General features: G+C 58.2%; 8 protein-coding genes across 8 annotated transcripts; 4 read left to right on the forward strand and 4 right to left on the reverse strand.

Annotated features, from left to right (window-relative positions):
* Positions 1-3,866: 3,866 nt before the first annotated feature.
* On the reverse strand, positions 3,867-5,372 carry BESB_066330 (putative Elicitor-responsive protein; the record flags this gene model as incomplete). Its single annotated transcript, XM_029365026.1, has 4 exons — positions 3,867-4,265; positions 4,462-4,573; positions 4,796-4,920; positions 5,286-5,372. The coding sequence occupies 4 exons, from the start codon at positions 5,370-5,372 to the stop codon at positions 3,867-3,869; spliced, it is 723 nt and encodes a 240-aa protein (XP_029218609.1).
* Positions 5,373-8,735: 3,363 nt separating this feature from the next.
* On the forward strand, positions 8,736-10,797 carry BESB_066340 (ubiquitin-conjugating enzyme subfamily protein; the record flags this gene model as incomplete). Its single annotated transcript, XM_029365027.1, has 4 exons — positions 8,736-8,778; positions 9,334-9,540; positions 9,924-10,105; positions 10,723-10,797. The coding sequence occupies 4 exons, from the start codon at positions 8,736-8,738 to the stop codon at positions 10,795-10,797; spliced, it is 507 nt and encodes a 168-aa protein (XP_029218610.1).
* Positions 10,798-13,532: 2,735 nt separating this feature from the next.
* Positions 13,533-14,999, forward strand: BESB_066350 (putative TIM14 protein; the record flags this gene model as incomplete). Its single annotated transcript, XM_029365028.1, has 3 exons — positions 13,533-13,819; positions 14,400-14,473; positions 14,935-14,999. 3 exons carry the CDS (start codon positions 13,533-13,535, stop codon positions 14,997-14,999), a joined length of 426 nt encoding a protein of 141 aa, XP_029218611.1.
* Positions 15,000-16,963: 1,964 nt separating this feature from the next.
* BESB_066360 (putative cytochrome c oxidase assembly protein COX11 protein) lies at positions 16,964-20,420 on the reverse strand (the record flags this gene model as incomplete). Its single annotated transcript, XM_029365029.1, has 6 exons — positions 16,964-17,004; positions 17,371-17,454; positions 17,956-18,078; positions 18,351-18,443; positions 19,018-19,158; positions 19,622-20,420. 6 exons carry the CDS (start codon positions 20,418-20,420, stop codon positions 16,964-16,966), a joined length of 1,281 nt encoding a protein of 426 aa, XP_029218612.1.
* Positions 20,421-21,843: 1,423 nt separating this feature from the next.
* Positions 21,844-30,003, forward strand: BESB_066370 (uncharacterized protein; the record flags this gene model as incomplete). The annotated part of the gene is made up of 5 exons (XM_029365030.1): positions 21,844-23,660; positions 23,948-25,980; positions 26,157-26,414; positions 26,503-28,004; positions 28,603-30,003. The coding sequence occupies 5 exons, from the start codon at positions 21,844-21,846 to the stop codon at positions 30,001-30,003; spliced, it is 7,011 nt and encodes a 2,336-aa protein (XP_029218613.1).
* A 44-nt stretch (positions 30,004-30,047) lies between these two features.
* BESB_066380 (uncharacterized protein) lies at positions 30,048-34,648 on the forward strand (the record flags this gene model as incomplete). Its single annotated transcript, XM_029365031.1, has 3 exons — positions 30,048-30,277; positions 30,853-32,912; positions 33,051-34,648. 3 exons carry the CDS (start codon positions 30,048-30,050, stop codon positions 34,646-34,648), a joined length of 3,888 nt encoding a protein of 1,295 aa, XP_029218614.1.
* A 1,271-nt stretch (positions 34,649-35,919) lies between these two features.
* BESB_066390 (dihydrouridine synthase (dus) protein) lies at positions 35,920-41,975 on the reverse strand (the record flags this gene model as incomplete). The annotated part of the gene is made up of 10 exons (XM_029365032.1): positions 35,920-36,237; positions 36,711-37,089; positions 37,380-37,440; positions 38,026-38,226; positions 38,659-38,744; positions 39,328-39,386; positions 39,813-39,898; positions 40,462-40,649; positions 41,184-41,240; positions 41,800-41,975. 10 exons carry the CDS (start codon positions 41,973-41,975, stop codon positions 35,920-35,922), a joined length of 1,611 nt encoding a protein of 536 aa, XP_029218615.1.
* A 3,654-nt stretch (positions 41,976-45,629) lies between these two features.
* On the reverse strand, positions 45,630-50,345 carry BESB_066400 (rhoptry kinase family protein ROP25; the record flags this gene model as incomplete). The annotated part of the gene is made up of 3 exons (XM_029365033.1): positions 45,630-48,954; positions 50,031-50,083; positions 50,247-50,345. 3 exons carry the CDS (start codon positions 50,343-50,345, stop codon positions 45,630-45,632), a joined length of 3,477 nt encoding a protein of 1,158 aa, XP_029218616.1.
* Positions 50,346-50,818: the final 473 nt, after the last annotated feature.

The following is a 50,818-nucleotide window of genomic DNA, read 5'->3' on the forward strand; positions in this document are numbered from 1 at the left end:
TATGACGGAGCTTCTCCAGTTCCGTCATAGCTAAAAGTGTGGGATTTCAATATCCTACTACATTAAGATTATTCCACATCGGTAATGTTCTAGGCGTAATATATGGATTCCTGTTCTCACTAATCTTAACAGCGAGAGAAAATTACTACTGAGATGGTTCTCGCCGCACTTCTGTTGCGACATTTGGTCCAGAGAGCTAATTTCACCACAACCGTCTCAGCCCGGCCGCGTCCTGCGAATCTGTAGGTAGAGGAGCCTCTGAAATCTCTCGGCGCTGCCAAGAAGTTTGTTGAGTTCTGCCGCGCAAAAACCGACCTGCGAAGATGAGGCAGCCTGAGCATATTACACCGAGATGCTCGGACCACGATGGCGCTCTGCGACGTCCAGCACTGCACAAACCGCTTCGTTGCCTGCTACTCTGTTGCGGTGCCGCTTCGCCCCCCCTCCCCTCCCGCTCCCCAACTGAAATACGCCCGCCACCCGCCCTCAGCCCCGCCATTATATCCTCGCGTACGTACGTGGTCCAGTAGAGGTGACTCTGACAGCGGCAGGAACCTCGTAATGCGTACTGTCCGTCGATGTTCACAGTAGACGAAAGAGGGAGGGGCGCGTCTGGCGGTGGTACCAGCTGGTCCTCACACAGAGTATTGTGGGCTTTACTATCCTCACATCGTGCCAGGAGGAGTGCAGCGTCATTGCCGCCTGCGTCACCTTCCTCTTTCTGGGGCACAACTTCTACACGATGACGCTGAAGGAGAGTCCAATCGGCCTCACTTCCCCAGGTCTCCGACGAAGATGCGGGACCCGGCACGAGCGGGCTGCTATACCCCTGAATTGCAGTAGTGAATGATGAGAGATGGGAAAGGTCCTGCTGTTCCGTCGAGGGGGGGAACGTGCACCACGGATCATATGAATTTCCACAGATTAGCCGTCAGATGCCGCCCACGGAGGTGACAGGGACTTCTTCGCCGGTACCGCCTCTGGCGAAGTCAATCCAGTCAGAGCTTTGACTTCTCCCTGTACTACGCAATGTTGCATCGTCTGCGACCCTTGAAGGTGGCATGCCCAAGGGACGCCAGTATCCGCCTCTGTTCCCCTCCGTCGCACTGCCAAGCGACGTTAGGACTTCGAGGAAAGGATCGGTATCACCGGCCGCACCTAATTGTACATCCATGACTAAGACATCTGGCAACATGATACAACCACACAAATAACGAAATACGAACACCTACTTCAAGAAATGAAGGACTTCGTCTCAATGTAAAATTCTGTGATGCCCACCGCCCACAACGGAGTTGACGCCCGTTCAAGGAGACACCAGGTTCCTGCGTAGTAACAGATTGCGAGTTTAGATCGATGGTGCTTCTCTGGCACTGCTCATGCTCCCTTCAACTGCAGGCGCACGATGTGAACCTGTTAAGAACAGGCCTGTTCCCCGACTTCCAAAAACCCAAAACGCCACTGTGGTAGCTTGGGTGACGCCTCAACAGTCCACAAGGTAGAACCAACAAGCTGTTAAATATGCGTCGCAGGGGCGGCCACCGGGCGCGTGATCTCTAATTCGACGATGGTGTTCCGCGTGCTCCTGATGTTTATTTGAGCCCACAAAAAGGTGCGGACGTGCTTGGCAGATCTGATATCGCTATACTACGGTTGCAAGGACACAAGCTACGATCCTCACATGTCTACAAGAGTGTAACAGAACCCTAGGAGCACTCTGCCCAGGACCATGAAGGGCTTGCCACACATCACTACGCTCCCGTCTCAAGTCATTGCGTAACACTGCTCGCATAGCCTCAATTATCGATGAAGTGAATACGGAGGCTGTTGCCAACGAACCGCCTGCTCCGCCGAAGCGCAGAAGAACTGATCGCCAAACCGTCTCTCAGGCGCCCTTTCCCAGCACGCGCGCACACTCGGAGCTGGTTCTTTGGACATATCCCTTAGGAAGTACAGGTTTTCTAAGGTGCGTAGCCCAGTGGAAAAATCTGCTGCACTACACCAGTGGGTCAACGACAGATGCTCGTGCAATGGAGGGTCACAAATGTAGTACAAAAGAGATCCAAGAAACGAAGTACTTCCCCCTTCTGTCTGGACATCACCTGGTGAGCTTACACGAACCAACTAGTGTACCACTCGTCGTCTCTCGTATACCTTCCTGCAACTCGGCTGCGGCACCATGACACCAACCAAGAGGAAAGCAACTCTCGTCCCACGAATACATCGAGAGAAACTCGCAAAGCATGTGATCCATCGCACAACAAACTCTCCCTCCTTGCCAACGACCGGATATCTTTGGAGTGCAACTGAGCTTTCGTTTTCCAGAAACACTTCGCCGCGGCTCCACAAGAACATGTTCGAGCTCGCGTTGCAGAGACCCCCCGGCCGCAACACCGCGGGCTAACACGGGGTCTGAGCCGAGTAGGCCGCTCGGTTGTCTCTGTAAGATTACCGCAGCCATGTCCGTATGCGGTCCTGTTATAGCCCGCCAGAGCCGGACGAAACGTCCCAGGGGTGGATAGGGTTTTGCTGGATCACGTCCGTTATTGCTTACCCAACAGCGTTGCACCTCCAGAAGCCAGCATCTTGCCGGCGGTTGCGTCGCGATGGGTAGACCCTGTGATTATGGGGACTGGGACAACCGGTGAATGCCGGTAGGAGAAGGGGGGCGCAGCGCAGCCTCAACTCACAGCACGCCTGCGGGTGCAAGAGGTGGGAGTGAGTTCAGCTCCTGAAAGGCCATTGCGTCGGCACCGAATGAAGATTCGTAACAGCGCCTCCTCAGTAGCTCTGGACACGAGGACACATACCTTTTCGAGGACTTCCGTATCATCTCGCAACGCAGCAACGCGAGATGAAATATGGTATGCGGCAAGCGGACTGGAGAATCGTCATGCATAGCAGAAAAGAATAGGACGTCTCCACCTTGTCTAGTAGGCATGGCGCCTGCTGCTCCTGCACGCCTCCGGCTTACTAGTCGGCGGCGTAAACGACGTAGTCGACGGAGTTGCAGACCGTATCCCCTTTGCGCCCTGCCGAGCTCGACAAAGGCCGCCCCCGCCTTCTCCCTAACTGAGAATTGTATAACGACGCGAAACGAAATATGGCAACGCTCCCCTTCAGGTGACCAGTCCTTTGTATATGAAAGCTGTTACCTGTTGATGGGAAGCGAGAAAAACTTGCAGTGCTGGGTACCGCTATACTCAAGTACGCAGTCAGTGGCTGTTCGTGCCCTTCCCTCAGAATACCCACAAATAGGCGAGAGGCAGACCAGGGAATGAAGATGAGTCGAGAGGGAACGCGAGGGAATCACTCTCCTGTGGTTTCAGCGGAAAGCACTGCTTAAGCCAGTTACAAGTTCAGTTCCATTCTTAATGGTTGTTAGCATCTTCGGTATCGCAAGACATCAAATTGAACTGTAAGGACCATGCAAGGAGTGACGGACTGGCACAACAAGGTAAGAATTGGTTGAGCCTCTGAAAGCTCGACCTTACCCGCCCCCTTTTCCAATGGGGCGCGCCGCTCGCGTACAACGGTTGCGTCATCGCTGCGACTCGAGTTTTGACCTTTTATCCCGCTCTCAGGTTACACCCGCCCCACGGGAAGGTATCGCTGGAAACTGAGATGAACCTTGTACCATCGGGAACTCGGCCTCACACAACAGTGGTAGCAACGTATCAGCCCCTTCGAGTTCGCGGAAGACTACTCATACGCTTAAGGAAACTATGTACTGAGACACTTAGAGCATCCAGTACCCGTCATGGATTCGCCTCTTCAATGCCACCTCCCGGTCTCAAACGGTTCTGCCATCCCTGTTATCAATCCGCGGGTACGCGCGCCACATGTATGCATGCGATATGCTTTGTCTATCTTGGAGGGTACGGGTTTCCCGGAGGATACGCGTAGTATTGCTGCGCAGGAGGCTGTCCGTACGGCGCAGGAGGCGGATAGGCAGCGACGCCTGGAGAGACGGTATACCCTACAGGAGGCGGGGCGTAAGCTGCAGAGGGTACTACACCATACGCGGGTGGTCCTGCTGGGTAGCCAGCCGGTGGGGCGTAGTAGGGCATTCCTGCTACGGGCTGTGCCGCTTGCATAGGGCTGGGGCCATAACCGATTGTGTATCCTGCGGGGCATGGAGCTGATGCTACGAAAGTTGGTGCTGAAGCTGAAGATGGAGGAGCAGACTCGTTCGCCTTCACCTTAGGATCGAACTCGATTGTGATCTTCAAGTACCCCGCGCGTCGGCCCTCCTTCCGAGTTAGCTGCGGGCACCGCACGGACCTGGCGCCCGTATGCATATATCTACGTGCAGGCTGCGCGGCTGTGGATGAACACGCTTTAGGATTTCCTGCCGCTCCTGTGTACCAATTGTGAATTCTTCCGACCCACAGGTCCAGGCATGACAAGTTCTAGATCATATCGAGAAAATAGATAATCGTGGGCACTGTTCTCGATTACCTCAATCTCAGCATTATACAGACGGGTTCCGTATACGATGGGGGACAGAGTGACATCTGCCATGCCGACGTAGTCATCCTTCGTGAGCTTGTCCTTATCCATCACTCTGAATCTGCAAGAGATGAAGCACGGAAGTGGCCATTGCACACGGCTCCCTTGTGTGCGTTTTCGCAAAATGCACGTAAATACAGAGGACTTGGGTAGCATACTCCACCATAGAACATTCGCATTCAAATTAGCCGCTCTCAGTCGTTAGCGCCGACCACAGTTTCACGCAAACGCCTGAAGCCTTCACATGCGCAGCTTCCCTAGTACTTTCCGTGTGATACCTTACCTCATTTGCGCCTCGCCCGCATAATCCATTTTGAACGTTTGATTCCAAGTCGGCGTATTGTTTCCATGATCGTCAACGTTGGTTTTGAACGTGTGGCTCCCCATGGTCACGATGCAGTACGGGTCCTGAGGAGGACACAGATATTATTGGACGATGTAGTTTCCCCAAGCACGATTTCTTTCCGTTCTCGTCCGCATCTTTCCCTCGTTGCACATAAGATGGAATAAACCCGCATATACACACACATTTGTGCACCGCTAATTGCACTGAATAAGACACATCATTGAAGTAGGGGTAGCTGCAAGTGATCCGTTTAGCGCAGGAAGGGAGCATGGTTCCACAGGTGCTGTTGATCTAATGTCTTCTCAGAGGACACTTCCTAAAACCGCGGTTTCTGCCAATGGTGATATTGTTCGTCTATTCAACAGTCGTTTCCGAGACATACTCCCAATGGCACACGCATTTCCAAGGTTTCTCGTCCGTTTCTCACCATCTTTGTAATCAGATTAGTACTGTGCAGCTCACGAGCCCCGTGAACGGTAACCGTTATGTGTGTCGGCTGATTCGGGTCCGACATTTTCGAGACTTGCAGGATACCGGCTCTGAGAATATGCAACCGTCCAATGACAGGAATTCACGTACACACGCGTGCGTGGGCATGTGAGCAATGGTAGGCTGCACTACACTTCCGCTACAATACAAATCGCTTGCCAACCAGGTGAAACACGCGGACGAACACCTGTCGAAACTGACCGAAGTATCCGGTCGGGTACCTATGGAGAAAGCACGGGAAGAATTGACACGCGTACCAGCATACACGAAACACGGCTCAAAAGCGCGTAAGCGTTGGATGCGTGTCGTATATACGTGAGGACGTAGGCTATATATATATATATATATATATATATATATTTTATATACACATATATATCACATATATATCTGAAGAGACACGAGGGCCGCACACGGGGTATGAATTTCCACTCTCATCTAGTACGAGAAACATGCATGTACACGTGTTTGCTTTCTTAACTTGGAGCTTGGAGACAACAGGAAATGTGAGCGAAGTTTTGTCAATACGATCAGCCACCGATGGCAAAGATGGCTGTCGGCACCTTTTCAGGCGCACAGTCCACATAAAGTGTCCGATGGAATGAAGGCGGAACGGAAAAGGATTCACAGCCATACGCGAGTGTAAGCCTTTCTCCATCAAAAATACATATAAACCGCAGCATCCAATATCACCTGCAAACTTTGCAGTTGCATGGGTATGAGTTTTATGGGGTTTGCTTCCACATACACAGGGAAACCTATGTGTTTATTCCGCTGGACCAGCCGTCGCCAATCGGCTATGTCTGCTAGAAATGCGATGTCTAAAATTCCCTCGTCGCACCGTTCTGTTTCTCTGAGCGGCTTCCGAACCTGCAACGAAGAAAACTGTATCCGCTGGGCCACGCAGCAAGCACTGTGAAACTAGTTGTGACGAGGCGGAGATCGCGTCTCTCGACAGAACCTAAAATACGAGTTCCAAAAGGCTCCAGATGCCTCCGATCCTTTTGCGGTGCACACACTGTAAAACAGCAAGAAAGAAGTTAGCAGCGACGCTCTGAGGCTGAAACCGGCGGCGAAACCAGAGACCGCCGTTTCTGAGACGCTCGCGACACCAATTGTTACGGTAGACGGCGCGCCTTTGGCAGAGATTGCTGTGTGTCTCTCAAGGCACAGGAACGCAACAAAATCTGCACTTCCACGGCGAAATACAATGGGAGGTCCGCTTCGAACTCTTCCAGCCCCTCTCCCTCTACCATCTAGCGTTCGCACCCCTCCTCAACGTCTGACAAGCCTGACACTCGTTCTTTGAAGGCGAGACAAAACGCAGGTCGCATGAGACGTCGGCGGCTTATCGACCGCGTTCTGCTGCCAGCTGCTTCGGAAACGTTCCGTTCCTGCACACGTTGCCGCAGCGCATAGATCAGCTGCGTTGTAAGCAGATTCTGACTTGGTTGCGCTTCTTCGGTGCAATTCCCAACTTTCGCTGAGCTGGTCTGTTTTGGCGAGGTACATACCTGTTTTTTATTTTCGTTAGTGCGGCAGCCTGCCTGACCAGGCTCCAAGAGGAGCCGCCTCCACGCGGTGTGTGCGCAGGCACCATGCCTCTAAAGACTGTGCGCCCTTTCTGTTCTTCTGCCTTTCCGCCTGAAAGTCTGGTAACCTCCAGCACCCCATGAGAATGCAACGAGCAAGCAAGGGACGTGCGCGTGGCAAGCAAGGCTCTCCTCTGTTGACAGCGTTCGAGTCTGCCGCGTAACCCGAGGCAGAGCAACCGGGCAAACGGCGATGAGCCGAATATTGGACGGCCCCCTTCTCGGCCTGTTTTTCCATTTTTCCGATAGAAAGGCTCAACTCTCGCCAGTCCATATCGTGCGCTCTGCAACCGAAGTGCCGCATTTCTTCACAGAATGCGGTGCAGTCAAGATTCAAGTCAGAGCTGCACACCACTTTCCGGCAGAAGGGTGGAATGTGAGTTTTTTTCTTTTCTCTCCCAGCTACGGAGTGACTGCTCGCTTCTTGCTCAAACGGGCCGCAGGGTCGCGCCGGAATCGTACCCCTGCAGCGCGCTTCCCACGTGGGCGTGCTGAGGAGCTGGCGGCGAAAGGAATGCTTGAATGCAGAGTTTTATTAACTGCTGTGTTCGTTTCTTCTTCGTACGTAGACGTGCGATGGTCGGAGATGACTGTTCACTAGTTCTGTGCGTGAGCATGGAAGGGCGGTGCGTATGCATGTGCGCGTGAGAAAGACACAGCGAACCTGAGCACGGTTTCTGCACATGCTGTTCCTGCTGTTCCGACTTCGCTGTGAGGTTTCCGCCTCTCTGTCTCTCTCGGCCCCTCTTCTCCCCCTTCACTGCACCTTTTTGCTTTTCTCTGGTTCACTCCTGCACTGCCGTTCCTCCAACTCAAAACGAGTCTAGGTTAAAGGACGTCTCCGCGTTCTTCTCCCTCTGTTCGAAGCACAGTCCGTGGAGTCTCCTCTCTTGCGTGCATCCTGCGCTTTCTTTCGCGCTCCTTTCACCTAGCTCTTCTCTAGTCCCTCGGCTTTTCACTGCTCTGCGAGAAGCGCGCACTGTACGCGGGTTCCGAAGGGAGTCTCCGCGTCGATTTTGCATGACTGGCGCCGACTCCCGCAGATTTTGCGCCGCCATTTCTCCTTCTCTCGGCCGCTTCAGCCCGTTGTTTCCTCGCATGTTGGCAACCTTGTTTGCTGCTCTTCGCTCGCTATCCTCCGTATCTGCTGTCTCATCTGCTGGGCTCTTTGGATTCGCCTGAATCCCTCTGTGCGCCGCCGCGTCATTTTCGTCTCTTCCCTGTGCGGTCGGTGCTCCAAGTCGAGCCACTAAACCCCCAGCACGCGTCGGTCCCCCGCGCCTTTTCGTATCCACTGCGTCTCCTTTTTGCTTCTCTTTTTTTTTCACTGCGTGAGACATTTTCCCCCCTTCTGTAGCTCCTCGCCCGAGTCTCTCGTCTCGAGTTACGGCACTGCCAGCCCTGCGCGGCGCCGTCTCACGTTTCGCGGGCAGTTGCGTCCCTGCCGGCTCCTACTGCCCCTGTGGAAACTGCCTCGAGACGCTCATCCAGCAAGGATCTCCTTTTTCAGAAGGTCGCGTGCACAGGCCTCGCAGAGTCGGACCGGAGACAGCGGTGTGCGTAGAGTTCTCTCTTTTGCGGGTTGCGCTGTCGCACTCCGTCGCCGGCGTGCCTTCGCGGCCAAAATCGAGCGTCCTCTGTCCGTCTGAGGCGAAAAAAGGCTCCGAATCGCTGCAGAGAGAGAGACGCGGTCGGCGCCAGGGCGAGGTGGGAGGATCGGCGACGCAGATCGTGGAACGAGCACCCGTGGAGGCAAGGGAACCATTTTGACGTCGTGCTGCGTCCCCTGCGCCAAAATGACAAACATCGCTAGAGAACTTCTCAAAAAGCAGTTTCTCGGTGAGACTTCGGTTCACGTCTCGAGCAGAGAAGGGGGGAAGAGGCAGCGACTGCGCTTAAAAGAGCCGCACAGATCTCCGGATCTCTCAGCTCGTCTAGCGACAGAAATGAACTCGTAAAGGCTTCCGTCCGAACGTCATGAAACATACATACACACATGAATATATACATATATATAACCCAAGGAATATATGCGTACATACAGACATAAATACATACAACACACATATATATATATATATATATATATCTGGCAGATACCGTACATGTTGTATACACGTATCTACAGTGCAGCGATCGCGTTTGTGTGTATACACATGTTTGCGTATATGCATTCCATGCCTTTAATCCGCTGGCGCCAGCCTTCGGCGTGGGTCGAGTCCGTTGCCTGCGGAATTGACTCGACACAGAGAGAAGACAGTGTCGCCCCAGCGTATCCGAGCTGCGCGCCACTTCACGTCTGGCTCGCGGCCGCCCAGGTCGCTTGGAAGGAATACCTGGGGTTCCAGATGTCTTCAGGTGTACGCCTCGGTGCGGCGCGGATGCGGTGTGCAGAGTTGAGTCGAGACTGTCCGAGCGGCTGCAGCGTCGGCTTGGACGACGAGGCCGGCGGCGACTTCTTCGTGTGGCGTGTCTGCTTCGAAGGCCCTCCCGACACGCTCTACGAAGGCGGCATTTTCAACGCCGCGCTCAGGTTTCCGCCAGACTTCCCCAATCACCCGCCAGAGATGAAATTTCTGCAAGACATGTGGCACCCCAACAGTACGTCCGCCGCCGACTGCGCGCGGCTTTCGTGCGCGAGGTCGCGAGAAGAAAAGAGAGAGGGATGAGGGCAGAGAAGGGGCGTCAGTATCGAGGGCAGCGGCCCGAAGAAGAGAGGAGGAACGAAGGGGGTACGCGTCGTGGTGGTGGCGTGCGTTTTTCCGAGGTCGCGGGGATGTGCCTGACTTTCGACACAAGCTCAGAGAGGCATTTGCTCAGAGCCTCGTTGATTCTCGGGCTCGCTCCTCTTCACATGCCAGTGTCGTCCTTCGCGGTGGAGCGCATCGCTGTCGCGCTTCCGCGTCCTGCTTGCTATCTCTGAACGTATCTGGGCGGCAGTGACGTTCGCTCGACCTTCGTTGCTTTCCTTCGACTTCATGCAGTTTACCCCGACGGGCGAGTCTGCATCAGCATTCTCCATCCGCCGGGAGACGACGTCTTCAACGAGCAAGAGAAGGCCGAAGAACGCTGGCGACCCATCCTAGGCGTGGAAGCCATTCTCCTCTCTGTCATTTCCATGCTCGGCGAACCGAACCTCGAGTCGCCCGCAAACATCGACGCAGCGGTCAGTCTCTTCTCCCGTGGCGCGCGCCTTGTCTCAGTCGAGAGGAGACAGGCCGGCGTCCTCGAGGAAAGCAGGAGCGCTACATTCATTTAAATGCGTTTGCTGCGGTTTGAAAAGGGCTACAGAGAGAAGGAAATGGAGCCGTGCGCCGACAAGCAGGCAACTGCTAACAGGAAGCCCTCCCCCGCACATTTGTATTCACACATAAACACTTAAATATATATATGTATATATATCACATTTTGATTCGTGGTGACGGAGATACATCGAGGCCAGCGAACCGTTTTTCTGCTTCGCGAGTGTGGCAGCTGAGAGCCACGGACGCGGATCGGGGAGTTGGGCACATGTATCTGCTTCATGGTGCTTAGATCAAGATTAAAAATGCCTGTATCTGCGTGTACGTTTCCACCTCCTCACGCATTTCGCACCTTCCTCTTCGCGACAAGCGTCGGCGTCGCTCCTCTTTGGCTCAGGCCGGCGGGTAGCCATCATCGCTTGCGGCGGCGCATCCCGCGCCAGTGGAGAGCACCGCGCATTCAGACAGCTGAGCTGACGCGCGTGTATCGTCTGTGTAGAGGCATGCCTGTTTTCCGGGTGTGGGTGTCGCGTGTCCGCAGGTTCAGTACAAGAAGGATTTGCCTGAATACAAGAAGCGAGTGCGCGCCTTGACTCGGAAGAGCGTCGAAGGCTGAAGAGACGCTGTTGTGCGTTTCTTGCTCCGGAGGAGCCACGCGTCGAGCCGGCGAAGGGGAATTTAAGTCTCACGGAAAGCGAGCTTCCTTCTGAAGCATCAACCTTCACTGAAGGAGACATCGTGCAGGGCGCGGAGGAGCCTGTTGTCTTTTTGGCTGCGGCCACGGGGGGGCTTTTTTTCTCTCTTGTTCTCGCACTTTCACTCGCCTCGCTTTCGAGCTTCTGCGACCCCTTGCTGTGTCCTGACTCTCTTCCTCCGCTCTCTCTGGCTTTGTCCGCTTTGTCCGGCGCACTCTGAGATACCGCGCGGCTCCTCTGAACCGCTCCTACACGCGTTTGTGATGCGAAGAATTAGATGAATCTTTCGCGTCCAGTGGTGACTACCTCCCGGGGTGTTACATACAGCTGACGCCGCGAAATGCAGATCTGCGGCACAGTGTTTCTGTCATTTCCGTCCTCCAGAGCTTCATCCGTCTTCTCAAAATACGCGAGCGACGCGCTTTGTTTGACGTTCCCTGCATCCTCCGCATTAAAGTCTTTGCTGCAAGCGCCAGGCTGAACCCGCAGACGTGTGCTTCGCTTTCTCTCTACGAGTTACACGGTGACTCCACGATAGAACTCTCTCAGGCGTCTATATGCATAAATACACATGTGTAATATATATATATATAATAAATATTTATATCATATATATGTATCACGCATACGATTCACGTCATACGGAAGACGCAATAAATGCGTAAAGACGCACTAGAGAAGGCTGGACGCCCGCGTGCCTACGGCAGAGTGCACAGAAGGCGCTCGCGGCGAAGTGTCTCGATGAGCGTTGTGAAGGGAAACCGACAGAATTCTCAGGGCGGCGCTCGCCTGAATAAGCAATCGCTTCTTCTATCCATCAACCTAGAATTTCATACGTGAAACTCCGTGTTCTCCAAAAGAAAGAAGACGTTTCTGTACTGCTGAAGGAAAGCGGCTACAATGAATCCGACCTCATTCTGTACCACACAAGGAGTATGCTATATATGTAGGCATATTGGTATAGGAGTATACATACAAGTACTCACGCATGTAGGGCGAGCTCCAGGCTTAACTTGCAGGCCTAGGAAGGTATTACGACGTTGATGCATATGCATGTGTGTAGGCGTGTCTCAGGCGCGACAGCGAGCTCTCTTGTCTCGGTTTCACCTACATAGGCAGCCCACATTGGAGCGGCTTTCCTCTCACTTTTGCGAAACGCATGGCGCCGTCTTGGTGAATAGGTTCGCAGGCTCCCGAGATCAGTGATCTTCTGAAACACGCTGGCGTGTATCCGCCGCACGCCAGTTAGTTTTTTGTCGGGTTTTCAGGCGCTGGCTGTCGGTTTGCCTGGCCTCCGAGTTTGTGGATCGATTGCAGGGTTTTTGATCAAGAACGAATGGAAATACGCGACCGCCGTGGTGCAGAGAGGCGAGGCCTCTCCTGAAGAGGAGATAATCGAACTTCGTGCCGCCTCCACGGCTCCCGCGGGGTCGAAAGACACGAGGCGAATTCGCATCGACTGCTGCCTCAGTCGTAAGTTTCGCAGGGGTCAGCCGCGACTGCGGCTGACCTTGCGGCGAGCAGCAGAAAGGCGCAGCCATCATTCTCCCTTCCGCGTGTCCTGCGCTTCGGATGACTTGATTCTCCCCTTCGAGCGTCTTCTCTCGAAAATCCGCGTGTCGCTGCTCTCTTTTTCCCTCACTTTTCCCCCGGCGCTCCGTGTCTCCTTTCGACGCCGACTTTGCGCACGCGCGAGCGCTTGGCCGGCACGGAGACAGAGTTGCGATGAAACGAGCGGTTTTCGGGCTTTTTTTGTCCGCCCCCCTTCTCCTGCGGAAACATCCTTCTCTTTTTGCGCTTTCCCCGCTTAACAGCGATTGGAAATCTCAACCGTGCGCGTGCTTCCCCTCTCGTCGGCTCTACGCGCACTCAGTTGCGGCGACACTTCGTGCATGCGCTCCACTTTCCCCGCCAGGAGATTCCGTATCTTTGCAAAGCTTTTTGCTTTTTCGCATTTTTCCGCCTTCGCCAGACCCCGCTGGCCCTCCAGAACGGCGTCTACCTGCCATGCGTGCCTGGGCATCTGATTCAGCGTATGATTTTCCGCGCGTGCAGGCCGACTGCTTCTCAAAACTGAGTCGCCGTTTCTCAGTACTCTGTGCCAACTTCTTGCGTCGCCTCGCGTGAAATTTTTTTCCCTGCGTCGCGGGAACTGGAGAAGGTCTGTTTGCCTGATTCCTGGGCCGTCCTCTCTCTGTGGGAACGCTGATCGTTCCTTCTTTTCGCTGAAAAATCCAGGTTTTGACGGCCGCGAGGGCCAACCGCGCGAGTTTTCAAGTCCCGAGCATTGCAACTGTCTTCCGGCTAGGTTGCTGGTTGCGAGAAGGCGAGGTGAGACGTTTTTCTTCTGTTCGGTCACGGTCTGCCCTTCTTTTGTCACGCGTTTCTCTCGCTCTAGTCCTCCCTCACTCGCCATTCTCTCTCCTGTATCCTGCGCCTCCTCCTTGCGCACCACACACTGCCGTCGTCTCCGCGTCGCCTTCTCTCTCCCTGTCCTCTCGCCTCTCGCCTCGCCTCTCCTTCGCATCCCCTTGCGGTTTCTTTGCTCTTGATCTCGTGTCCAGCGGGGTTTTGCCTACCTTTTTCCCTCCGCCTCCTCTCCTGTCTCTTCTGTCTACCTCAGTTCCGTTACTCCGCATTTTCTTTCTTCGCCACAATGTGGCCTATGATCTGTCTTCTCGTGGGCGGCGCGGCGTTCGCGGCGCGCCGCGGGCTGCGCGAGGCTGCGGTGTGGCAGGCCGCGCGGAAAGCTGCGGCGGAGAAGGCTGGGGAGAAGGGCGGCGAAGCTGCGAAGGGGATGCCTGGCGACTTCAGCGAGACGCTGAGGCAGTGGACTGAGAAGGCTGGCAACCTAGGCAGCTACTGGAAGGCCTTCTCGCGCGACTTGCGCGGATTCGAGAACCCGATGACCCAAGCTGAAGCGTACCAGATCTTGCGACTAAAGTGAGACACGCGCGGCGCTCTGCATGTGCTGTCATGGGACTGGGCTCACGGGGTTGATACAGGCGAGAGAGAAAGAGAAGAAAACAGAAAATGGAGACACAACGGCAGACACACAGATGCCGACGGCGGGGGGGGGGGGGGGCGGCGAAGGGGGAAGGGACACAGAATGGGGGAGAAGACAATGAAGGAAAACTTGAGAGGGCGGCGATGGAAGAGAAGAAGGGAGAAGTCCTGATACTCGTGAAGCAAATGGCGCGTGGATCGGAGAAACGAAAAGTAGAGGATGGGAAGGAGCCAAGAGACGCGGCGGGGTATCCATCCAGTCACGCAGAGAGTCGTGCGAAAGAGGAATAAGACGACGCGGCTAGGCATTCCGGCATGAAAGCGGAGACAAGTTAGCTTTCATCTTCCTAGTCGTTTCTCTTCTGCCTTTTACTCTTCTGTGGCGTTTTTCCTACGTCTTGCTCGTCTTCCAGTTTCTATGCAGGCGCATGCTTTGCCGTTAATCTTCGCGTCTCTGCCCTCGCAGTTCAGTATTTTACCTTCTCCGCGTTTTTCGCTTGCTCCTCTGTTTCTGTAGTGCGGCGGCGTCGAGGGAGAAGATCTTGCAAACTCACAAGCAGCTCATGCTCAAGAATCACCCCGACAACGGAGGTGAGAAATGCAAAACAATGTCCAGCTGTGTGATTACAGCCCTTATAATTATTATTGCGCAATTGCGGCTAGACCGAAGGAGTTGACGAATGGTTCCAAGAAATAGGAGCTCGCGTTTATTCTTGGGGAGATTTGCTTTTTGTTTGTGTCTTCTTCAGCCTTCGTGGTTTCGATTTTACAGCTTTCTTTGGCTTCGCTGGCGGCATCTTTGTGCGTTTTTTGTTCCTTTCGTCCCTGCTGTCGCGTCTGTCTACCCCAGTCTGTTCCTGTATAAGGCGCTTCCCTGTGCGTATCTGCACTTCCTCGGCTCTCTGCCTGTTGTCCTGTTTTTTCGCTCCGTTTTGTTCCGTTTTCTTGCACTTTCGCTGTTTACCCGGTGCGTGGCTGTCGTAGGTGTTTCGCTTATTTCCAAGCAGAAGCGTTTCTTGTGTTCTTTTTTTTTCGATTTTCGCTTTTCTCAGGCTCTACCTACATGGCGACGAAGGTGAACGAGGCGAAAGAAAAGTTGCTGAAGGGCGGCCGCTAAGAAATTGGAGGAGGAGAGACATGTAGCTCGCCCGCTGCGCTCGACTCCATGCATGCGTGTTCCGCTGTTTCGCATTTCTTTTTCTGGTCTGCATCAGGTTGTTCATTTGCTGTGCGCTTGCGTGCGTTCATCAGCTTTTCCTAGCATGACTCCGGTTCATTGGCATTCGAATTTGAAAGTCCAGGGATATCTGTCGGGCATTCTTTCGCTCTTCCTCCCTTTTGGCTGCTTTCTTTCCTCTGCCCTAATTTTGCGATCCCATAGTCTCCGTCTAAGGCTCTCCTTTCCCAGCTTGCTGAACTCCCGAATTTGTCTTCGTGCTTCTCTCTCGTCGTTGTATGGCCTCATTTGTATCTGGTGTAAACTTATTCAGTCTTTCTGAAAAGGCGTCTTCGCTCAGCAGTGTCTTCCAGCGTCATCCATCGACAACAAGCGCTGCCCACGAAATAGAGCTCACATAATTGCGAATCCCGCGTCGGAACACTCGAAACTACCAGTATCTATCTGGATGCAATCACAGAAAGTCGTTCACACTCGTTCGCCTTACCTAGGCGAATAAATACAATATATATGTATCTATCTATACAGATTCTCGTATGTCGGCCCTAGTCGGATAGAGTCCCGCCATTTAGCATCTATCATTCACGGTCGTATTCGATGTGTATGCACACTAGACACCTATCTTATCTACCTACTTACCTATCTATCGGTCTACCTATCTATCCATCTATCTAATCTAATTATCTATCTATCTACGTACATATATATATATATATATATATATATAGAGAGAGAGAGAGAGAGAGAGAGAGGTCGACAGAGATACAGCTGACGAGCATTGTGCCCACGGGCTAGTTCGCGAGTCACTCCTGCGTGTGGACGGGCTGTTTGCTCATTTTTCCTTCTTCCTCTAGCAACACTCCGCCTACGCCTCACGTTGTCCTGCAACCTGTCACTGCCTCCGCCCCTGACTCTGAGTTCCTCTGTCAGTCTTCTTACATAAATACATATAAACACTTAGTATATATATATATATTTCGCCATCGACGAAGCTCTGAAGTGCTTGTGGATCTGCGTATACAAATATCTGTATTTCCGTGTTTCACGACCTCTACCTGCCCCTATATAAACAGGTAGTGCTTCTCCTGTGCTCAGACAAATACGTCCATATATATATATATATATATATATATATATATATATATATATATATATATATATATATATATATATAGATACTCTGTATGAGCGTCAATCGGAGGAGTCTATCGGTAGTCCCGGGGGGAGACTGCGGGTGCGTGTGTAAACGCAAAGTTTGAGGCGAGAAGAGGAGTGCCAGTCGAGAGCAAGGCTGATTCAGCAAACATCAAAAAAAGACCGCAAAACACATTATCCTGAACTGCTCCGCCCCTGGAGAGGACTTTCACAGGCAAGAAATCATGAGGAGCCGAAACAAAAACCTAGGAAGCGCCCTCTCCAAGGCGGACTGTGAATGTCATTGACACGTACAAAACCTACAGCTGGTTCAAGCACAAATGTATGCATGCGTTCCTACATGCATTCGACATATATACTGAACGAAGAATGCGCAGACTCTTGAGATTCCTCGCAAGTCTGAAGAAGCACCGCTCTGCGGTTGAGACAGCAGATCGCGTGTGGGCAGACAGGACAGAGTCGCGAGGAAGTGACGGAGCTCAAAGAGAGGCAGAGAAGGAAATGCAAAAAAAACAAGCTGGGGCGCGACGCTTACCAGGCCCCGAGGAGAGAGAGGCGTTAACCGGCGATATGCAGTCCAAACCAAATGCCTCAAATTGCCAACAGAGGCGACCCAGCCCGCAGAAGAGGCCAGAGAAACAAAAAAGCTCAGAGGAACAAAGAAACCAAAACGACTGTCAAACGGAGATGAAAACAAGGGACACATTGACACGCAACGAGCAAAACGAGAAGAGAGCTCGCGGAGGAGGTTAGACTTCCACCAGAGGGGGCTTCTTGTCTGTCGGTTTCGCTGTAAGCCCAGAAAACAGAAAAAGCAAACGAATGTAAAAGGGCATGCACCGCGCGTTTTAGTCCGAATGCGTGCGTCTTTCTCGCGAGCCTGGAGTTGCGTAAGCATATTTCCTCCGCTTCTTACGTGAAACCCCCACCAGTATATACATACATACATGTTTATACATATATATACATATATTTACACATATACATACACATATATATATATATATATATATATAGCGAGCCCTGTTGTATATGTATACGTATTAATATCGCAGAACGGGAGTGAGCGGCCTTCACAGATAAACATGAAAATATGCGACCCAACGCCTTGACGCATGTGTCTCAACTTCCGCGGCGCTGGGGCGAGCCAACTCACCGACAGAGAGGTGTTTGTAGTCGTCTGGGATGTTGGCGTCAGACTCGTTGAACACGTAGGATAGCGTGATTCTCTTCATTTGTTCTGCGGAAAAACCGAGAGACAAACTCGAGATCTCGCTGCCACAATGTCCCGTAGTTCCTTGAGAGACTACAAACGAATATGTACATATATATACACATATACAGATATATATACATACATATGCACCCGCCCCTTCTTTGCCAGTTGGCTGCGCACCTAAACATACACATATATTCATATATGAAAACATATATATAAATAAATAAGTATTGGGCATACATGTCTTTGAATATCTATAAGATAGGTATGGGCATGCGTATGCAGGGATATGTCTGTGTCTAGAAAAACAAGACCAATCACCTAGAGAAAAGCACAGAGAATCACATCTCTCTATGTGGAGCGGCAGACGCGGGAACCGAGCGGCGTCAAGACGCGAGCCCCAGGAGGCTGAGAAAGACTGAAGAGACAAGATCCTTGCAAAGAGAAGGAAGACGACGCGAAGGCAACATCGGGCGCAGCAACGCGCGGGACAGAAAAGAAAGGAAAAGCCTTTAAACCTACCCAGACGGGGATCGTCGAGGATGTCTGGATCAATGAAAAAAAAAAACCGGCATGTCAACCTCCTCGTCTGCAGAGAAAGACAGAGTCCAGAAGAAGAACAAAGAGACGAATAGAACGCGCGACCTGCGAGGCCACACGCATGCAGCGAATGCGATGGCGGCCGGTAAGGCAGGCGTGAAGCCTCGAAAAAGGAAGTGAAAGGCTTTCAGAGGTACGGATACGCATGCAGAGAGGAAACGACATCCACTTGAAGAAGAGAAGGGAACCCCGCGGAAAAGGCGAAGGTCGCAGCGCACCGAGCTCGCACAAGAAGCACAGCGCGAGCGCTTGCAGCCCCGCAGAGGAGACAGCGGCGCAAGTTTAACTTTACAAAAAGAAGAGGGAGGGACACTTACGGGGATTGAGCATCTGCTCTTCGAAGCAGAAACACTGGATTTTATTGAAGTAAATTCCGGCCTCAGGCGGCATCACGTTGTAAAGAGAAATGCCTGCGACGCAACAGAGAGCGCCGCAGCACCACAAGCGAAGCCTTGCAGGACTCAAGCGCACCTCACACTGTCTGTCTCACAAATTCGGGGAACCTGAAGAACGCAGGGAAACGAATCTAGGCTGTGCCAGCGGAAGGCGCGCAGGCACAGAGGCATACACATAAGGCTGCGACGCCGACGAACTCACCGCTCCTCTTGAGAGAAAAAAGAAAGAAATCAACGTGACAGCGACAGCGAAGCCCAAGGCAGGAAAACGGGAAAAAAACCCCTAAAAAACTGACGAACTGCGGCGGAGAAGTGCTTAGGGTTTAAGGTTTAAGGAAGAAATGACACTATCGGCGACGGAGGACACACTCGCGCAGCGCCTACGCGAAAATCGCCAGCAGAAAAGCAGCGCGGAGGAGGCAACAGAGGCCAGATTCATCGACGCCGAAACGAGAATAACACACCCAACGGGCGCACGCGCGAGGCCGAAGACTGCAGTTACACAAAGGTACTGCCTGGCGGGCGCGCGAGCAGAAACGCGCCGCTAAGGAGGACGCGCGCGCTCGCGAGGTCTTTGGCGGCAGCTTACCGATGACTGGTTTGTCAAGTTTGTTGCGGGCGCGATAAAACGCCAACGCAGATTCGCCAGGCGCTACAATCACGCGCTTCTGCAGAGGCTCGAACTCCCACGGCACGTTGCAGTGCGAGGCGAAGTCGATCTCCAACAGAACTGCAAGAACCAAGAAGAGAAAAGCTGAGAAAAGAGAGCAAAGTGCGAGAGGTAGAGACGCCAGACTGAACATGTATACGTGAAGATCGAAGAAAAAGGACAGGAGACTTTGAAAGCGCCACACAAAGCACGCGACAACAGACGAGCCGACTCTTGTCATGAATTGAAGAAGAGGAAAAAAAGCACGCAGGAAGCAAGACGAGCGCGCGACACTCTTTTGAAGACGAATAGTTGCCAGAACTCCTCAAGAAGCTAAAATTCTTTTACTTGTACCTAAAACAACAGGTTCTATATACTTTCTGAACATCCAAAAACCTTCCCATCCCTTCGCGGCGCGCGGCGCCTTCTCTTCTTCGGCTCCAAGTCTATTGCCCTCCCTCCCTGTTGCTGCAGACCTGCGGCTCGCGGCCTGTCTCTGCATCATGCAGGCAGTTCGCCGTGCTGATGCCCTTCTTGTGATTACCTTCGTCGTCCTTGCCCGAGCGCTCCCGCGTGGGCACGAGGTCGTCCTCTTCCTCTCCGTTTTTCTTCCCGTGAGGCGTGCGAATTTGCACATATCCGCCGTATCCGGTGCTTTGGCAGAAGGCCTCGTACAGCGGCACGAATGCGAAGGCGACGCTCATCAAAAGGAAGTAGAGACAGCCCCCCAGGACAGCCCAGCGGCGCCGCGCCTCGCGCTCCTGCCGCGCCTCAGATTCTCCGCCGACGCGCGAGTAGCGCCATGTCGAAAAGGCCGCAGTGTGAGGAGACGCGAAAAGCAGAGGCGAAGGGTCAGGCACGCGCGGCGCGGCGCGAGCAGCCGTCGACGCAGAGGGAGAGAGAGAAACAGAACGAGCGGCGCGACAGACGGGCAGACCCGCGGCCGCCTGCAGGCGCATGAGACGGGCTGGGGGAGCATAGGGGGGAAACCAAAGCGGGCAGGTCAGCGGAAAAGCAGGCGAGGAAGAAAAGACGGGATAGAGCAAGGAGGTGGGTTGGAGTCGAGGCTGAGATGGCGCCGAGCTCGCGCAGAAAGACGAGGCGCGGGATGGAGCCCCAGAAAAGGTCTGAGCGAAACGCACGCAGCGCAGAGAACGCAGAACGCCGTCGCGTTTCATCGCTTCGGCGGCTTTCACGAGCCGTGCGACGGGGAGAGAAGACATCGCCCGAAGAGCAGACGCCAGGAGACAGGCCTGCGAGAGGCCGGCGGAAGCAGATGTCGAGGCAGCGGAGGCGCGAAGCCGCAAAGCAAGCCCTCCGGATGTCCTGGGCAAAGCCTCCATCGTTTTGTGACTCATACTGGAAAGAAATCACCCATATCTACTGGCCGCGGCGAAGGGAGAGAGCGAGAAAGTGTGAAACACACTGCGAAAGCAGACGAAGCGAGATGCATGCACCACGGCCGCCACGACGCAGCAGCACACAGGCGCAGGCTGGGGTTCCCGTGCTCCAAGGAGGCAGAGGCAGGGCGAGGAAATCAGATCAAACACTTCTTCGCCTTACTGGAGTAAGCACACACAGACCGCAACTTCTCGCTTCCCGGTCGGCAGGTGTATGTACACCGAAAATCGGCCGCGCGCATGCAAAAAACTCGCATACACAGACAGCGGAGAAAACTGGATGGACGAGTCGTGTGTAAAAAAACAGCCCTCTATTTGCAGAATGACGATGCATAATAGAAGCCATGAAGAGGAAACGTCATGCGTTTTCCTTTGAGAACGACCTGGTAGACAGGCGAGGAAAATTCGAGAGACCCTGGCGGGTCGGTCTCAACAGCGGCATCCAAGTGTTCAACGCAGCTAGCTGACGAGACGAAGAGGAAAAGAACTATACCACGTTCGTCTTCCTGACTACAGTCCTTCGTCTGAGAAAATTGGTCGTCTTTTCACTTCTTATGACCTAGGTTTTTGTCCTCTGCTTCCCTAGTGAGCCCGGCTCGTCTCACCTGTGCTCCTAACGCAGCAGTGTGCGCAGGCCCAGCGCACGCGGCCGCAGTTTGGATATCTCCCTTTCGCGTATTTATCTACCACTTCTATTCTTCAGCGTCCCATCATTTTCACCAAGTCCCTCCCTTTCTCAGTCTGCGTCGACGCCTATAGATTAGACGAAGTGCCCTCCGCGGGGGCACTTCGTCTGATTTCCCGTTTCCGGCGGCGCGACGCTCAGTCTCTCAGAAACAGACCTAAGCACAGGGTGAGAAGCCCGTCGCTCATAAAGTCCATCGAAGCAGGAGGAGGCAGCTGCGACTCTGGAGGCGGTCTCTGCGGTCTAGACCGACGCGCGAGAGAGAAGACACGGAGGCACAGAGAGGAAGCACATAAAGAACTAGACACGAGAATGAAGTGGAGGACGACGAAGGAGTGGAGCGGAAGGAGAGAAAGAAGGAAAGAGAGAAAGATAGAGAACCGACTTGGCTGCGAATGGAAGGGAGAGAGGAAAGGGTAGTGAGACAAGCCGAGAACGGCTGAGCCCGTCGCCTCGCTTGCCATCCGCGACAGAGAGCTCGTCAACAAGGCATGAAAACCGCGACTTTTCATGCTTGACACACCATGAAGATGACCCCTTCAGGAAAGGCTGGGTGAGTGTTTCTTTGATTTCTGTTTTTCCGCTGTCTCGCGCGAAGCCTCTGGGCTGAGGCGCTCTCAGGCTCTCTCGTCGGGGGGCGCCCTTCGCCTGTCGCGCTTCCGCCGTCGCAGCCGCCTGCGGATGTCGCGCGCGGATTTCGATGAGCGGTGGGTTCTTCTGCTCTCCTTCCAGCGAGTTTTGGAGGAACTTGAGGACGAGAATGGAGAGACGCAGGCCCGGCGCGAGCCGCCTGAATTGTTTGCGGCTTCGCGTGGAACTTCGCCGGCATACCTGAAGGGGAGAAAACAAAATGGCGACGCGCACTCGAGCAGGGAGAAAAAGCTCGAGGAAGGCGAGACTGCGCGGCATGGAGTTGAGCATGGAGAAGAACGAGGCGAGAGAGAAGACGGCGGAGGTGAGGAAGGAGCCGCAAGAGGAGACGAGACCGATGACGAGAGGAGCTCTCAGGAGCGCAGCAGCGGGGTCTACCTCGAGCAGCTTCGCGCGTTCTGTGACAGCCTCGGTTGCTGCTTTTCCATCGATGAGCTGGAGTTGTGTCTGGCGACTGCGTTGCCTCCTACGCGTTGTCGTGACTCGATCGCTTCTTCGCCGCGTCCTGCGCACGCGACGTCTTTCGCTGACCGCCCGCGCTGTCATTCCTCGGCGCCTACAGCAACGGCGTCGTTCCTGCCTTCTTGCCTACCTTCTGCGCATGCGCCCGCCGATACGCGGCAGAATGTCTGTCGACACCGCCACAGTCTTTTCTCTGCTTTCCCGCCCTCAACGCTGCGGGACTCTCGCACGCCGGCGCTTTTTCGCCTCCTTTCGCGACTTTCGCCCGCCGTTCTGCGCACCCGCTTTCTTTCGCTATCGAGTCTTCTCCGCCAGCACGCGAACTCGCTCTGCTTCAGCACGCAGGGCGCCGCGATCCCCTGTCGTTCCTCTCTTCTGCATTCGCTCGACTCCGCGCTTCCTGCGGGGCTTGCAGCGGCACACGAGAATGCGGCGAAACTCCACGGCAGCAGTGAAGCGCGCGAGAGTCCTGCGTGCAGGCTTGGTGGAGAGAGAGCGAGCGCAGAGCTAGATCAAGGCGGACAGCCAGGCAAAAAATCGTTGACAGCACACCGGCGAAACGCAGCGGAGACAAGGGGCGAGGCGGGCACCCCCGGCGCGAGGGCCTGCAGCGACTCAGCGCGAGTCAGCGCGAGCGGCGGGAACGCTGGAAACAGTGAGGCACCAGGGTTGGAGGGCGAGCGACAGCCACAACGACTTCAAGAAGAGGTGGTTCGGGTAGGAGGCGGCGGAGGCAGCCTTCCGCCTTCGCCGGAGAAGAATGGACTCAACGAGAAGGTGATCTCAGTTTCTCAGGTGCCGGAGGCCCGCGCCGACGTTGCCACAGGGGACGGCTGTAGCTGCAAGAGCCCGCTGGACGTATCGGACAACACAGACGACGAGCAAGAGCTCTCGCCTCTGCGGCGGGGTGCTGTGCGAGGCGCCGGCGTGCCCTCCCGGGTTTTAGAAGGTCGCGGTCACTCGGTCCTCGTAGGAGCCGTTTTGCTCTTCAATTGCGAAGAAGTCTTCTTCTGCGAACCGCGGATCTTGTCGCTCTTCACTCGGGACCACTGGAGAGGCATGAGGCCTCCTGAACGCCACGAGCGGCCTTCGGCATCTCCCGCGGCGCTTTCGCTCTCGTCGCCTTCACCCTCGCGGCCTGCGGAGGCTACGAGGCCTCGCGCGAGGGCAGGGCCAGGCTTGGAGAGAGTTTCAGAAGTCGAGGCGGAGGGACGGCACCAAGCCAGCGAGAAGGCCGCTGCGGAGGGGATGCAGAGGCCGAACTGTTTGAAGTGTCGGTGCAGCGCTGCTCGGTTTTTGGGCGCTTCGCATCGAGCCGCTTCGCAATCGGGAGTCTTATGCAGGCCGGCGTCGACGAGGGCAGCGGTGAAGGACCTGAGAGGCGAGTAAGAGTGCGGCACAGCAGGGCGAGCCTCGGAGCCAGGATTCGTCGGCTGCCGCGTTGCCCTCTCGGCGTGACGCCTCCGCTTGCTCTGCGCTTTTGCCGGTTTCCTCTTTATCCGCTGCTTCAAGAGAGTCGTCGCCGCGTTTGAAGCCGAGCGTCTTTCTTCCGCGTGTGCCTCCAGGAGGCGCGGATGCTGAGGCCGGCCCGTCTCCTGCACTTTATCTGATCCTCGCAAAGACGTGGACGTATCTGCCGCCGGCGCTCGCGCCGAGGCGCCTCCCCCCTCAGCGGAGGGGCGCTGGCGAGCTCGCTGAGGCGTCGCTTCGTCGAAAATGCCGAAGCTGAAGAGCGAATCACGTTCTGCCTGCGCCTTCGCCGGTTGTGTGAGGGGGGAGGGAACGGGGCGCAAGGCAGCGCCAGAGCCTGCAGACGCCGAGACGGAGGTGGCGAGCGGCGGTGCCTTGCAGAGAGAGCGAACGACGAGAGGGCCTGCGGGAGCGAGAGAGAAGACGACGCAGCGAGCGACAGAGGCCCGCCAGCCAAGGAGACGGAGAGGCTGGAGAGGGGATTCGAACGAGAGGCGGGCGAAAAGGCAACGTGCGAGCAGGGAGAAGGAAACGCCGCGCAAGCAGGCGTCGGCGTGCTGCAAAAAGGCGCCGCCCATGAACAGGAGGAAGGACGGGCAGAGGAAGGCGGAGGACTCGGGGAAACTGCGAGAAAGAAGACAGGAGCTGGACACTGCGAAGCGGGCGCGCGGCGGGAAAACAAAGTGACTGAAATCAGAGGCCGCAGTGAAGAGCGACTGCGCACGCAAGGCGTCGTCGACGTCTGCCGTGTGGGAGCGCGAAGGGAAGGTGCATGCTGCAGGACCTTGGAAAAAGTCATCCCGTGCGCGATTCGCGTTCGACAGGGCCTGTTGCAGCTCGACGCGTCGTCCTGCGTGCTCTTCCCTCTCCAGGCAGCCGCAGTCGCCTGCGAGCCAGAGATAGGTCTCCCGCGGGCGAGGGAAAACAGCAGACCAACTGTGAGAGAGCCTCGCGGCGCAGAATCATGCGACACCGCGACGCGCTCGCAGGGCGAGGAACAGGGCAACCTCTCCCAATGGACGTTTCCCAACGCAGAGGGAGGCCACGCGCGTGTGGCTGCTTCGTCGTCTCTTGGCCGTTCCTCGTCGCCTGCAAACAGTGCTCTTCCTTCGAACTCGTCGCCGTCCTCTTCGCCTCGCCTGGGCGCTGCGGCTTCGCTTCATTCTGCCTCAACTGCTTTCTCTTCCCCTCCGCCGGCGTCTTCTAGGCGCCTCACCTCGTCCGCAGCCTCGCGCCGTTTTTCACTGCTCTCTGCTCCAGATGCTTCAGTCGCGGCGCCTCGCCCTGCGTTCGCCTCGATTGGCGGCGCCTGCCGCGCGTCTCCGCGTTGGTCCGTGTGCGGCGAAGTCGCTTACGTGAGCCCTCTCCTCCAGTGGCGCGCGGATGCCTGCGTCTCCGCGTCTCAGTTGGAACCTCTTGGCAGGAAACCTGCAGGCGGCAACCGCGGCGAAGGAGGCCGGCGCTCTTGTCACGCCGAGTGCCGCGAAGCGACGGAGGTGCATCGCCGAGGGAGCCGCGCCGAGAGCCCAGAGGCGCGCAGGCATCACAATGGAAAGGGAGAAGGTCTGCCGCGCCGAGAGAGCGGGGAGCACGCCGGCACAGCTCCGCCCGCCTGTGAGAAGGAGCAAGAAAAAAACGCGCTCGACGCAGCAGCTGACGGGTCTGACGGCGCCCAGAGAGGGAGACCGAGCGGCGGGAGCTGCGCGGTTTCAGGTCAAGGAGCCCTCGAGGCAGAGCGCGGAGTAGAAACGCGGCGCGGAGACTCGTCGAATCCCCGAAGCCGCAGTCGCTTTCTCCGCCGCTCGCTGGACGGGCAAGCCTTCCTTCTCGCACGCATCAGACTCTTGTGTCGAGGAGATCCGAGCCCTGCGGAGGCGTCGCGTGGGCACCTCAACGCGCCTCTGCCTTCGTGCGATGCCGCTCAGCTCGCGGCGGAAATCGTCGTTTGCTTTCGGGGGCTCGCGGGTTCGCTGCACCAGCACGCCCTCGGCGCAGGTCGCCGTGTGATTTGCACCGCCCTGAAGAGAGGGAGGCTGTCCGCGGGATTCGAGTGGCACCCGCCTGCCTGTGGAAACTTCCCTGTCGCCGAATCCGCAGCGCCTGCATCTCAGGCTGAGGCACGGACGCGCGAGAAGAGCGAGCCGATGGAGTCTGCTACAGGCGTCGAGAGCGGATGGAGAGGAGGGACAGGGGGAGGAGGGAGAGGCTTGAAGAAAGCGCGGAGTGGACGCGCCGGTGAGATTGTCTTCCTAGCCACGGATGAGACAGAAGTCATTTCTCTTGATGATAAGTCTGATTTGTTTTTTCACCCCACAAGGCTTCATTCGTGTGCGCTTTCCTCTTCATGTCCAGTCCCCTGCCTGTTTTCGTTCTTCTTCACATCCTCGTGGCCTGTCGCGTCGTTCCCGCAGGCGTATTCTCCGAGGCGCTCTCCGCAGCCCGCCAGCCGGCCGCTGAGTTCCTTCTCGCTCAGCTGGCTCGACTCTCTCTGCGCGTTGATGGAGGTGTCTGGCTCTGTCTCGTCTCCCCGCCGTCTCCGGCCTTCCTCCTCTCTCCTCCCTGTTCCCTCTCTGCCTTCTGGCTCGCCTTTTCGGGCTCTTGGGGCGACGCAGGGAGACTGATTTCTGCAGCCGCGCGCCTCCCTCGTCTCCGCTCCGCTTCCCCTCCACGTGAGCAGCACTGTCGAGCGCTACCTCGGCAGCTGTACGTACACCGTGGTGCGCGGCTTTCTGCGTCTGCTTCTTGTCTTTTTCGGAGCCTGCCAGACGAGCCAGAGTCATCCTCTGGCGTTTCTGGGCCCCGGCTCGCGCCTGAGGCTCTCGCGACAGCACCTCCTCTCGCGGCTCGTCGGGCAGAGCGCCTCCATTATTCGGTGGAGGCTGAGATGCCTTCGTGACGAGGAAGATGCCGCGGCGGCTGACGCGGAAGATGAATTAGGCGGCCTGCGAGAGGCAGGAGACCTCACCAGGGTCTGCTTCAGCGGATCGCGGACTGCAGAACGCGGCTTCGGCGACTATTTCCTCCCGCTCGCTCTAGTCAGCTGCGGCGACGGTGGCGTCGAAGCAACAGTCCCCCGCGCCCTTCCCTCTGCCGCCTTTTCGCCTTCGCCCTCTCCTCCCTCCGCGCCCGCGGCTTCGCCTTCTGGCTCGCCGTGTCTCCTTGAAGGGTACCCCGAGGTGTTTCCTCCATCCGCGCGACTGGTCGCCTGCGCGGAAATCCTGCAGCGCTACCGCGCCGAGGGCGACCTTCGGCTCCAGATGACGCTTGACGACGAACTGTACGATGCGTGCCTTTCTGCTGCGCAGCTCGCCGACTCGCGGCCCGTGCGCAGCGCTTGCGACTCCTGCTACGCTTCGCCGTCGCCTTCCTCTCCTCGCGCTCCCGCGCGTTCGTCCTCGCCTTCTGCGCCGCCAGGGCGCGCGTTGCCGGCAGCCCCAGTCGAGCTTCGTGCTGGAGAAAGACGGCTCTGCATGCAAGGCGGCTGGGAGGTGGGCGTCGGCGCCGGCGACTCCGAACTCGAAGCCAGTGGCGCGTCGAGCCTCAAAGGGCGCGCTCGCGGCTCTGCGCAGAACGCGGAGACGCCGCACCAAGGAGAGATGGCATTGAAGAAGAGGAGGCAGACTGGAGAGGAAGAAGCGGCACATGTCCCACACGAGGAAGCAGACAAGCACGCGACGGCGAAGAGAAGAAAGAGCGGCAACGAGCGCCAGCGCACGCGCAGCGCGTCTCCCTGTGCTGCATCTACAGATCTGATAGAGCTTTTGCCGGGTGCCGCGGATTCTCGCGTTTCCCCGAGGAAGCCTGTCCTCTCGAGACTGTGCGTCCGCCACGCTTTGGCAGCTCAGGAGGCTCTGAGAAAGTTTCCCCTTGCCTGGCTCACCGCATCCCCCAGGGCGACAGTGCTTCTTCCTCTTTCTGTGCTCGCCGAGACCTGGGACTTGGAGTCCTCGCGCGAGAAAATCAGTCGATCACCAGTCGCTGCGACGGCCTCTCCTCCGCCGCGCCTGCCTCGCTCTGTTGCCTGCGGCTTCCCTTCGCTTGCGGCAGCGATCTCGTTAGCTCGTGACTCGGGCTCGCCTCCTTCATTGCCCTCTCTCGCCGCGCCGCTGTCGTCTCGGCCGCCCTCCCTCGCGCTGCCCTTTGTCTCGCTCTCTGACGAGCTGCTTCTTCTTCCGCACCTTGCCACCTGCAGTTTGACAGGGCGCAGTCTATCGCAGCGCGATCTGACTGCGCCGTGGAGGCCTCTCGCGCCCGCGGAGGTAGACTGCAGACATGCAGACGTCTTTCCGCGCGCGCGAGGGTCACGTGAGAGATACGCGCGCAGGCGAACAGGCGAACCAAAGCGAGACACGGACTCCGCGGGAGGCTGTGGAGGCGGAGAAGCGGCGAGGGATAGCTCGCGCAGAAGGCACAGGACGGAAGACAGAGGACTGGAGGAGCGAGGAAGCCCCGCAGAGCCAAGCAGAGACACATTTGGCGAACCGAGTGCGGAGGGCAGCAACGACAAGCGACTGGAATGCCGCACGCGCCTAGCAGATGCAGCCGCTTCCGCCGCCTCGCCTGACGCTGATCGCGGAGAGAAAGCGGAAGGCTGCGGCAATCCGCATGCAGCGCCGAGGGAGGAACGTGGCGCCTGTGCCGCGGGTGCCGGGTGCTAGATGGAAGAGGGCGCCGATGGCATCGCGGACGAATGCGCCGAAGCAGGACAGGAGGAGGACGGGGAGGCGGAGGCAATTGTGTTCGAGGAGCTCGACTCTCTCTTCCTTCGTCTCCTCCAGCAGTCGGTCTTCGCGTCCTGCCTGCCTCGATGTCGCCCCTTCGCTTGTCAAACTTGCGCTCGCGTTCGCCCCTCGGCAGTGTAAAGAGCTAGCAGCGACGCCTGCGCTGTCCTCGCTGGCGCGACATCCAGGTGCGCGCGGCGAGCCCAACAGGCGGCTGGCTAGCGGGAGGATCTGCGCAGCCTCTTCCAGCCTTTCGCCCTCTGGCGATGACGCAGAGCTGGCTGAAGCCTTCTCTCTCGCGCTCTTCGCGATCGGCCTCCGGGGAGCACGCGCCGCGCCGCTCGCCGCCTCCCAGCTGACGCCTTCAGCGCCAAGCGAACCACCGGAGGCCGTGGGGCGTCCATTCGCTGTGAGAGGGGACTTTACGGCTGACGCCTGTTCGCGGCGTGAACTGTCCCGGTGCTGTCCCTTCCCTCCTCTCTCAGGTTCAGATGCCTCGTGGCCGCAGCCCACCAGCTCCACTACCTCCTCGCGCCGCGCTGACGAGCAGCCCCTGCTCTGTCCTCTCTCCTCCTATTCGCAGCCTCCTGCGCGCTGCCTCTGCGCCGACGTCCTGCGCCGGCTTCTGCTCCTCCAGTGGAGCGAAGCCGTGAAGCCGTCCCTCAGGCTTTTCTCCGCAGTCCTCGCCAGCGGCGGGTGTCGTTCGGCTTATATTCGGAGAACGGGCGCCGATGGCGCGGCGCAAGAGACCTCGGCCGCCTCGCGTCTCTCCGCCGCCGCGAGAGAAAGGCGAGAGGGCGTCGTTGCGGAGACGGAGTTGCGTGGCGGCAGGGGATGCGGGGATGCGGGAGATGCAGGAGACGCAGATGCCGAAGAGGCCAAGGCGCGACGGGCGCCAGGGAGGGGGGACGACGGGTTTGTCGCCTGCTTGGCGCGTGTACTGCGCGAGGCGGAGGCCTTCCCCGGCTTTCTCGGAGAGCGGTACCTGAGTGAAGCGGTCGCGGCGCTGCAGGCGGAAGAAGAGCGAGAAGCCGCCGAGGACGGCGGACGAGAGAAAAAAACACAAAGTCGCCGGGCCTCTCTCCGGTTGGCGCGCCTTCGGCGGCTGCCGGCTCCTGCGCCGCCGTATAGACCGCTGCAGACGTGGCTGCTCGCGAAGAAGCCGAGACTCGAGTGCAGCTCGACAGGGAGAGGAGAGGCGGAAGAAGGAGAGACTTCAGGCTGCATGCGTGACAGCACGCAGCAGAGGGGTGATAAGACGCCGACGGGGGCAGTATCAGAAGCATCTACGCGAGCCGCAAACGCGGACAGGAAAGAAGACCTCGCCGGTGGCAGCTCTCGCATACCCTTGCTCTCCAGCGCGCCGCGCGCGAGCTCGCTGGAGCTTCCTACTGTTGAAAGGCGGGCGCATCCGCGGAGCATGTCCGCAAAGCTCCAATCTCATCGGGTGCTGCGGGGGAGGCCAAAGAGCTACGGCGCCGACAGCCGCCTTCTGAGGCGTCTCGTCGGAATCCACTTCCTCTTCCCGCGCGCCTGAGGAGGCTGTCGCGTCTCGCCTTTCGCAGTCCCCTGTTCGCGGGCATGCGGCAGGCTGGGCATCCGAGCGGAGCCGACGCTCCAGAGGCGCTCCGGCGGAGGCGCGTGGAGGCGCAGGCGCCCGCGGGGCTATCCCCCTCGCCGCGCGTCAGCCTCCGCGGGCTGGTGGTGGTCGATTTGATTCTCCAGTGCGAAATGGGCAGCACAAGACCGGCAGGAGGACGGGGCGCGAGGAGTCTAAATTCGCGAAAGGAGGCTGAGTGGCTGCTAATCAGGTGAGGGCGCGAGTCGAGATTGCGGCTCAGACGCATTCTGCAAGACACACACTTGCGGCGAATCGGAGAAAGCAGAAGAGTTCTGTGATAGGACAAGGCGAAGGCCCCGTGGCACTGTAGAGTTGCGTGCATCTGTTCATTCCCATGTATATTCATGCCATACCCTACTACCTATCTATCAGTCTATCTATCTTTATCTACTTATCTATTCGTGTGTATCTACTTACCTTTCTGTCCGTATCTACGTATATTTCTATCTATATCTGTCTTCTATCCGTTGACCTATCTATCTATTGATCTCTGTGTATATATATACAGCTGTTTATTCGTGTCTGTGTAGCTGCGTGAGCTTGAGTTCCTTGTACCATATTTCGTGTTTTATTCGGCATCTTCGAGTCATTATGATATACGTGTGTATAGATTCATCCAGTTGCCTGCGCTAGTGGAACCCCGCCCTTCCCCCCACGCGTCGCACAGCACGGCTGTTGCTCTCCGCATGGCTGCGGCGCGCTGCAGCTTGCAGATCCCGCGGTTTTTCCAAAGCCGTCCTTGGTTCCGTGTGTGTGTCTGTGTAGGTTGGCGGATCCGCATGGCTGCCGGCTGCGCGCTGGCTGCGGAGACTCGTGCTCTGGGGGTAGTGCAGAGGGCGCGGCGACAGACGAGAGCGTCTGGAACGGCGACAGCGACATCTCGTGGAGTGGCGGTTTCGTCGACGTCTGCGTACCGCCTCGCCTGCTGCGCTCGCGCGTCTCCGCGCAGCGGTTTCGCACGTTGCACGTTGGCATGATTTTGAGTCTCGAGAATCTTCTGCACCTGGTTTTCTCTTCTTTGTCTCCTTCGTTCGCGGCTCCGCCCGCGGCTTCGTTCCGCGCGTCCTCTCCAGCTTCTTCGGTGTCGCCTCGCGCTTCGGCTCCACGACGGCCTCTATCGTCCTCCGCCTGCTCAGCCGCCGCGCCGGGCTCCCTCCGCGCCGCCGCCCTGCCTCCGTGGCTCCCCAGTTACCTCTCCACTTTCCTCTTCTCGCTGTCGCCGCCTCCGCATTCGCCTCAGATGCCTCGTCCGCTACTGCGGCACAGGAGAAGCTCTCCTGGGGGCCTGCTGCGCCGCGCCGGCGCCGCGGCAGGCGAACCACCGGAAGGGAGGCACAAAGGTGAGGCGGGCGTCGCGGGCCAGGGAGAGGCAGCAGAGGAGCAGAGCTCAGAAACTCGGCGCGGATCGGAGGACGGTGCGGAGCGGCGTTGTGAGCCTCGGCCTCGATTTTGGAAAGCGAGTGGCGCGCAAGGCAGCGGCGCGGCAATCGGGGGGGCGGCGGTAAGAGGAGACGCGAGTGTGCGGCGAGAGCCCTCGCTGGCTGGGCTGGAAGGGGAGTCTCACGAGGCGCCGGGGAGAAGCAGGCGACCGCGGAGACTGCGGAGGTGTCTCGAGTGTGGAGATCTGCTGCTGGGGATGCAAAAGCTGAACCACATGCAGCAAAAAGCCGTCGCAAGTCTCCTCCAGGCCGTGGAGACTCTTCCGTCCACGCGCCTGTCTGGTGCATTTCCTTCTTCTCAGCTCGATTCGTCGTTTCCGCGCTGCAGGGGGCCTTCGGGGTTGCCTTCCCCCGCGCGTGCCTCAGACGAGTTCGGCTCGTTCGGTTTCGAGGGAGGGCGCGAAAGATGTGCGTCTCCTTCTCGGGCCTCCGAGGACGCGGTGAAGCAGCCCGGCGACAAGAGGCCGGCGGGGTGCCTGCATCCAGAGGAAGAAGCGGAGGCGACGCAACCGACGCACGAAGAGCAGAAGGCGCGAGACGTCAGGCCCCCCAAACAAAGCGCAGACGCGCCAGTTGGTGAAGCCCGGTGCGAGACGCAAGGTAGCCCCGCCCGAGAGACGATACCGTGTAACGCCGGAGGCGAGCCCGCAGAGGCAAAGCGTCTAGAAAGGCAGAGGCGAGCGGACGAGGCGCTTCTTGAGAGAGGAGAGGGGGCAGACACTGAGGGGTGCTGTGCGCCAGTGAGGACTTTCCCTGTCTTGGATGACAATTTTTTTCACGTTGTTCTGGAGTTCGCGTCAACGAGCGAGATTTCTGTTGAGGGCTTTGACTCCTCTGCCCTGACTTGGGCTGCAGTCCCTTCGCAAGGTCTCTTCCTTCAGCACTCGCGTCCGCTTCCTTCCTCTGCGGTTACGTCTTCCTCTCCGTTGTCTTCTTTGTCGCCCTCTGTGCCCGGTTCCTCCTCGTCTCCTCAGGCGTCGTCGCACCCAGCCTTTGGCTCGCCTCTCGCGGCAACCCTCCCTGTCTGTCGCTTCCCGGCTCGCGCCTCCAGTCGAGGCGCTCTCAAGTTCCGGCTCTGCATTGGCTGCGTCTGCTGCTGCTTGTGTACGAGCTGCACGCTGGTGCGCGAGCGCGTCTCTCTCACGCTGCGCGTCTCTCCCTCGCTTTCGGCGTGCCATCCGTACGCACTGGCGCCGCAGGGCGAGCCGCTGAGCGTTCCTCCCTCTTTTCTCTTCTGCGCGCGAAACGCGAGAAGCCCCAGTGCCTCGGGCGCGCGCCGCAACCCCCGGCCGCCCCCAGGCGGGCGCCAGACTGCGGCGACGGGCGCGGAGAGAGACAAAGGCGAGGCCAACGCCGCGCTGGGTTGGTCTTCCTCGCCTCGACAGCGTAGGGAAGGAGGGTAGGCGCGGCTCGCGTCGACCGTGCGCCGCCGCCTGTGCGCACATCGAGACAGCCACCCAGCTCTCGGCGCCGATCGGCGTCCGTGGAGAGATTCTGTCTGGGGTGGCGAATGTCCTCCGGCAGGCTGTTATGAGGACCGAGTGTCTTCCTCGCTTGAGCCGCCCGGCGTGTTCCAGCGTCAGGCCTCTCGCGAGCCGACGCTCGCGCCTGGGGTGCGTCTAGACGCCATGGCTGCTGCACTCTCGCTCTCTTTTCCCTTGTCGTATTCCCTCGTTTCGCCTCCCCAGGCGCCTGCCGCCCCTGTGGCGGTGAACAATGATTTCGCTGTCTCTGCGTGTGCTTCGATTCCTCCTGGACATGTCTCTTCGCCTCCTCCCTCTCGTTGGTGCCGCGAGTCTCTAGCTTCGTCTGGCTGCCCTGCGGCGCCGGTCTCTCGCCTCTCTTCCTCAGAGGTTCCCGCGGGCTTCCAGCCGGTCAACTGCTCGAGGCCGTGGGTCCTCGCCTGCAGTTTGGAGGCGATTCTGCGCGTCGTAGCCTCCTTCGTCTGCTGCAGGTGTCTGCTGCCTGTGGCCTTCGAGGGCCTCTGCGCGTGCGGACTCCGCCTGCGGAAGGCCGGTCGCGGCTGCGCCAACAGTCGTCTGCTTCTCAGCATATTAGCCGTCGTGCAGGACTCAGCTAGCATCCACAAATATCCGGTTGCCTTCCAGAACGCGACAGGTCTCGCGCTGCTGGACGGCCTGTACCGGCGGCAGTCGGGGCGACGCGAGGCGCAAATTGACACACCGGGCGCGTGCAGAATGTGCGGCGAGCGAGAGGCGCAAGGAAGAGGGGGGAGAGGCGGGCTGCAGCGCACGGCGGAGATCGACGATGAACTGGAGGCTTTGTCTGAGAGTAGAAGGCGAGAGCTTTTCGAGGCGAGTCGTTCGTTTTCCGTCCCTTCGCGGCCTGCCTTCGCCGTCCCCCCCTGCGCGGCCTCCTCCCCTCTGTCCGCCGATGTCTCTCGCGCTGCAGCTTCCGCCGCCTCCCACCCTGCGCTGGGCCCCGTCGCTGCAGCCCGGGGCTCGTCTCCCGAGGAGGAAAGCGACGAGGAACCCCATGACTCCGGGTTCGTCTGCAGCGGATTATGCGACAGCGCCGCGCGTTTGGCTGTTGGAGCAGTCGCGGAGAGTCTCCTCGCCCGCGGCAAGGCGCAGGACGTCCTCTTCGAAGGCTTGTCGTGTCCGCGCTGCCTACAGCTCGCTCCGCTGGCCTTACAGCGCGACTATTTGGCTCCTTACTTCCCAGCGTGCTCGCGCGCCAACCGCGAGGGGCTGCCGCCAGGCGCAGACGCGCCCCACGCAGAGGAGCACCCGCGGGTGCATCTGCTTCTGGAGGGACTCGTGCGGCGCGTCGTCGTTCCTGCGCCTGCCGCGTCTCTCCGTCGGCTCGCAGCCCCATCCTGCGACCTGCGTGGAGCCCAACGCGCCGCAGAAACCGGCGAAGCCGCTCACGCGTGCGGTCCGGCGGCCAAGGAGAGCGGCAAGCCGCGCGAAAGTCGTCACAAACGGACTGCGGGCTTCGCGCGGTGCGGAGGCGCAGGACGCGAGCGCGGGGTGGAAGAAGGCGAGGCCGGAGTCGTCCCGGTTCTACTCTGCATGCGAATGAGGGAGCTTGATGCGAGGCAAGAAGCCACGCTGCTTCTGGACTCGTGTTTCCGGGACCTGCAAGTCGGGCGTTTCTAGCAGCTGAACGCCAGACTCGCTCCCGAATGTCTATGCGTGTGTATAAATATCGATATATATATGGATAAATATGGGTATGTGTATTGTATTCGTGGAGGGAGGCATTCGCGCGCGCTTCATGTGACTACGCGCGACATGCACGTGCAGGCGGAAACATGCCAGCGGCCATGCGCGGAAAGTGAGGCAGAATCGGAAGAAGGCATGCAACTGATTGCATCTATTCACCTTCGAGATCTGCATCCCATGGCGACGGTGCTGTCGCAAACGGACCGATATACTTGCGTGTTTTGTGTGCACACCCCCCTACCCAGGCGCGTGTACCAGCGTGTCGCTGCATGCATATCTTCATGCGTATTTCCATGGATACGAACAGGGAGGGCAGGCCTCTGTCGTGCCTGCAGAGATGTGTAAGGTTCTACGCCGGCATGGGCGAAGCATTCAGCAGGGAGCTGCTCGGCTTCCGACTCAGGTCGCGCCTTCTATGGTTTTTGGTATGCATGACTTGGGTCTCGTGGGACTGAGACACCTCGAATTTCTGCATTTTACGGACGTGCAGGGAGAAACGATTTGTGCGGCGTCTTTGCTGTGTGTTGAGTGCAAGTCCTAGGTGCACTCGCGCACCCGTGTTCGACGCGTCTGGAAACTAACAAACTGCTCGCGGGGTCTTGTTAACCGTTTGTCAAGCGTTCGCGCGAGTCGAAGGCGACAACGCAAAGTCAAGCCCGAGCCCCATCCTCATCTCCGACTCTGCGCGGCTGTGGAAAAGCGGAGACGGCAAATTTAAAAAGCGTCTCGCTCGCGGCGAGGCGAACGGAGTGAACAGAAGGCGGTAAATACCACGAAATCGCCGCCCCAAATACTACCTGTGGCATGCAGTCGAAATGACGCAAGGAGGCGCCGAAAGTCACAACGGCCCAAAGTTAAAGACGCAGACGGAGAGAGAAAAAAAACGAAAGGCCGGAATGCAGTTGAGACTTCACCATTGGCAGGCATCTATCTACATGCTTCTGCTCAAACGCGCGACGACAGACAACTTAGCTAGGTTGTCGCAATTTTGTACGCACACGCATACGCTCGCTAGCGGCCGATGCCAAAAATGTAAAACGCACTGCCGAGCTCCATCCCTATTTTCTGAGAGAAGACCTCTGGTGTTCGCAGACGATTCAGAAGTGCATTTGTGCATTGAAACGTACACATATCGGGTTTATGTCGTAAATATATATATGTATGAAAGCGAGCGTACTGACGTGAAAGCACTTTGTGTCTCGCGTTCAGTCGGCGATGAAGAGACTGGAAAGGACACTTCCGTCGGAGCCTTCTGTCGCTTCCCAGATGAGCACTTCTTGTTTTTCGTCTTTCTCCTTCTTGATCGCACGCGCGTGGTTTGTTCGATGGCGCCAGTACCAGGTGTTTTTCTCCTGTGTCGCTCCGGTCTCCGCGTCGCCTGCTCCAGAGTTCTGTTTCTGGCTCGTCTCTGCTCTTGGCGCATCAACGCGCTGCTGCACGCCGCCGTGTTCTCCGCGGAGAGCTTGCCGCACGCGCGCTGTCGCCTCGGCGGCGATGGCCGCGTAATCTTCCAGCTCACAGGCCTAAAGCACAGCCAAGAAGCGCACAGAGACGCTGCGCATGCAAAACTTTTCCGCATCCGAAGCTGCATCCAGTCAAGCTGCAGCCGCGCACATAGTTGCTGGTGAAGCCTAGAAGCACGACGCGCGGCCGCGGCAGCACACGCGCAGAAGACGACAGTCTACGGCGGCTCGGGGCAACGAGTGCACCAGAGAGAGTGTCATAATTCTGAAAACCTAAACCCTACACCCTAAACGGAGATCACAATGAGCGCCGACCGATAGTCAAGCATCGAGGCGTCTCAAAGAATGCCGCAAAAGCAGAACGCAAGCGAGCGTAAATGCTAAAAAAAGAGGAAGCGCCTGCATGCAGCAACACGCGTGTGCTCAAAAACAAATTCACATCCGTCCATCTATGTATATATATGGTTATATGTTTATTTCCAGAATTGTTTTCTCTGTTTGTTTTGTTTCGGGGAGCACGGCGTGTTTCGTACCCGGGCCAAGGCATCTCGCAAATCTTCATGGTGAAGCAGGACAGGATGGAGGCAGCGGAAGAGATGAGATTTGATGAAGCTGAAGTGCGGCGGCGGGTAGCGCTCGCAGATATCCAGATACTCCAGCATGACGAGGCAGCGGTCAAGAAGACAGGGCGACGCCTCCCAGCAGGACATCGAAGAGCCTGCGAAGCGCGGGCGCGTGCAGGAACGCCTCACAATCTCGCGGAGAGAAGAGTGCGACAGAAACGACGAGTAGGCAGAGAGGGGATACCCCGAGCGAGAACTCGAGAACGAGAGCGAAGTCGACGCGAAGCGAGAAGGCGCAAAGATCATCGGATTGTCCAAAATGCCCTCTGCTGACATCACCGCGTCCGCCCTGCATGCATGCATGCGAGAAACGCAAGTCGCGACGCAGCTATGGACCCTGCTACCATAACGCGACGCATATACATATATTTATATACGCATGGGAGAGGCAAGTACGAGTCGATTCACACGCAAACACATGCAGAGTGAAGTCTCCGAAAGCCCGTCCCCTTCCCCTCCCCCTTCTCCCCTCCCCGTCCTGTCGTCGCAAGTGGGGGTTAACGAAAGTGCCACGCTGCGAGGGTCGTGGGGTCAGCATCAGGCATCGAACGGAGTGTGCAGCTAAGCGCACGTCCTTACTTGGTGAACTCGAGGCACCGGAGGGCGTCTTCGTAGGTCTCCACGCCTCCATTTGCTATCACTGCGCAAGAAACGAAACGAGCAGAGACCCCGCGGGGAGAAAAACGTGAGTGGCGAGGACGCCACGGCCGCTGCACGCAACTCGAACGGACGCAGAGAACGCAGAGCCCAGACAACCTCTGGAAAAGGCTCGTCAGGCAGAAGAAGTGTGATGCGCCGCAGAGTTTCTTTTGAGAACGGAGAGGCGAACGCTACGCCAGACGAGTCAGGCTGCAGCAACGCGGATCGACGGGCGCAGCGAGCCACAGCAGCCGCCTGAGGAAAATAGATATGTGTGCCTATGCGCGTGAAGGCCCGCGTTGGCGGATGCATGTCACGCGAGCTGCAGGCATACAGCCTAACCCCTGAAGTGGATGCACAACTCACGCCCGCGTACACAGACATGCGGCCGCACAGACAACAGGGTCGGGTCCGAAAGGCCCCACCGGACGCCGAAACGAAACCGGAAGTCCGTCGCGGCGGCCGCTTGGCTCAGCGAGCCCCGAACTCGGGTTCGGCAAACGCAGGCCTTCCCAGTCTGAAGGAGCAGTCCAACGCGTAGTGTATCCCCCCAGAAACAGCCTATCGGGCCTGCGGGGGGTCTTACGCGGAATCGTCAGACGTTCTTTGACGAGGCGAATCGCCAGCCAGTCGCAGGGGCCGACGCGCGAGGCTTTCTCCTCCTTCGTGCGGCCGTGGAGACAGAGACATGCGCAGCCGGCCGCCTCAACTGCGTAGCAGAGCTTCAGCGTGTCTTGAATCCGCCTCTCGTCGTCCAGCGAAAGCGCCAGCGGAGAGCGCGGGACGGCTGAGAGAAACGGACGCAACGGAGCCGCGAACAAGGCAGCTCAGAAGGCGTCCTCCCGCCCTGCAATCCTCACAGGCCGCTTGCCGCCGCCCGCCGCGAGGCTTGCCGAATCTGTCGACTGTCAAGCCGAGAAAGAGGTATCCGCCCGGCAACACACGTGAATCGACAATGTACGAACACCCGAAGGCCGGGTGTCCATCCACGCACAAACCAGCCTCTCGTGCTAGAGGCCGGAGGGCGCCACAAGAAAGGTGAGTCAGCATCGGTGCATCTTCCTGGAGGCGCGCAGATTCGCAGGCGGCACAGCTACTGCGAGCATGCAGATACGCAAATGTGCGTGCCTGTGGATGCTTCTGCGTCATCACAGCTTGGTATACACTCGCGCGGGTCCACTAGAGAAAACGGGAAGCACAGAGAGCCGAAAGCGCTCACATTCCGTCGCCGGTCGCGGAGAAACCTTCCGCATCTTGCAGGTGACGGGCGTGTGCAGGTTGTTGTGTAGAGTGGAGACGATGTCGCTGAGGCACACACCACGCACACGCAAACAGAGACAGGGACGAATTCCCGCATGTGAAAATGCGTTAAAAAGAAAACGTAAGATTCACACACGTTCATACGCAAAGCTGTCTGCAGACATAAAGTGGCATGCGGTGCGATTGCGAGGCGATCGAGGGACAACTCCAGCCCTGAAAACACGACGACTTTTCACACGCATGCCCTTCGGCAGCATCCAATTCACTCTGAATGACGCGAGTAGACCATTCTCAGACGTTTATCCTGTCAAAAATGAAGCGGATGAAGAGGTCACCGCTTACGTGAAACTTGCTTCACACGAACTAGGCCTTCCGTACACAGACACATGTCAAGCGCATTTGGCGGCGTCTCTGCATCCTGAACGTCAGGACTCGTTCCCAGCGCCCCTACACCCCCTGGAAGTCTGTCGCCTGTGTTTCCTTGCCAGAGCTCAATATTCTCTGATTCTGCAAGAGTCTAGGGCAGTTCTACGCGTGGTGCACCAAGGCAGCCCATGCCCAGACCCGGGCGCGATGCTCTGGGCAGCGGCGGCCTTTCAGCGAGCTGTGCATTCGACGCAGAACTCACGTGATCAGGCCGCTTTCGTGCAGCAGAAAGGCGCCGTAGTGGCCTCTCCGCGCAATGCCCTGACGTCGCAATTCAACCCGCAGAGCCCATGCAAAGCGAAATAAAAGCGCGCAGACAGTCCAACACGCACGCAAGCCAGCCCTACGCAGCGCCTCGCGGCTCCCGAGTCAGAAAAGGCTCGCCTCGAGTCGCCTTCCATCTCTACGTGTCTTTTCAGCACGGCGCGGGGAGCGCCAGCACCGCCACGCGCCATGCATCTTCCTGACGCTCCGTGTTGCATCCTGCTCACTCAACTCCGGACTCCTCAACTCCAGTCGCGCCGTCAGCCAAGATGCACCGACGCTACAGGTTCGCCGTCGCTTGGCGGAATGAACCGAGCGCAAGCCGAAGCCTCGAGCGGAAGCCTGGAGTGAGCTGGTTCCCACCAGGTGTGTGGCGAAAACGTTTGTCAGCCCGCAGTCGCCACGAACCGAGCGCGAACGCACCTGTGGGCAGCCAAAGTTCACGTCGACCGCATCCACCTCGTCCTCAACGAGCTGTGCGGCCGCCAGCAGCGTCTCTGGAGAATCGCCTGCGACATAACGGCGTCACCCACCGAAGCAGCAGGACTTGACACGCCACGGCGGTCGCCGCCCGGGACGCGCAAGCTAGGCGGGAGGTCTCCGCGCAGCCGCGGACGCCCTGCGAGCTCCGTCGCCGCAGGACCGAAGTTGCGCGGGATTCTCTGCTCCCCTCCGGCACTGAGTGACCTTGCACGTTATTACGAATCCCTACAGTGTGACGACGAGTTCAGAGGGTAGAGCAGTGCACCTCAATCGAGCTGAACCTGCGCTGCACATGTTCGACACTGAAAGCAGACAGAAACATTCACTCCGATCCCCTCCGGACACCAGGCGGCAAAGTGCTGGCGTCTGGCGGATGCACCGCGTGAAACATGCAAGCTGTGATCTGCGCGGCACATGCACGGAGTTGCAGCTACCGACTCTTCAGTTCGTTGGGTAAGCGGAGAGTTGAAACCAGGAACGAAAATGACGATTCAGACGAATGGCGCGGCGCACGACATGCATGCGTCCGCAGCAGCTCCTACGGTTCAGAGCGTGGTTTTAGCTGTCGAGGCCGGCGCCCACTCCTCACCGCAGAACTGAACAAAAAGGGGCTCGTCTGCGTCACCTCCCTCCGCACGCTGCGCAGGCCCGCGCGACCTCTGTCGCACCTCAGCCTCTTCGTCGTCTCGCTTCTCTCCGCTGTCAACTCCTCCCTCGCGGAAGCCTGCAAGTGTTTGCCAATGCAGGTCTCTGTACTTGGGATCTTCTATGAAGAGTCTGCGGGGAAAATGAACTCGTCAAAACCATAACGTTGTCATTTCAGTGGTTAGCGGTGGTACTTCTTCGGAAAACGACTCCCCAGCCTCCAATATTATTAACATATTTGGTTCCTGAACATCACAGAGATGTCGAATCATCGCACTCCCGTCACCCGCCTGGTGCGCCCAAGACGCCTGCGACGACGCAAGGAAGCCGCGCCTCCTCACCCAGGTCCCGCGTCAGACAGCGGCGCAACAGAGACAGAGGACGAGTCTGGTGCTCGCGGTAGCGCAACTCAAGTGCATGTCAGCTTGCGCAGTGAGAAGTACGTTCACGCGCAGGCACCGAGAGGCAACTTGGTCTACAAGGCGCTCTCTGCTCCGACAAACACCCTCGCCGCCATGTGTTCAAGAGCCAGGCGGCCGAAGAGGAGACAACCTGAAGTATTTGGAGGACAAAGGTAGTCCAGCGAAAACACCGGGGTATACGTTCGACAGAGCAAGCCGAAAACGGAAAGTGAGAGATGACGGTGGAGAAAGCGACAATCCTGACCTGCTGTGCATCATGGGCGTGTAAGCGAGATCGACGCCATAGCGGTGACAGAGGACTCTGCGAAAGAAGACACCACGCAGAAAAGAGACCCGGGTGTTTTTTGGTGTCTATTGAGAGCGGCAGAAGGATGGGTTTGAAGACGAAGCAAGCACGCGTCGCTTGAGGACATGGAGGAGAAACCGAAGGAGAATAAAGGGCCGCGCAGATGGCGGCAAAGCGCACACAACTTAGTGAGTGTGGAGGGAGCCTCCATTGCCCAGAAGCGCCTGTCGCGGCCGGGGAGGAAAAACGTGCACAGAAATATCGGCGGGGGACGGAGAGAGGGCATGCGCGACACGCATGTAGCTCTTCGTCTGTGTGCACCTTGGCAGTTGGGTCGCGAAAGAGTCGCGTACGGAAGAAGGCAGAGGCGCAGAAAGTCGCTCTGAGAGAGAGGCGAATAAATCAATGCTAGAGCGTGTGAAGAGGGCATGAATGCCGAAGATGCCGAAGAGTCGACGGCGTTGCAGTCTCTGATGAGCATCGGAGAGGAGGGGAAGATTCGAAGGAGGGAATCCACGTTTTCGTCAAGAGATCCAGTATGTTGAGTGGAAAAGGAGGTCGCGCGCACGCTCACCTGAAGGCCAACTCGCTGGCATCTACCATGGGAGCCATCACGAACCGGGGCTTGCAGATGCTCTCCCAGAGAGACATGGAAGTCGACTTCCTGTCTTTCTTCTTCCTCCGCCTCTCTCCTTCCTCCATGTTCTCCGCCTCATCCTCTCGCCGATCCTCTCCGGAAAGACTCTCCATGGTGGTGCGCCGCGCGAACCAAGCAAAGGCTTGCCAGTAGGGAGCCGCGAAGCACGCGGCAGACCTTCGTCTCCTCTGTCTCGCTTGGTCGCCTTGAACGCTGAGGCCTCCGCCGCCTCCTGGCCGCCTCTCCCCGTCGCAAGCCTCAGTCTGTGCTTCGTGACTCGCGTAGCAAAAACAGAATGGAAGGTCTTCGCGTCTCTGCTCTGCTGTGTATGGCGGGGCGGTCACTTCTCCGGCAACACCGCCGTCCGCCTCTCCCGCCTTGCTAGGTTAGTCTGCGGTGTGTAGGGGAACCTATGCGTATTCGATGGAAGTAGTCGGGAAGAAAGCGAGTGAAAATATGTTCTAGATCCCCCAGAGCGAAACAGCCGCCTCGCGCGGAGACAGAGACGGCGCTGGCGAGAGACGGGCTCGGAGGCTGGGCGCCGCGGACGCGACCGAAAGAGCGTTTTCTACGACAAAGAGAAAACCCCGAGACCGGGAAGTGGGCAGCGTGCGCTTTGCGCTTAATAGGCTTTTTTTGCTGGCAATTCTGAATGAAGCGTTTTTGTGCCACAGTGCATGCGTTTCCCCAAGCTTCGACGCATGGATTCGCATGCGTGCCGCAGAGGTGACAGGGCGCGGCTTGCAGCCTCAGCCGGCGTGCGCGAATGTCAGATGAGCACAGAGTTCCCTTCTATAGAAAAGACAAGCAGCACACGTAGGAAGGGCTTCTCTGTATTCCGAAGTACGCCTGACAAAAAGACGTAGGCGCACATACAGATATCAGGCGATTCATGCGTTCCGAATAGGGCCGACGAAGAGATGCGCGAGCCGGTGGGCGTTGTGGTTGAACGCGGGCAAACTCGAGAATGAATATTCGCCGCTCTCCTTGCGAGGCTCCCCGTCGGTATTGTCAGGCGTCCGCGTAGGTCTCTATCCTCTGCACCAGACTGCCTCTCTCCATGCCTGGCTGCCTGCATGCTGCGCCATTTTCAGACCGGTTCGCCTGACTCTGCCCACATCCTCCATAGAAACTCTCTACCCCAAGCGACGCAGCAGAAACCACGCTCAGGACGTGACATTTGCATGCCACTAGGATAATATTGGACCTGAGAGTGCACTGACTCCAGAGGGCTTCGCACATGATTTATTTCAGTGGATGCTGTGAGATGGCCGTAGTCCAGCGGCTCCTATAGAGGTCTGTCTCAGATGGCATTGATGGCACCCCTTTATGTATCCAAAGGCGAAGCATCCGTTAACTCTTGGAGATCGAGAAGCCGACACGTTTGTTGAAGCATGTCACGAGACCGAGAGGGAGCGGAAGGAAATGGTGATTCGGCTCTGATTCTGGAAGCGCAGTCTTCTGGGTGCTGCATGAAAAGCGGCGTACTCACGCGAGCCTGCCTCGGTACAGTCGCACCCGACTGCAGAAATGTATGTTTCGCTGGCGTGATGTGTTAGTGACCGCAAGCGAAAAAGAGTGAGCGAGGAGGCGGCGCAGAAGCCTGAAGCTTGAGACGCTTCCAGTTCCCCCTCCTTTGCAAAGCAGCTCGCTCGGCACAGAGAAGACGCGCAAAGAACGACGCCAGCGGGGGGTAGTCGAGGGCAACCCATACGTGTGCCACCCGACAGAGTTTATCAGATCTGTTGCCAGAGCAGTTTAGCTTATATATGTCCTCTGAGCAGCGATGCTTACACGAAACTTCTCATAATATTTCATATATAATTGATCTATATAGGTGTATATATATATATATATATATATATATATATATATATGAAGACATACGTGACTCATTCATGTGTGTCGGAGCCCGAGCTCGAGTTTCCGTTCGGTCTCCACGAGACGCTTGTGGCAGTCCGAAGTCCCAAATGCGGCGAGAGGCGAGGACTGTGTATTCCGCCAGTTGTGTCGAGTGGTGACTTGGCGACCCCACTGGGGATCGGCCTTTCATAGGCGCAGTTTAGAAAATGGAGCGTTTAAAATGACGCTGTCGAGTCTGTGTGACGGGGTCCTGTCCTACCTCCTCGCCTCCACTGTCTCCGCACTCCGCTGCGGAAGCAAACGAAAAGCGAGCGCTCTCTCGACCCAGTATAATAAATGAGCTTCAGAAAAAAGACACAAAAAAGACACAACTGAAGCATGCTAAAACAATCACCCCCGAATCTACACATCCGCTCGGCAGTGGTCCCCGCTTCCAGCTCCCGAAGACAGCCTCGCTATCCTCTTCGGGACCCCCTCCCCCTCCTCGGGCTCAGTCGAGTCCACCCGCCCTCCGGCTGTGCCTATAAAATTGAAACGCCTGCAGTCACGCGACTGTCCACGGCCCTTTGCCACGGCTCCGCCCGCCGACACACGAAGATACGAGGTACCTATTCACACACCTCATGTTGCAGTCCCTGAGCAACCTCCTTGACGCCAGGCTGTCAAGGGGGAATACACAGGCGAACGGGCAGACGGCCATGCGAAACTCGCGACACAGACATCCGCCGGCGCCGCGCTGCCGAGGCACGAGGCACCTTGTTTGCTGAAAATGCCTCGTGAACAGGCGCGCGTTCTTCCGGCGTCCCTCCCCTCCTGACAAGGCCCTGATATGCACCGCCGGAGTCTCCTCAACGTGCCACGCGCATCACAGTCGCTTGCCTCTGGCTCTCCAGACTCTGCAGAGGCAAGTGGCTGCTGGACGCGTCCGCCAGCGCAAACGGCAGAATGCGCGCGTTTGCGACACGCAGCCGCGCGGCAGCCGCGTCCCGTAGAGCGAGTGTCGCGCGGTGCGGCGCGACCTCGCAAACGTCCAGGTCCAAACTGGAAGCCACACTCAAGAACACTGTGGGCTTTTCCAAAAAAGACTCGAAGCAGTAGTACCTCCCCTCCCATCCCCTCCCCCCCACGACCAGACTTCCCCCCTTCCTCCCCTCTTGGTTTCCCTCCCTGCCTCTCCGCCTCTGGTCCCCTCTGGTCTGTGTGTGTCTCTCTCGTGCCCCACGCGCTTGGTCAGCTGGTGTTGACGCCGGTTCCAGCTTGAGCATCTGCGTTTGAGAGCCCACGACGGACATCTCCCCGAAGAGGGTGAAAACATCCATCAGCGTGCGTCTTCGGTCTCGCCCGGTTGAGGCAGCCAGACGGCGGACGCCTACAACTTGCCGTCGACACGTGCGCCTTTCCGCACGGGGGCTCGCCTGTGAAACCCATGCAGATTTGAATTCGCTCCGGGCGGGCCTCTGGTTCCGAAGCAACTCTCCCTGCGTTCCACGAACCGGTGCCTTAGCCGCAGCCTCTGCCTCACTAATGCCTCACTCAGGGTCAGAGACTCTCCCCTTCTCCCCCTCCCCCCCCCTCCCCCTCGGCAGCAAGCACGAGGCACGCACCAAACCACTTCGTGCAGCGCCGGCGGATGACGTCCCTGTCTCCAAGATGGTGATTCAAAGTCGTCTTCGAGAGACGAAAGTCATTTCCGAAGGCCGACACCCCTCCCCCCCACTTACACGCCAGCCCCAAAGTCCCGCTGGAAACTGGGACCGCGAGGCACGGACAACCAGCCGAGACTCGGTGTGCACTCTGCGGATCTTCGCCGCGAGTGTCTCTTGCATGGCCTGCGGCGCGCACCCCGAGGCACGCAGGCCGGGAAGTCGGAGCGCGCCGCTCCACGATGCGAGTCTCTGGATCGCTCAGTCTTGGAAGAAAGGCTCCTTGACGAGCTCGTCGACAGTCGAGCGTTTCGCTGGATCCGGTTGAAGAAGGCGCAAAATAATGGACATTAATACGCGGTCTCCGTTGCCGCACCGGCTGGTCTCGAGGTCGTCCTCCCGCAGAGAGGCGATGTAGGCGGCGATTTGTCTGGGGTCCGGCTTCGCGCCGAATTTTCGGTCGAGCAGGAAGGGGAAGTTGCTTTTGCATGCGAGGCGATACGCGCTCACGCCAACCGCCCACGAGTCCCGCTCAGGCCCCATTTTCATTCTCCCGTTTTTCAGTGCGCACGCCATCAGCTCCGGCGGCGCGTAGTCGATCGTGAATCCCTTGTTGCACTCTTGGACTGCGTTCAGGCGGATGAGGTAAGCAAAGTCGCCGATGTAGACCTCTCCGTCGCCGCCCATGAGAAAGTTCTGCGGCTTGATGTCGTTGTGCGTTAGGCCGAGGGCGTGGAGGCCCGCGACGAGTTTGACGAGGCGCCTGACGAGGACGCGGAGACCTTCGCGCGTGAACGGGTTGTGCGCCACCATATCTAAACTGCACTTTAGCGCGGGATACATGATGAGGCGGTTCATGAAGTGCAGCGGCGAGTCGGGGAAGAGCGCGGAGTTCGCCCGCAGCAGGAGGGGAAGTCGCGCAATTTGGCGGACGCCCTGTGGCACCACGAGGCCGTAGTCGTGAAACAGGACTTCGTCTGAAAGGCCTGTTCCTCGCAGGTGCGTGAACGCGTCAAGCTCCTCTCGAATGTAGTCAGAAAGATTCCTCTGAATCTCCTCTGCGCTCGCGTTCTTGCTCTTAGCCCAATACATGATTTTCGCCGCGTAGCGCATCCTGCGGCCAGAAGATCCGCTTCCCTGGCTTCCAGCCCCCGCCACGCTCCTCTCTGCAGCAGACTTGACATTGCCTGAGCCCGAGGGCCGTAAGCTGCCTGTGAGGGCTCTCGAGACAAGCTCTCTCTCTCCGTCGGCGCCTGCCGCCGACGGCGTCTTCTCCAGCAGGCCCAGGCGCTTGTCTCCCGAAAGGGGACTGTCTCCAAGGGCGAGGGCGCGGGTCCGCTCCCCGCCCCCGCGCTCACTGAGGCTTCCGCGGCTCTCGTCGCTCTCCGAGAGCGACCGACTCGGGTCGAGATCACGGAGCTGCGCGTGCTGCGCGGGGGAACGCGAGAGATCTAGAAACTCGACAACGACGCCGTAGGCGCCAAACCCGAGGATCTTGCCTCGCAACGCCGAAATGACCGGCAAGCGGCCCTCTACATCGTACAAGTGGTACCGCCTGCCCTGCTGAATGTATTGCCCCAGGGCGTTCCCCGCGTTCACCTGCGAGCGAATCAAGTGAGCCTCTACGCGCACCAACTGGACGTGCCCGGAGACATCTCTCATGCCCGCGTCGATCTCCGCGCGAGAGAGCGCGGGGAGCTCAGGCCACACCGTTCCGCCTGTATCCTTCCACCAGGCGTCGCTGTCGCGCAAGGCCCCGCCGCAGGGGCCGTTTCCGGGTGCCGTGCCGCCGGCGCTCAGCTGCGGCGACGCTCCTGCGTTGTTGTGCGTCGTCGCAAAGGGCTGCGCGCCGAGGTTGAAGCCTCCTCCTCGCTGCTGCATGAACGCGTCCACAAACGGAGAAGAAGACAAAAGACTCGGCGTCCCCCCCCCCCCAAACAGTGGAGCCGCCCCAAAGTACCCGTGCGACGCGTATGCCGTCGCTGCTGCCGGGGCTCGATCTGGCAGCAGCGACAGCGCCTGCTGCACGCCGAGAGCGCCTGCCGCACCCCCCAAAGCAGCTGGGCGGCGGGCGAAGGCGGAGAGCCCGGCAGCATAAGGCGCGCCGAGCAGGCTAAAGTTGCCTTGGCCGTCAGACCAGGCGAGCGGCAGCAAACTTGGGTTCGTGGGTCCTGGCAGACCGTAGTGCGCGAGATCCTGCGCCTCCTCGCGCCCGGTCTCGACGAAGTCGCCGAGACCAAAATCGCCGGCGACGCCCCCCTGAGCGCCGTCTGCCGCGGGCACAGAGGCAGACGCTGGCGCCGTCTCCCTCCTCGCGGCTGGCCGCGACGCTGGGGACACCCGGTCTGCGGTCAGCCCCGTCGTCGCGAGAAGGCCCTCGCCCGGAAAGGCCCCGGGCGCTGTCCGGCTGCCCGTCGCGGAGTGGCTGGGACTCCCAGCGCCCTCCGCCGGCACTTCGCGACCTGCTGATCTACCGGATGAAGACGAGAAGTGTGGAAGACGCGACAAGCGAGCGACGTCAAGTTCCTCGTCAACGCTGCCAGACGCGAGCCGGGACCCGCGTTTGGGCTGCGTCCCTTGGGCGACGCTTGTCTGAGAGTCTGAAAAGCCACTTTTCCAAGCCCAGCCGACTTCGGAACTCACGCCGGCTCCTGAGCCTCGCGATTCGGCCGCGCTGGGCTCCTGGCCGACCTCCGGCGCGTCAAACCCGCCAGCTAGGTCTACCGGCAGCCTGGCGACGCCTTCGGCTGGGTACCGACCGGCGGCAGCGCCTGTAGTATGGGAGTCCTCCGCGGGTTCAGCGTCCTCCGCCGGCGCAAGGGGAGGCAAGTAGACGTCCTGCCAGCTCCAGTTTAGACGGTCTCCGCGCCCGTAGTTGGCCGCAAACGGCGGCGGCGCATACGCCGCAGCCTGGGGCGCCCCCCAGACGGGCGTGTCGAGGAGCAGAGCGGAGACACCAGATCTTGACAAGGCAGGCAGGGAAGGGGACGGCGGAGGCGCCACCGGAAGTTGAGAGGAGTGCCAGCTCCGGTATCCGAGAGATCGCCTCCCGGTCGGCAAGTAGCCAGGCCCCCTGCGGAAGGTAGCTGGTGAGGGGGACTCGTGCGCACCGGTCTTGTCCCGCCGGCCGTGGTCGCCCTCCTTCTCTCCGTCAAGCCCTCCTTGCGGCACGAGTGTGAGGGCGTCTTCGTCCAGCCAGTCCCCCGCGTCGTGCGCTGCGCGCTTGGCTTTCGAATAGCGTCCCAGAGAGGGCAGCGGGCCCCCCGCCTTCTGCGAGCTGCGTAGCATTTGCGCCCATCTGCGGTAGTCTGCGTAGTCCAGCTCGGAGCCGTCGTAGAAGTAGGCGCCTGAGGACTCTTGACTCTGTTCTGGCTTCGCGCCTCCGTTTGGGCTCGACACCGCGCCGCGACGCGAGAGCGAAGCAGCAGAGACCGCGAAAGCGTCTTCATCATCCACCTCTTCAGACTCCCAGGGGGAGGAGCTCTGACGCGTCGAAGGCGGCGCGCCTTCGGTGCCTTGATTGTCTGGGGCCGGCTTTTGACGCGCGGCCGAGTCTTCGTCCCCCCCCCCACGCCGTCGCCGAGAGCTGACGGTACCCTTCTAGTGAAACGGAGGACGCAAAAGAAAAGAGAAATGAGCAACAGAAAACGTGCGGGTCGCTGTAGGAGGGGGAAGGCGACCGCGGAGCGGGTATATCTCAGCTTGCGGCCTCCCATTCTGTGGAGTCCTTTACCCCCTCCCTTTTGGAGGAGGGAGGAATGGGGAGCTGGACAGAAAACACGCACGCTCCCGACACCCTGTCAGCTACGAGAGGCGAAAATCGAACAACGCAAGAAAAGACGAGGCGCAAAATGTGCGCAACGTTGGGATCAAACTGCCAGGGCGGCCTCAGGTCGCAGCATTTTCCTGCGGCGAAGACTTCGCGACAGGCGTATGTATTCAGGGCACATCCATGGGGAGTGCGGCGCCGGCAGTGTTTCCTACCAACAAGCAGAGAGGCACGAGAGATGCGGCCTGAGCAAGTCAACTAGGAAAGACAGACAAATCGGCTACGGGTAAACGAAGATCAGACTACGGCAGAGAAACAAAGGCGATCGTGAAGCGTGAAATCAGGCAATCTTGGAATACGCCACGCGCCGAGCGACGCCCAGACGAACGCTGCTCGCGACACCGCGGAGGGACGCCGACGTTGTCAGGCAGTGGCAAAGAGAGATGCAAGGGGAAAAACGCGCACTTTGACAGGTTCGAATACGAAGGCGACATGTGTTTATTGTCACTGCTGCGACCAGGAGTCCCCAGCTCTAGCGAAAGACGATCCGCGTGGAAAATCCTCCGGCTCGAAGCCCCAGTGGCGTGTCAGAACACAGTGCCGTCGTCAGAGGTCAGAGAGTGCGCCGCGCACGTGTGTCGCAAAACGGGGGCGCGCGTAGTTGAGGTGGGCGCGGCTGTCAAATTTTGAGCGACGAAGTCCCTATGCACACCACACAGCGGAGACAATGCGCCTACTCGGCTGACTGCACCAGTCGTATGTTTTGCACCACAAAGTTCAGATCTGCCGCTAAGCTGTAGGGGCTGCGTAGAGATACACTAAACAGTTGATCTAAACGAAAGGACTCCCGCGCAGCCTGTCTGGCGACCACACCCCATACGCCAGACGCGAACCTACTGGTCTGGCAAGAAGGCATCGCGTTGGCTTGCTTCTGAAGCTCGTCAGCCTGAGGAATAAGTTGGCACAACGACAGCCACTTATGCAGGCCGAATTCAAATGAACAAACGTCAAGCAGGGTCGCACAGTGAACTAGTCGAGTTTGGAGCAAGTCTCCGCCCGATACGTATAAAGTACGTGCGACAGTATCATTGACACCCTGTGACTCCTACGCCAATCTGCTCTCGTGTATGACGACGATCTACAGGCCCGAGAAGCAGATCGTGCCCTCCACTGCTCTGAAATGCTTTGCTGAGCAGCGTTGGTCTCATCTGCCAAGTGAAGAGCTCAGGATTTTGGAGCGAATATACTGCAGGCTTCACGGTGATCACGATGTTCAAGGAAGAGGCATTGTAAACCCATACCTGCGCAACGCGGGGTCCACCCCCAGCGCCGATGAACCAACCGCTTCTTCAGGGGAATCTGTTGGAGTTTCTGAACGAACTCAGCTCGCGGCCTTGGTAGTTACGATTCCGGTTACTACTACTGCAAATTCTGGACGGCTCGTTAGCAGCAGTCCAAAGCAAGCCCTCCTGAGAAGTGCCAAATACTGTTTTCAGTAGAACTCTCATGATATCAAAGTGATGTCTCACTTTCTGAAGAAAGAAAATGGCGCGGCGCGCAATGTGCAGTGCAGGTGTGTATAACCCTTTCCAGTGGCCGCAGCAGACGTCCTGGACGCGGCATTGGTCCAGCTGTGTCAAGGCGAAACCGACCGGGGGATAATCAGTCCTCACAAAGACGG

Source organism: Besnoitia besnoiti, chromosome VI (assembly GCF_002563875.1).
Source record: "Besnoitia besnoiti strain Bb-Ger1 chromosome VI, whole genome shotgun sequence".
Taxonomy (NCBI): domain Eukaryota; phylum Apicomplexa; class Conoidasida; order Eucoccidiorida; family Sarcocystidae; genus Besnoitia; species Besnoitia besnoiti.